This window comes from Hetaerina americana, unplaced genomic scaffold (genome assembly GCF_022747635.1).
Source record: "Hetaerina americana unplaced genomic scaffold, ioHetAmer1.1.p SCAF_40, whole genome shotgun sequence".
NCBI lineage: Eukaryota > Metazoa > Arthropoda > Insecta > Odonata > Calopterygidae > Hetaerina > Hetaerina americana.
Window position 1 is genome coordinate 251,080 of NW_027286986.1, and position 72,089 is coordinate 323,168.

A 72,089-nucleotide genomic window follows, 5' to 3' on the forward strand; every position below is an offset into this window, starting at 1 on the left:
CCTTTGTAACTCAAAAATTTGAATTCCCTAGTCAAAACAAAATCCACAGCAATTTTGGTTTTGTTGTTGCACTAACCATGACCTTCCTGATTTTCCTAAGAATCTTGCCAAGTATTGGTGACCTGGCCAACCAAGGCCAGATTGAGGTCTTCAAGTAGGAATTGGGATGAAGTAGAGAGTAAAACATGGGCAAGGATTTCCTAAAAATTCCTTTAGATGACCGCATAAAAAAATTCAGTAGACATGAAAGAAAAAGCGCACACTATCCATTAATGCTCTTTTTATTCATCTGTACAGATTTTGACATATGTGATATTTAACATGTTTAATTGATCCGAGGTTTTAGTGTCAAATAACACAAACACATTGAAGTCTCACGCACCTTTCTGACCACAGCTATTCTCTTTTTAAAACATACATTCGCACAATGACTATTTTTAACAGGTATAATACACATTATTTAATCTTAAAATTTTCATTCCAGATATGACGATTACCAAAATGTATGAATTCTTTCTCGTGTGAAAAAAATTCAAAATGAATAGTATTAAACAACAATCAGCCTACATGGCAGTGATTGCTCAGACCCCAATGTGTCTACCACAAAATTCCATCTTTTTTTTATAAGTACTCTTACTTACGAAATCTACCTCTCTGTAAAGTAAACATACAAAAATCGCGAGAGATGGATAATTCAAACCTTATCATTCAAATACAATAAAAACTGTTTTGATATTCATCTTATCTGTTAAACAAGTACCACTTATTAATTTAGAATATTTACAGAGTTCAAAAGAATGAAAAACAATCAAAACCTTTGCTCATTATTATAAGCGTTTTTTTACACATGCCATGGCATAGGGTCAGTTAATTCTTTTATGTATGACGAAATAGACAAAGGACTCACTAATTTTCACCCAAAATGCTTTTGTCGACATTAACGTTTATTGTAGCACAAATTCAATTTTATGCACTCATCTGAATATTTGCGGTCAACCTGCAAAGAAACGAAAAAAATTAATGATGGCATGCCTTGAAATTTACATTAAAATTTTTTAACTCTCAGATGTAGCATTTTTATGGCATTTTACTCGTAATTTGCATAAACAAACGAGCAGCCATGTCTTAAACACTCATGAAGCATGAAGTAGTGACTATGCTTCATCCTTTGTTCACTCGCGCATCAGTGAAATTACCTCCTGTGGATATAGCCACAAGATTCCCCTTGTTTTAAATTGAAATTTCTTTTTACAGTGACATAAGTACTTTAAATTCTTTTATCCAGTAAATGGATAACATATGAATAGGACAGATCATCGTGAAACGACCAGGAGAATATCATTATTTATTTTTTGTAGGTAAACCTGACTTCCAGACATACCCTCAGGCCCACAGCAATCTTTTGGCATGCTGCGTTTCGTCAATGTCCTGTGCCCAGCCCCCGAAATGCCGTTCGGAGCGGGCGCCGCTTGGGCGCGAAACGGGAACCCATTTCGCCAAAGGAGAAAGAGGCGCCGGCCCTGGTGACAATTCAGGGGGATCTAGGCAACCCCCGCACCCTCCCAAGTTAGTGGAAGACAAAAAAGTCATTCGAACTACCGCCCTTCCGTTTCCAAAAACTATGCGTGTTCACCCAACATTCGTTCATCACCCATTCGCTCGCACATTCTCACACACCGGCTAAAAGGAAAGCAATTTTTTTGCATTAAAATCTATTTGCGCAACATCCCGGTTCAGCGTCCTAAAAGCATCGAACAGTTGCTTATTTTTTAGCTACAGATTCTCTCATTATTAGACTCTTATCTCCGAATCCATGGGTGTTAAGGAATTGCAGACTTGCCTATCCAGAGGAACTTGCGGGCCCGCATTGCCCATGCCGTCAACCACAACGGCGTCCACTTTGCCCTCTTCCAGGCCCTTCCTAGGGGCCCTGAGGCCCGCGTCCTCCTGCTCCTGCCACTCCATCGCCCGGGCCCCCACAGAGTACACCGTCCCACCCTCGGGCAACTCTTGCCCCGCCGCCTCCAGGCCGTCGCCCGGGCCCTCCCGAGGGGAGAAGGGGGGGCAGGCCATGTTCACGGGCGGCGGCAGCAGCGTCCCCACGCCCAGCATACAGGGCGCCGCGCCAATGCACCCGGGGCACTTCACCTCGCCGCAGTCGGGGATGTTGCACTGAGCCTCCCCGCAGACCAACTGGTCCCCGACCAGCACGGCTCCCACGACGATGCCCCCGCCGGGCCCACCTGGACCTACGGCTGCCCCGACTCCTCCTCCTCCGGGACCACTTCCAGCGTCGCCCTGGCCCTCGGCAGCGCTCCTCTCCGACGGCCACGAGGAGTAGTACGACTCTTGCGCCGACGGTGGTAATTGTCAGGAGTACGGGTCCTCGTCCCCTTCCTTCCTCGCGGACGAGCTCGTGGACACGGCCGTGGTGGTGCTGGAGGCGGCGCCGCCCCCGACCACGCCGCCCCCTCCGACGACCACCCCGCCTCCTCCGACGCCGGAGGAGGAACCCGAGGACTTGGCGTGCAGGGCTGGGGCGTCGGAGGGGTACTTGTGCTTGAGGCGCTGCATGATCTCGTCGTGGAGGATGTTGAAGCAGGTGGCGGTGAGCGCCATGCCGGTCAGGATGTACAGGGAGACAAACCAGATGGTGGCATTGCCAGTGCCCATGTGGACGCCACCTGTCCCGCGAGAGAGAGAGACAACCGGTTAGGGTGGAAGCATAATGGAGCTAAGATCCACGGAACGAGCGGCAATATGACACGACGACATATTATGCCTATTGGTTCATTTACTGCCAAGATAAATCGTTAATGACAAGCAAACGCTAACGCGGAGCCGTATTCTAGTTTAAAGGTATGCAAATCCCATTAAAACTCTCCCTATGAATCAAACTTTCGATCTGTAACGCCAGTTGAGAGACAATCGAGCAAATAGGGGTTGGATACCTCGGCTCGAACTCACGTACGTTCACTCTCGCCAGAGCCCCGGTCATCAGAGGCTGAAACTGCCCGTCCGATCATTTGGCAGTTCACGTGCCACATATTTTGCACACTTAGTTGAAATGTTAATTTTGGGTAATCCATAGAAACAAAACCTTAATTGGAGGATTCTCAAACAACTGAGGGATTAAAGATCGGATTTCTTCATCAAAGAAACCCGACGGCCCTATGGCTTAATCAACCCTTCTGCGTGATCAATTATTCAATTAGACTCAAGTCTACCACAGCCAATCTTGACGAATGAGGCAGAAGGAGGACGACGTAATTTGGTCTCGTCTCTCCGAGGCCGAGAAACGAGAATTTCAAGAGGGCGCTTTCATGGGGTTTGTACTTCTCTAACGTAGCACCCGATAAATAGCAAAAATTTTACCCCATTTATAAATGAGGTAAATATACATGCATATATATATATATATATATATATATATATTTATATATATATATATATATATATATATATATATATATTTAAACATATATATTACATATATACACATATATATGCATGCATATTTATATACATATATATAAATATATATACATATATATACAGGGTATCACCCAAAAGTGGTAGGGCTGATTTTCTCTGGCGCGAACGGAGCGGTGGAGGGGGCTCTTAGCAACAGACCAACAGGCCAACACCAACCTCAGTCGCCTGCGGGCTGTCGTTGAGTGAGGACACCGTTTTTAGTGAAGCAAGTTTTTTGTCCGCGTCGAAAAACAAAATGAATCTGAATTTAGAGCAACGTTATTCCGTGAAGTTTTGTGCGAAACTCGGGAACACGGCAACTGAGACCCTCGATATGATCAAGCAGGCTTATGGGGACACTGCCTTAAGCCGTTCCACAGTATTTGAGTGGAACAAGTTGTTTAAAGAGGGTAGGGAGCTCGTTGAAGACGACCATCGCTCCGGACGGCCGTCGACGGCAAGAACCGACACGAATGTGGACAGAGTGAGGACACTGCTGAACACAGACCGACGCTTAACCAGTGAAGAAATTGCAGACCAGTTGGGTCTGTCTGCACCCGACGTCCAACGCATTGTTTCACAGGATTTGGCCATGCGCAAGGTGTGCGCAAAGATGGAGCCGAAAATTCTGAGTGTCGACCAACAGGCAACGCGTATGCGCATTTCCGAAGAAGTGTTAGCCAATTTGCACCGAGATGAAAATTGTTTGGACAATAGGATAACTGGTGATGAAACATGGGTTTTTCAATATGACCCCTAAACGAAAAGACAATCCACGGAATGGCACACTTCCGCGTCCCCACGTCCAAAAAAAGCTCGCATGAGCAAATCAAAAATCAAAACGATGTTGATTGCGTTTTTCGACCGTCATGGACCGTCTCCCCACCAGGGGATACTGTGAATGCGACATTGAAGTGCAGGTGCTCACCCGCCTCCGAGAACGCGTGAAAAGAGTCCGGCCGGCCATCGAAAACTGCTGGGTTCTACATCATGACAACGCGCCGTGCCATGGCGCGCTCGTCGTCAGAAAGCTCCTGGCCAAATACGGCGCTGCCACGTTGCCGAACCCGCCCTATTCTCCCGATCTGGCAGCACCGGACTTCTTCTTCTTGCCCCAGATGAAAAGACAGCTCAAGGGACGACGTTTTGACTCAACAAAGGCCGTTCAAGAGGCTTCGACGAGGGTCATCAACGGCATCCCCAAAGAAAATTTCCAGCGGGCGTACGGGGACTGGGAGCAACGTTATACTAAGTGTGTAGCATCTCAAGGAGCATAATTTGAAGATTATTAAGTCGATGTAAGTATATCGTCAATAAAATTCTTGTAAAAAAATCAGTCGTACCACTTTTGGGTGCAACACTGTACATATATATATACTATATATATATATATATATATATATATATATATATATATATATATATATATTTATTTATATTTATATATATATACACACATATATATATTTTTATATATATGTATATATATTATTATTAGGTAATTTACCGGTTAAGGTAAGTTTTTGGATGGACAAAATTACTAATTCAAAAATTTGTAGCCCCTAGCAAAACACAACATCCCAATCTACATCAGCTCCCTCTTCAGCTCTGAGTACTTTCTTCCTCCCTTCATCCCGTCCAACATCCCTTTCCTGTTCCTTCCCTTTCCTCGTTTACCTAACATCCTCCCCTAAATTACAGTTTTCAACATCCCGCTGCCGGTCAATACCCCCTTCAGCCACTTTTCCTGCCTCCATAGGATTGCTCCCAACAAACCCCTCTCTTCGCCCACCATACAAAGTACTTCCTCGTTTGTTTTCTTCTCTGTCCATTTAACCTTCTCCATTCTTCTCCACACCCACATTTCAAAAGCCTCCAATCTACGTCTATCCTCCTGCTTCAATGACCACGTTTCCGCGCCGTACATAGCTACGCTCCAAATTAAAGTTTTTACGAGTCTTTTCTTAACATCCTTACTCAACGTCCCCATCATTAACTCCCTCCTCCTTGTGAAAGCTACTATGCCTTGCGCAATTCTTCTCCTTACGTCCCTACTACATTGACCGTGTTGGTCCAAAACACTACCGAGATACGTAAACTGATCTAACTTCTCTAGTTTTGGTCCTCCTATTTTAATGTTAAGCTTAGCCCTTGTCTTTCTAGAAAATCGCATTTCCTTTGATTTATTAATACTGATTCTAATCCCATACCGGTAGTACTGAATTTCCAATGCACTAAGCAATGCTTGCAGCCCCTTGGGTGACTGACAAACTAAAGCTTGGTCATCACCAAACTCAACTGATTTTACGAATTCCCCGCCCACCTTCATTCCTACCTCCAGTTCTTCCTATGCCTCATTAATCATTTCCTCTGTACACAGGTTGAACAGCAACTGTGATAATGGGCAACCCTGCCTTACACATCCTGTTAACACTGCCTATTCGGACTCCCCGTTCCCCACCCGCACCTGAGCAGTCTGAGACATGCACAGGTTGCGGATTAGCCTCCTTTCCCTCCAATCTATTACTATTTTCTGCAATATACTAATTAGAGTTTCCCAATTCACTCTATCAAACGCTTCTTAGAAATCTACGAAACAGGCAAATACCTCCTGGTAGTGTTCTACATTCCTCTCGATTAATAATCTCATTACTGCAATGGCATCACGCGTGCCTCTCCCCTTCCTAAACCCGAGTTTATACTCCTTCCATCTTTCATGGACCTTCCCCGCCTTATCTCTAAATGTCAGCATAGATCTCCCTTTCTTACTTCCCGATAAAGATATAACTTTGCTGTACAGCGCACCGTTTTCACCCTTCCTTTGCATACTTTCCATATCCTCGCACTGCATATTCCACCATGCTTCTTTTGCTTTATTTGTTACCCGCCTCAATTTATTGTTCGATTCCTTGTACTTCATTTTGTCTAGTTCTGTATTTACATTCTGCCATTTTCGCAGCTCATCCATATTTGTAATCGTCTCATCCGTTATTTATGGTTTCCTAGTCCTCTTTGCGTTAACGGTACCAATAGTGTCTTTTGCGGCTTTGGACTACCCTTTGTTGATACTTTCCCATTTTTCTTCGATAGTACTTAGTCCTTTACCATCCAAAATGATTTCCTCTACCGCCTGTTGGTACTCCTTCCTTTTAAAACCATTTAATGCTTCTACATTCCATTTTTCAAATCGCCGCCCCTGCCTTATCTTTTTGAAACGGACGCTACATTTCATAACAACTAAATTTTGGTCAGAGTCCGCATCCGCTCCCGGGAAGCTGTGCGAATTTTTCACATTGTTCCTAAACCTGTGTTTAACCAGGATATATTCTAGCTGATACCTTTCTGAGTCACCTGGCATTTTCCATGTATAACTGCGTCTTTTGTGGTGTCTAAACCAAGTGTTGGTGATGACTTACCACTCTCTCCTGCACAACTCAATTGCTTACTCCCCGCGGTCATTCCTCGTGCCTAAGCCGTGGTCCCCCACCCCATCACCATCTCTTCCTTCGCCTACCGTCGCATTCCAATGCCCATCACTATCAAATGTTTCCCTTCAGGGACACTCGCTATTATGTCCTCTAACTGAACGTACGAGATCGTCTCGTACGTTCAGTTAGAATACGACTCGTATATCCTATCGACCTCTTCTTCCTTATGGTTGCTCGGTGGTATGTATACCTGAAAAATAACCAAGGTCGTCGGTTCTACTTTATTCTCTGCTAGTATAATTCTATCCGTTACCTGCTCTATGTTCACTACGCTTCTTCCTACCTCTTCATTTAATACTATGGCAACCCCTCGTTGGCTCTCGTCCCCGCCGCTGTATATTATTCTATACACATCATTCCAGTAATCCCCGCTATCTTTCCATCTCACCTCGCATAGACCTAAAATATCTATATTTCCCCTTTCCATCTCTCGCTTAATATTCTCCAATTTCCCTGTCCTCATCATTGTCCTAACATTCCACGTTCCTATTCTGACTAATTTTGTCTTCTTCTTCTGTCCTGCTGCTGGTTTTCCCTTGTATGGGTTTCGTGGGATGACGACCGCGGCAGCCTTGCCTTCCCCGCTGTCGGGCACGACACACGGCCGTTTGGGCCGAGCCCTGTAGTTGCCAAGACTCAAAATCTCTGTTTTCTCCATCATATTTATCTTGGGAATGATAATTGAGGTGGTTTGCTTCTTAACCGACGAACTTTTACCTAGATCAATTTTTTTTCCAATAGAACAACTTCGAACGTATATTTCAATTAGATTCCTGATAAATATTATGTGAAAAATAATCGAAATCACTAATTCTTTAAAGGGCAACCAGTATCAGTTCTTTCACAAAGGTAACGTTTCTTCTTTCATTACGAATGGAATTAACCAGATCCCTTTCGGGTTCAGAACAATCTATCTAATTAGAAAAGTGGTTCGCAACCCAAAGGTGGGCCAGTTGAATAAGTCGAGTTTCTCTCGGCCAACTAACCTGTATCTTGTCCGACGGAGCGTAAAAATCTCACATTATCAGGGTAATGCGGAAGACTTAAACCCTTTTCCTAATTGCTACCTTTGGCTTCTAGCACGTTCTTAGAAACTAAGAGCCGCAGGTTCGATTGGAAATGCCCAGGGGCATCAATTGAGCTTGAAGAGGATAAACGATTATAGAGCTATACCATTAGAAAACTGCTTTAATCAATATAGCAAAACACACTTCATCTGCCAGGAAACCACGTGGTTCAAGGCAAATAACAATGCTTTAGTGAATAATCGAAACAAGGTCAAACAGTCCTCACGCATTTCTAGAACCGTAAAAATTACCCTCCGTTAAAGTTATTCTTTATATTACAGCTATGGGGAACTGCTTCATAATGAGCTCAACTCAAAATGCAAGAAGCAAAGTTTACCACCAAACCAAGTAAAAATTTACTCTCGGAAAAGTGAAGTCAATCCCAAGTTCAAAATTAGGTCTTCTCTTGAGAAACTTGAATTAACACCTACACGGCGACTTTTTTTGGAAGCGTGTGGGAAACAGACACCACTAATTAAGCTGGTATTGCCAAGTCTAATTTAACCAAACTTTTTTAAAGAGAATTTTGGTAAATGCTTGCGCATATGATAAAAGATAACTTTCCGCGAAATCAGGGATTCAGATAATTTAAAAAATAAATTTCATGTTTGAGAATTTGCTTTTAATTTGCATTTTTAATTAAAATGTTTACTTTGTTATTAAATGCTACACCGAATTGCATGGAATACATAACTTTCGGCACATAAAGTTTGACCCTAGAAAGACGTGCAATGAAATTAACATTTTTGAAAGTATTATTCAATGAATAAACTACCCAGTATCGTGTGCTGTGAAGTTATATTAATCAATTTAGTATTTGATTTTTATCAACGCAATTTAGTGGTCAATTCAATTTTCCTTTTGATACGGAAAAGTTGAGCAAATTAATCTTTCGAAAGTTATCAGTATGACAGCGAAAGTTTCCCAATTTGAATGGCGCCCAAAATAACAAGGGATTGCCCACGATCATAAAACGAAATCTATTTTGCATAATGCAAATACAAGAACGATAAATTTACCCCTTGTAAAAGAGAATGATAAAATTAATTCTTGTAAACGAGAACAATAAACTAACCCCTAGTACGTCCCATGCATGGCAACCTGACCCCAATGCAAATTTCCTTAGTGATTTCGACGCGCGGATTTCTCAGGTAATATAATTATAACAAAAAAAATGTAGATTTTCGCTCGGTGGCTATGCCATATGAGAATTTAAAAAAAGAAAATGAACGAGGAAATGAACTTTACTTTCAACTCCTTAAAATTGATTGTGCTTACTCACACCAAAACTTCATTTAGATAACAAATTACTGATTTCTCCACAAAGATTTCCAAAAAATTAATACCTCACATTCTAATATCATATGTGAAGCTCGTTTCTAAATGTTTAGAGTAACAGAAATACAGGCAATAGTAACAACCTTCGCATTAAAAAGTAACAAAATAAATCTCAAACCTTACGGGCAGCGATTAGCGGCAGGCCCACAATATTTGGTATCAATGGCTACCACATTCTATGTGAAAACCCTTGGATACGATTACTTGGCATTATTTTTTGTGACAGTAATCTAATATACCAACATAAAGTCAGGGATACTTAAATTTCGGAATTGGAAGATTATCGAGGTGAAATTTCTTGATAATGCAATTAAATAATGAAATAATTGGTATTTTAAGTTAATTTTGCGTCAGTGACACAAAACATACGAAGTGAAAGGTCAAGGCTGTTACCAAGTGAAGGTTGGATATCAATAAACAAGTTACTAGGGTCAAAATTGTCGGTATTTCTTGACCTTGTCCATTGTTCAGTTAACGGTACTAAGCCAATCCCCATTTAGGACGCAACTAATGTCTTTAGTGGATAAGTACTGCAACATGAATTTTAAACTTTTCGTGACCTGGAAAACATGTACCATATTACATGTTGGAAAAAATGCAAATGTTACGAGCATATCTTTCATTGGGAACAATGAAAGAATTTTAATACCTCAATACATCATTTGTCAGCGAAAAAAGAAGTAAAGTAAGTACGCCATCGTATTTAACAAATGTATTTGCGATTCTATTTTTCATCCATGATTTGTAATTAGGGCATTGGAAAGCAGAATAATTAGCCATTTTCCTTCACATTTAATCAATAAAAAATAAAATTTTCGCCAAACTCTCTTAAATTTCTCGATCAAATCACAAATTGACCTTCCGTCCGTCCGTTGCCAGGGTTTGTATTCATGGCTTTGCAGTTGAATGCATATACGCGCGTAGATATTCGTGAGTTCCCACCGAGATATTTAGGCCTTGTATTTTATTTTTCGGATAGGTATGGAAACACGAGCATAATGAGTCTCATCGTTCCGTGGAGGGCAACTCACCGGGCAGGCCGTGGATGAGTGCGGGGTCCTCTCCGCCAGGCACCAGGTCCCCGAACCCGATGGTGCTGAGGCTCATGAAGCAGAAGTAGGCGGCGTCGAGGAAGGGCCACCTCTCCCAGCGGGAGAGCACGGCCGCGCCCGCGGCCACGTATAGCACGACGGCGGCGAGGCAGAGCAGCAGGGGCGCGGCGATGCCGAGGGAGCGGACGCAGCCGGGGGCGGCGCCGCGGGCGATGGAGGCGTGAGAGGCAGAGGGCGATGTGCCGCAAGAGGAGGAGGAGGAGGCGGCCGAGGGGGAGGCGGCCGACGAGGCGGACGAGCAACACGCCGTGGCCGCCGACTGCGCCGCGGAGCCATCCTCCAGGGCCCCCGCCACGGGCCCCCCGCTCTTGAGGTCCTCGTCGCCCGGGGACAGGGTTCTCAGTTTCTCCCGGTACTCGGCGGCCGCTCCTGCCGAAGCTGTGCGCCCCGAGAGAGCGAGAAGGAGCATCAATGGAAACAAATGCTCGAAGGGGTTCTCGAGAGGGGAGGAACATACAAGCACAGCTTTGAATGGGACCTCAGGTCAATTGGCATCGACATGAAAATGTTTCCAGCGGCGGAATTAGGGGAGACAAATCAATGGTGTGAGCCCATGTATTTTTCCCTCCTGTCACACATTTTCCAATCTCTAGTTCACGTTTGTTAGTCATTGAAAAAACAAATGATTGTTCTTAATTTCATAGTATTCAATCCAGGGGTAAATTTTTAGCAACGTCAAACATGGCCCCGAACTACCTTTTCGCGGGTACAATTTGCACATCAAGGGTGTTTTTGTGAATCAACACTTTTCGTGTTCAAATTCAAAATTAATAGCAGTGCAAACAATTTGCACCTCTTCAATCGAAGGTATATTGCAGGCATTACCCACGGCTTGATTCCAAGACTCCCTTATCGGCACTTCTCATTTGAAAACTACCCCGAGGAACAAAGGCAACCGTGAAGAATAAAAAATATGAGTTCAATATCAAAGTGCAACCTGTGGTTTATTACCGATTAAAGGTTATTACGCTTTTGGTGAAACCAGCGAAAGTTCTTAGCAATCACAATTTCAATACCTTAGGGACCAAAACAGCTAGAGTCATAGGCCGGGCTTAATTCATTCAGAAATATATTTAATAATGTTATTGAAATAAACCATTATACAACACCAACATACTTTCCTACCTCCAGCCATGCCATCCGAAATATTTAATACTTTATTCGTTCCTTTGCCCGAGTGTCCTCATTGCCGCTGTCTTCATTATTAAAGTGAGAGGAGGTATTTCAAAGAAATTGCGGGAGATGCCGCAACAGTAACTTTTAACGGAGTCACCCGCTAATGTGCATTTCAATGCAACAATTTCAGAGTGTAAAATCATTCGTCTTGGCCGGGATTCGAACCAGTCCGGTGGACAGGGATTGTCCGGTCGAGTGCTTTAGTCAGTTAAGCTATCGAGGCGTCCTCTGAAATTTTGGGGGTTGTTCCTATAGAGCCCCCAAAAATTTCGGAATTAAAGAGGACGCCGCGATAGCTTAACTGGCTAAAGCACTCGACCGGACATTTAGGGATCAGGGTTCGAATCCTGGTCAAGGCGAATGATTTTTACATTATGAAATTGTGGCATTGAGAGGAGATAAACTAGACTAATTCTTAACTAGTTTAGAGACGCTCACTATTTGGAACGAAAACTATGACGTTAGGAGAAGAATCCGGTTGAACAAACATTAATTTATTTCATAGTGCTCTTCAAACTTAGTCACCAAAGACGAGCCGCCTCAGTCACAATCGTGCAATCGAGTAAGAAAATAAGGATTGATGCTCTCGACAGTAACAGGAAAACAACTTATATTCTCGGTTTTTGGCCATAAACCGTGACCTAATAATTGCTTGAATTACAAGTAAAACAAAAGCCACTTATATCCGCAGCTATCTTGGTGACCTGTATTACCGCATATTTTCTATCGATATCGTTTCGACTGCCACAGTGCGCCTCGTCCGCACACCGCGTCACTTTCGTACATGCGTATCGCGTGTAGCACATGAAATAAGCTTGCTAATGCCAATAATGATCAGAAAGCCAATATTAAATTAAGTCAGTCACTTCTTATTGCCATTGGAATCTGCGGTGAATAGCAAAGGTTTAAAGGGAGGATAGTAGCCAGGATGATCCAGGAATTCCCACTGTACCAAATGGAATTATCATTGCAGCCATTGATATAGGATTTAACATGCATAAATTAATTTCCTAATGATTGCCCACAGTATTTGAATTCACTAGTCACTGCACCGATTAACAGATGAATCTTTGCGCTGCAACGAAGTAGTACGATATTTTTCGTCGATGAGAATGTAAAAATATTACATTTTTCTAAGGTGAGGCTTAAACCGCTTAAGCTCCACATGCATTCTAATTATGTTAGAACACTCTTTATTTTTTTTAGGAGTGCCCATTTAAGTCCCAAATTTGTATACCGATCTGAAAAATAATTAAAAGCCCTATCTTTTTGAAGCCCGACGGGTTTTTATCGTGGAAAAATATAGGGTTTGAGTGACCATTTAAAAAAAAGTTCAGAACACATGAGGTCCCCCCAGAAAGCATTTTAAACATGCGTCCCATGCTTCACTTACTTGATTTTTCGGCAATGTGGAAATAGGATTTATGCGCAAATAATGAATTTGATAAAAACCACAATTTATGGTTAAATAAGGATTTGTGAATTATAAGAAAGCACAGCGGTAGATTTGGGATACTACGACTAAAGTTTTGGCCTACCTCTGAGTAAACCTTGATATAAATATTGAATTGGCTTGTCGATTGTCTAGACCTATGGTTTATTGCAAATTAAATTAACATGATTTGTGAATTAAACTTCGAGATATTCACTGAACTGAAATTAATGAAAATAAAGGGAGCATTATATAAGATATGTAAGTTAAAATATTCTTTCCCATGCATTCGTGAGTCTTCATATTAGACTGAATATATTAAATAATATTTTCTTAAGCTGTACAGGGTTAATACGCGTATTTCGATCCCCTCTTCAGCGCTCTGAAGGATAAAAATCACTGCAACTCAAGGTTGAAGTGAATCGGATTGAAGAAACCTGGGGTGACAAATGAAGGAGCCCCAACGAATGAGCGTTGGAATGAGGAAGGAGAGAGGGGGGTGGGGGTTAGGAAACAGAGTGTCATTCGGGGGTAATTAGGGGCGGGGATTGTATATCTCTCGAAATTTGAACTAAAAAAATATTATCAATCGGCGAAACATCACTTTCGTGATAACTAGGGAAACAACCGAGGTATAAATGATCCCTGGGGTTGCTCAATTATTGGAAAAAGAAACAGGTAGGATCACAAAAATATAAGCTATTTTGAATTAGGAAGAAAAAGAAATTCCAGAAGAAACCACAAGGCGTAATAAATTAATGGCTGACATTAAATACGCAAAGAATGACCACTCATGAAGGTTGAGCACTGAGCGTTTGAAATGCGATTTTGGTTCTATTTCTAAAATATATCGGGAAACTTACAAATCTTCTCATTATATAAGCCGTGAAACAAAAATTGGGCAATTTTAAATGATGAGGGTTCCTTGCTGCTTCAGGAAATTACCGTCGCGTAGGCTGGCTTGCTTGAAGGTGTCTTAAAGCCTGGAAGTGACCTTCGTTGCAAATATTAGCGGCCGAATTGCAACTAAGGTCAATTCCACCCGAAGACGCCTCCAGGAGTGGGGGTGAAATTATTGTTCAACAAGCCAACCTGCGTGACGGTAATTCCCGGGAGAAGCATGGGACCGTCATCAAATAGACGTCGTGGGAGCCTTTAAGATTAGTTTAAAATTATAGTTTTCACGGTTGTATTTTTTTCACCTGTTGTAGAAAACGCTTATGAAGTTGACACTGATAATGATGTGAAAACGTCGAGACCGGTTGAGCTATCTTATTAAAATTTAATGGAAAATTACAACGTGATTTTTAGTTATCAGGAGGTAATTTCACAGCGCCCAAAATTGATTCTATTCCGGTTTCCGGTTTTAATGAAAAATGAATTCCTGGCCATTACAAATGTTCATGCATTAATTCTCGAACTCATATTATTTTTTTCCCGATGATTCATTTTGGTGGCATTGTGAAAGTTCTTCCATCATGCGACAGTTAATTTCGCAGCTCCGCCAGATAAAGAAACAATGCAATTTCGCCGCAAACTCCGTCGAGTGGGCCACCGACCGTTTTAATCATAAACCTTGGCGCACGACCGCTGCACAAACGCGTAATCTTGTTTGTCGGTTCCAACTTTTGAGGGCTCTCGACCCCCGCATTGCCAGCAGTGTGTGCAAGGTCCGAAGGTCAGGCAAACAGAAATCTCCGCCTTCATTATTCGGGTTAGGTCGGGGGGGGGGGGGTGGGAGGAGGAGGAGGTGATGTTCACCCAGAGGCCTGGACAGCGGTCGTTTTTCGAATTATCGCAAGCATTTCCATACGCTCGGCCGTTACACATTTAAAAGCACGGACACGACGGAATAATTGAACAATGATAGCATGTCAAAATTGACCGAGTGGGATAGCGAAAACAAACATTTTGTCGTATATGCAAACGACGATTGAGTGAGCATTTCAGGTTTGCAATTTCAAAAATTATAATATCCAAATGCATTAAACGCCTCCCGGCGTTGAATTCGTGTTACACATCAAGTCATGTCCAGGAATAGGTCAAGTTGGAAAAAAAGCATAATTGACAGTCAGACAGTGTTAATTGCGACACGAATAAGTGATGGTGTCACGTTAAAAACACTATTGAGGAAGGCAAAGGGAAACCACCTCAATTATCATTCCCAAGATAAATATGATGGACTATACAGAGATATTGAGTCCTGGCAACTACGGGGCTCGGCCCAATCGGCCGTGTGTCGCGCCCGGCAGCGGGGGAGGCAAGGCTTCCGCGGTCGTCATCCCACGAAACCCTTGCAGGGGAAAACCGGCAGCAGAAGGACAAAAAACGCAGGAGAAGAAGACCAAAGTAGTTATAATAAGAACGCGGAATGTAAGGAAAATGTTAAGGTCAGAGAAATTGGAGAATATTAAGCGAGAAATGGAAAGGGGAAATATAGATATTTTAGGTCTATGCGAGGTGAGATGGAAGGATAGCGGGGATTACCGTAGTGATCACTATAAAATAATATACAGCGGCGGGGCGAGAGCAAACGAGCGACTGCCATAGAATAAAAGAAAAAGGTAGGAAGAAGTGTAGTCAACATAGAACAGGTAACGGATAGAATATTACTAGTAGAGATAAAAGCAGAACCGACGGACTTGGCTATTATTCAAGTTTACATGCCACCGGGATACGGAGGAAGAGTTCGATAGGATATACAATTAATTAGAGGAGAAAATCACGTGTGTTACTCTAGGAAAATAATTGATAGTGATAGGGGATTGGAATACGACGGTAGGCGAAAGAAGAGAGTGATGAGGTGGGGGAACTATGGTTTAGGCACGAGGAATGACCGCGGGGAGAAAGCAGTTGAGTTGTGCAGGAGACAGGGGTAAGCGATCACCAACACTTGGTTTAGACACTGCAAAACGCAGGTATACATGGAAAACGCCAGGTGACTCAAAAAGGTATCAGCTAGATTATATTCTGGTTAGACACAGGTTTAGGAACAGTGTGATTCGCACAGCTTCCCGGGAGCGGATACGGATGCGGAGTTGACTCTGGTAACAATTTAGTTGTTATGAAATGTAGCCTCCGTTTCGAAAAAATAAGGTAGGGGCGGCGAGTTAAAAAATGGAATGTAGAAGCATTGAATGGTTTGAAAAGGAAGGAATACAAGCGGTAGAGCAAATCATAGAGGATGGTAAAGAGTTGAGTACTATCGAAGAAAAATGGGAAAGTATCAAGAAACGGTTGTCTAAAGCCGCTAAAGACACTATTGGAACCGTTAACGCTAAAAGGACTAGGAAACCATGGATTACGGATGAGATGACTACAAAGACGGATGAGCAGAGAAAATGGAAGAATGTAAAAACAGAGTTAGGCAAAATGAAGTACAAAGAATTAAACAATAAATTGAGGCCGGCAAAAAATAGGGCAAGGGAAGCATGGTGGAAGACGCAGTGTGAGGATTTGGAAAGTTTGCAGTGGAAGGGGAAATTGGTGCGCTGTATAGCAAAGTTAAATCTTTTTCGGGAAGTAAGAAAGGAAGATCTATGCTAACAGTTAGAGATAAGGCGGGTAAGGTAATAGTTGGCACAGGAAAGATCCAAGAGAAATGGAAGGAATATACAGAAGAACTATATAGTAAAAAACTTAGACCAACAAAGTTATACATGGAAAAATAACATGACGTAGAGAAAGATAGCTTAGGTCTCGGCATACCCGACGATGAGATAGAAAGGGAATTAAAGGAGATGAAACTAAATAAGGCCGTGGGGGTGGGTAACATTCCTTCGGTACTACTGAGTTGTTTAGGAAAATGTGGGAGGGAGAGGCTATATGGGCTATTTCGTAAAATCTATGAGGCTATATGCGCTCATTCGCAGTTTTTATGAGGAAGGAATCTGGCCGGAAGACTTTGTGAGGTTAGTCTTAGTTCCTATTCCGAAAAAGGTAAAGACTACATCATGTGAGGACTACAGGACAATAAGTTTGATATCCCACGCAGCTAAATTGTTCTCAGGATCATATACAGAAGGATAGAGATTAGGGCAAATGATTACTTAAGGGACGATCAGTTTGGGTTCAGGAAGAGGAGAGGTACGCGTGATGCCATTGCAGTAATGAGATTATTAATCGAGAGGAATATAGAACACAACCAGGAGGTATTTGCATGTTTCGTGGATTTCGAAAAAGCGTTTGATAGAGTGAATTGGGAAAAACTAATGAGTATTCTGCAGAAAATAGGAATAGATTGGAGGGAAAGGAAGCTAATCCGCAACCTGTACATGTCTCAGACAGCTGAAGTGCGAGTGGGGAACGGGGAGTCCGGATGGACAGTGTTAGGAATACTAAGTCTAAGGCAGGGTTGCCCATTATCACCGTTGCTGTTCAACCTGTATGCAGAGGAAATGATTAAAGGGGCATGGGAAGAACTCGAGGTAGGAATGAAAGTGGGCGGGGAATTTGTAAAATCAGTTAGGTTTGCTGATGACCAAGCTTTAGTTTGTCTGTCAGCCAAGTGTTACAAGCAGTGAATTGAAAATTCAGTGCGATAGGTGTGGGATGGGAGTCAATATTAGTAAAGCAAAGATTATGCGATTTTCTAGGAAGAAAAAGTCTAACATTAACATTAGAATAGGAGGGCAAAAACTAGAGCAGGTAGAACAGTTTACGTATCTCGGTAGTGTTTTGGACCAACACGGTCAAAGTAGTAGGGACGTAAGAAGTAGAATTGCGCTAGGCAAAGAGGCTTTCACAAGGAGGAGGGAGTTGATGACAGGGACTTTGAGTAAGGATATTAAGAAAAGGCTCGTGAAATTTTTGATATGGAGCGTAGCTAGGTACGTCGCGGAAACGTGGTCATTGAAGCAGGAGGATAGACGTGTTTGGAGGCTTTTGAAATGTGGGTGTGGAGAAGAATGGAGAAGGTGTAATGGATAGAGAAGAAAGCAGATGAGGAAGTACTTGGTATGGTGGGCGAAGAGAGGGGTTTGTTGGGAGAAATCCTATGGAGGCAGGGAAAGTGGATGAAGGGGGTATTTACCGGCAGTGGGATGTTGAAGACTTAAATAGAGGGGAGAATCTTAGGTAAACGAGGAAAGCGAAGGACAGGGATGTTTGCCGGGATGAAGGGACGAAGAAAGTTCTCAGAGATGAAGAGGGGCCTTATGTATAGTAGCATGCTGGTGATTTTGTGTTGTTTTAGGAGTCACAAAATATTAATTTATTAGGTGTGTCCATCCAAAAACCTACCTTAAACGGTAGATTTCCTGATAAATATCTCACTATCTTTTGTTTCTAAAAATGAACCTATGTGTTCTGGAATGACCTATAAGTGGAGGGCATGTTATGGTAGTGGATAGAGGTCCAATTACCAATGGGTCACGCGCTCAAAATCCTGAGGGGTGCTTTCCGACATCCTCTTCACCATCAATTCAATCCGGCGATTGATTTGCTGTACTCTTTCCTTTCCAATGTCAATTCCCTTGGGTACTCCCAGACAAATCTTTTCCTTCAAAATCATCTTTCGTTTCGCCAATATACGTATTTGTTCCATGGCTTTCCCCACGGTGCCTTTCTTAATAGTTCCCTTCTTATATAATGTTCATAGCAACTCCCTTTTGTTTCATGGTGCGCCCAAGATCATCTGATTATTCATTTTCTCATGGTACTCCTAAATAGCCCTGTACTCTAATCTTCGGTGTACTACGAGGGCGATTTGAAAAGTAGAGTCTTCTACTTTTTTCATGAAAAATCAAATTTTTCTCAACTTTGTGTGCATCTTAGGAAAAACTGAGCATTTAGCTATTTTTCTACATAGTCGCCTTGACGATCAATCACTTTTTACACCCTTGTAAGCAGCTTTTTAATACCGTCGTCGTACCTTTCTCCCGCCGCGTCACGAAGCCAACTGACGACGACTGCTTCTTGCGCTTCCTTGTGTGACTTGAATTTCTGTCCTCCAAGTGGTTTTTTTGAGAGCGGGAAACAAGCGGTAGTCGCTGGTGGGAAACGACCGGGCTGTAAGGAGGGTGGTCGATGATATCCCAGCCGAATGCATTGAGTAGGCTGGTCGTTTGATGTGACACATGTGGACGTGCATTGTCATGATGCAAACACACTGCTTTGGTGAGACACTTATTTGTAACCGAGGAAATTGGACACAATATTCTGCACGGAGAAGTAGCCTCTCTCTTCATTGAGGCCTTCCTTTTTCTCATGAAGGTTAATTCTCCGGTTATTGCGCGGCATCTCGTCAATTGGAGCCACCGTTGATTCCGGCAAACTCGGCCGCCCCGACCGCTGCTCATCGTGGACGTTTTCCCGGTCATCAAAAAACTCCCTGCGCCACTTCCGCACGTTTTTGATGTCCATACACTTCTCACCTTACGCTTCCACTAAATTGCAATGCATTTATAACGGAGAAGCAGTCATCTGTTGGCTTCGCGACGCGGCGGGAGAAAGGGACGACGCGGGTATTAAAAAGCTGCTTACAAGGATGCAAAAAGTGATTGATCGTCAAGGCAACTATGTAGAAACATAGCTAAATGCTCAACCTTTCCTACGATGTACACAAAGTTGAGAATAAGTTTGATTTTTCATGGAAAAAAATAGGAAACCTTCCTTTTCGAATGGCCCTGGTACTTCATTTTTTATCCAATCTCTCCATATAACCTTCACCATTAGACTTCAGAACCATTTTTCGTTCGCTCGTTTTGTTCATCGATCTGTTTCTGCAATGCTTTTCTTGATTTTTGTTAACGATTTGAACCGCGAAGTGAAAAGTAAAATTAGGACGTTCGCGGATGACACGGTGATCTATCGGGAGATATCTGGGGATGAGGATCGTTTTATTCTAGAGCAGGATTTAGATTGCATTACTAAATGGTGTTCTAACTGGGGATTGACTCTAAATTATAATAAATGTTCAGTGGTAAATTTCTTTAAAAGATCAACGGGATTTGCTTACAAATTAGCTGGAGGTGACCTAGCAGTAGTTGATACGGTGAAATACCTAGGTGTCACATTCACAAAAGACTTAACTTGGGGGACTCACATACGTAAAGTCTGCGGTCAAGCATATAAAAGATTGGGATTCATTAGACGCATTGTCGGCAAAAGTGACTCGAAGGTCAAGGAACGTTGTTACCACGCTCTTGTAAGGCCTCATTTAGAATACGCATGCAGCGTGTGGGATCCGAGTGAAAAAGGTCTCATTCGGGAAATGGAGAAGGTTCAACGCCGGGCAGCCCGTTTTGTAAAAAATTCCTACGATAAAACGCAAAGCGTCACCGAAATGCTCATGGATTTGGGGTGGGAATCATTGGCTGAGAGACGATTCAATGCAAGATTGAAATTATTAAATAAATTTAGATCCGCATGTTTCAGCACCGAGGTCTCGCAAATTATTCGTACTCCTACATACATTGGTCGCTTGGATCATGCATATAAAATTCGGGAAATAGATGCCAGAACTAGCCGACTCAAGGACTCCTTCTTCCCACGGACAATACGGGATAGCAACTGCAGGGTTATAGATAGCAAAAATTCCACTTGCCACCCTCAGCGTCTAAAAAATAATTAGTTGTATTTAAATGCATGCTCTTCCACTAACCTTATGTGTTTTGCTATAATAACCCATTCTTTCCGAATGACCTCATTCGTGTTCCGTTCATCTGTTTTTAAGTTTCCCTTTCAATCCCTCGTCCCTCTCCGCGGGGGCAAATTCTTGCTACCTGCAACGTTGGGTCGCATTCCCTGCCAATTAGAGACTCTTTGGGGGTAGAGTGTTTCGTGGTGCATTTTCATGTGGTAGTGATGTTTCAATTTCTTGCTTGTTGTGTCCTGGCTTCCGTGTTGTAGAATGTCTTTCGTGCTGCATCATGGGGTGCAGTTTTTTAGTTGTTTTGCGGTATATGTGTTTGCATGAGTATTGGATGAAGGGATTTTTGCATGAGTGTGTGCGCTGCTGTGGGTGTAATTTTCCGTGTTGTTTTTTTTTGCATGTGGTATTTTTCTTTTTTACGGTTGGTGACCTAACACCCCCCGCCACACGCCCTTGCGGCGGCTTGCGGGGTATTATGTAGATGTAGAATGGTTGCACTTGGATCCATCGGATTCCATGGCCCACACGAATGCTTCCACGAACTGCCTTCCTTTTTTCCAGGTACCTACATTCTTGAACATAGTAGTGGACTTCCCATAAGAACCTATGACTCAATCTATTTTCCTCTCATCTCTTAACTTTTTCTATCCTCTCCAACACAATCTCCAAAGCCTTCAAAACCTATACACACCACGTTCCTTCAATGACTATGTTTCATTTCCGTATAAAACTATCCTTCGCATAAAGTTTTCCACTAATCTCTTCTTAACACCCCAACACAATGTTCCTGTTATCGACTCCTGCCTTCTTGTTAAAGAATTTCTATATCAAATCATCTTATATCCCTACTAATTAGACTACCATCATCAAGAACACCTCCTACATAGGTAAACACTTTCTCTGGTTCATTCTGTCAAATTTGAACGGTTAACTTGGCCTTCCTATTTTTACAAAACATCAATCTTGTTATTTAAGTCTTGCTAGTTAGAAAGTTGTCTTTCAACTCACCGACGCGACGATAATTCCCGGAAGCAGCATGGATTCATCAAATAGACGGCGCGGAAGCCAAAGGATTAATCTTGCTCTGTTTGCAGTAATTCTGATTTCATACCAATTGGTAGGGGTTAGGCGGTAGAAGACTCCATAGACTCAGTCTCGCCCCAAAATGAAGACCACTATCGATCAATCAATCATGCTGATTTTCTAATCTGACTAACACCGGTTGTAACCTTTGGCTGACTGCCTGACCTAATTACGTACTTACTCATCTTCAAATGTACCTGATTTTATGAATTCCTCACCCACCTATTTATTCCTATGCATAACTCTTTCCATTCCTCCATTACCATTTCCTCTACTTGATCGCTCAAAAGCATGAGTGATGGGGGGAAAACCTATTCCACCCCTTTCCAAACATGGCCCCTCTCAACTCTCCAGTCGCCACATACGCCTGAGCAGTCGGAGACAAGCAAAGGTTTCAGACACGTCTCTTTTAATCCCTATTCTCCATTTGATACCCACTGAGCTCCTTTCATCAGACCATATCCTCCTTTCGAGGTAGATTGTTGCAATTTGTTATAGTTCTATAATTGAAACACCTATCCGAACCTTCTCCCTTCCTCATACTAGGATTTTTGTTTCCAGTATTTTGGCTTTCATTTAAAATCTTTGACCGACTCAGTCACCATCGTGCTTAATGAAGCCTGGGAGTCTTCCAGTCTCTTTAATATTATTCAATTTCATCTGCCAAACTGGTCCACGCGAATTTCTCCCCCGTTCACCCTGCGTAGTTTCTCTTATTCTGTCTATTCCCAAATAAAGACGACTATCTATCCATCTATTCCTTTCGCATATTTCTTTTTCTCTTCCAGTCGCATGTCGCATAGTGCATGTGATATTTTGCACCCTTGTTTCGACAACCAAGTCTAAAAATCAAAGGGATGAGATTTTCTGGTTGTCTCTCGGAAAATCGAATGATAGCCCGAAAAAATAATTAACTCCCTACTCTGTATGTGCGAAATTCCAAGCCTTAAAGCTTACTCCGGCGGTGAGCTATGCTCTCTCATCTATGAAACAAGCATTCAGTTTGAGATCTATAACTATGAATCTTTGATTACCCGATGATAATTAGCGAACCCAAGAGGTACCTTAGATTGTTATGACCTCTGCACTTTTGAATATTGTTTGTTCTTTTAATATTAAAGGAGGAATCATCATTAAAAACACATAAGGTCAATGTACTAAAAACTGATTTTATCACATGATTATACACGAGATTCGAAAAAGACTAGATCGCATTCATGCATAGATGCAGATGAAGTTATCGCTCATTACACAAGAATTTTGCAACTGAATTCATAAAATTACCGACGCAAGTAAATGACAGCTTGCCTCGGAAAGGGTTCAAAGGAAAAGAGACTCGTCGTGAACTTGCTCATTTAATTTTTCCTTCTTCATTTTCAAAAATTAATAAAAATACACCATATTAAACACATTAAGGATCAAATCTGTCATTGTTCCGGCAAAGTGACTTTTTCTACTTATGTCTACGATTATTGTAGCATGCATATCATAACTCTATTAAGATTAGACATCATATTAAATAAGAAACATGGATTTACTTTTATTACATTCGCGGAAATTACTCTGGCGTGAATTCGCCAAAATAATGCCCGAGAAAAAAAACAGGATTAATTACTTAATCGATGGCTTGGACATTTGGAGTAACGATAAACCCGAGTGTATCCAAAACGGATTGCGTGGTAGCCCAGAGGGTAGAGCGGTGGGCTATTGACTGGACTTGGCTTCGAATCCAGGGGACGCCTCTGAGGACCTTCGGCCTTTGCCCGAGTCGTGTGATAGCATGTCAGTAACTATTTCTTCCTAGGAAACCAAAGACGATACACAGGTATTAAGGAACCCCCCCTCCCTAATTACTCTGATGCCTGAATTTCACACGCCTCATTCGTAGGATTTGACATTGGGCGAGCTTCGCCTATCTAAGTAACCTTCGGGTTGATTTCTTCGGCTATAAATAAAACGAAGAAATCTTAATTCCATCCTTCGTAATGTTGTTGATTTTTTCTCTGATTCACTGCGCCGAATAGAAAACTTTTTCAGCAGGTGGTGCAGGCCGTCGGTCGCGTGGACTTGAAGTGGCGACCCAAGACACAAGGGACAGGATTAGTCCGCGGCCTTAATCCGGAAAACGGTATGTTTCAGGTATTCGAGTCGTTGGGGGTAGATATTAAGTCCACTCTGACGGGAAGTGGGGGGCGAATTTCGTTTACCTGATCACTGGATATTTGGAGTGAGGGATTTTCACTTTACCTGCCGTTTTTATCAAATAATCCGATTCGACTACGTTGTCCTGCATCAAAATGTGCGATTAACTCCATTCCATATTAAAATGTTACTTGTGGGACTGCTTACTCTTCTAATCTTCTAATCTAATCTTCTGCTTACTCATCTCTAATCGTACCTATGCACACTTTTTCATTAAATAATAAAAGAACGTTCTCCGATAAGTATAAAATCAATGCTGTAGAGAAAATACGAAGTTAAAACTCATTATATTCTGTTGTTAAAAGTAAAATAAACAATATTGGACCGGGTGAATGTGTGAGTGAAATATTCGAAAAAGGCTCAATCCTAACTCGCTTCATTTTGCAATTCAGGTATATGTGATATTAAAGCAACAGGATTCACATGATGCAATTAAGAAGATTCGCAAATTCAAAGGGACCCTGCAGCTTAGCTCTTTCGGGATACCCTTTTTTTAACTTCCGAGACGAAAGGAGATGATCTCACATTTAATTCTTCTACAGGGAGAAGTGTGGAATTGAAAGTTCGTAAATAAAAGTATTTGAAGCATTATCTTATTATAATATTCGCTCTAGAAGTTGCAGCCAAAACAGTTACTATACTCTTTTATTTCCTGTCTCCAAAGGGCCATTATATCAGTGTTTAAAATAACTGATTCGCTATGGACTATGGAAACTGTTGAAACCTATTCAACATATTCCGAAATATCCGCTCATTTGATGATGTCAACGGGTATCATATTTGGTAATTTTATTTTTTTGATCCAAAAGTTTTGAAAAATAGTATATTGCATAAAAAATGAAACTTAATTTCAGCCTGAGTAACATATATTTATTTTCCTGCATAAAGTCTTAGACATTGCTACACGGATGTGCAAGTCAAACGGCTGGGAGGTTGGGGTCGAAAGATTATCACCGAGGTGATTGAGAAATCGACTCCACTCCGAAGAGCTCCTGAATAATGAATGACGGGGAGTGGAATCAGTCAAGGGTTTGGGATGGGTCGGAATCTATATGATTGGGTCTATATTGACCTGCTTTAAGTGCCCTTTTCAAAATTGTCCTCACTATCCACCGTAAAAAATATTAACATGTTTTATGATATGCATGCGCGCAAAAATAGACGTTTACAGAGAAAAAACTTCGCAAAATACATGTAAAATCAGAATTATGTACTTATGCGGCATAAAAATGCATTTCAACTGTATCATTTGATACATCATTTTTTTTAAACATTTGCTATGAAAGCTGTTAGGCTAAATTGCATTTTCCAGGTTAATTACACCAAATATAGATATTTTGTCCTAGAATTTGGCCTAGAAATTTCATTTAGATAAAATTAATTCTTTAAGAAAATGTTTGGCGATATCTCATCTTGAAGATAGAATAATTTATCGTATATTTTCGTGTATAGATTGACTTTTTAATCAACAAATTCGATGAAAAAAATCAAGGGTCGGCCTAAACACGAGAGAGATATTTATCGTAAGTAACTAAAAAAGATGTTATTTCAGGTGCGAGTGAAACCTAAGTTAACAATCCGGAATGGTCTGCCTTTGCCACCATTCAACAATAGCCGTTTATTCTTCGAGACGCCACTACATGACGTCTCAATTTGCTTTGAATACTCACGTGCATCAAAGGAAGAACTAGTCTGTTAAACTCATCCCGCAACGATTTTATGAAGCAATAGTTTTTAAGGAATTACTCTGGGGTTCATCGATAAATAATGCCCAAAGAGCCTTCACTTTTAATGCATCATTAAGCGCATGGAAAAATTTATAGGGTCGGGGATTTTGGTTTATGGGGCCTGTGAGAATTATAAGTTTTGAGTTTAATCCCCGGAAAAATGCGTTGGGGGAGGAGAGGGGGTGGGAAGGCTGGAATGAAGAGAGAGGAAGAAGAGTTCTAACGAGAAGTTATCGAGTGATTTCTGGTTTCTAGACTGTTGAGCAAGGAAAACAAGCACCTTGACTAATTCATCGAAAAGAATTTTTTCGCCCGGAAAGCGAGTTACATGAAATTAGAGGAAATAGTGTTTCAGAGAGAATACTAATTTTTGGGGCTATTGATGAATATAAATTAATCCACGGGAAAGAAGAAGGATTAAATGTGAAGGAGACTGGGTCCCGTGAATTGACCTGTGAGGATGTTTCGAATTACAAACACAGGTATATTTGACCGCCTGCGAGCAGATATTAAAGCGTAATGCTTCGCATTTGGATTTTCAACGACAAATTTTTCATCAGGTCGACTGAGAAGATTTCTTTTAAAAAATATTTTTGCAATAAAAATTTTTTCATCTATATTTTTGTATCCTTTAGGTCTATTTCATTTGGGGTTTGTTTTCTTAAGGATACTTTTATGATAAAATTTTTGAAATTTAGTAGGTAAGCGATTGCTCCTTGACGGATCAGAAAACTGTATTTAATAACCGTAATGGGTGAACGGGGGCAACTGCGGGTTTGTTCGTTTAGAAAGGACCACGGATTGCTGCAATAGTAAAAACTGGAATAGAAGTAGTAGGACTTATTACGGATAGACGGACGGACGGGCGGCAGTTTCTCTGGCTTGGTTCAAGGTATGGGAGTCTCACGAAAGATTGGAAGCCGGTGGCAGTTGGCTCCCAGCCTTTGTAGAGTGCGGATCGTTCGTTTGCGAAACCTCTAAACGTGACCTCGTTACGCACCGTAATGAAATGGTTCCTGGAAGAGCGTCACAGCATCAAATTTAGTGTGAAACTGGGCGAAACCGGGAAAGACTCATGACATGCTCAAGACAGCTTTTGGTGATAACGCCAAGGGCAGATCGGGTGTGTTTGAGAGACAAGTTGATCCGGGAGGGTTGAGATGATTTTAGTTATAGATGAGGGACTTTAAGTTTGAAGTAAGTGAATATGGTCTGCTACGCATCTCCGAAGTTTTTCCGGGTTGTATGCCCTGCCTCAAGTTAGCATTGAATGAGTTTTGAAAGGAAAGTATGATTGAGGGCAAGATGATTTCGAATACATCGAAGTGATATAGATACGAATAAATAGGTCAGAGTTATGCCTGGGATAACTTTGAAATAAGAAGCCGTAGAAAGTGTGAGTAAAAGAGGTGCGAACGAAAGAATGCCAGGTTGTTGATGCAGCGAACAAGTAAAAGTTTCATAGATTCAAGATTTAAGCTAGAGGAGATATAGTGGGCGTGAATTGTACGAAGAGAAAAAATACAAATGAAAATGTCCTGGAGAAAATAAGGATGGGTGGAATATGAGGAAGAAGCCGGAAAAATCGAGATTACTTAGGAAGGAAAAAGAAAATATGCATTGCATATTGCTCGACAACAGAACCAAACAAGGAAAAGAAAAAACGGTAGAAATGCAAGGAAAAATGAGAGAGCGTAGTGTGAAAGGATACTTTGAGATGATTACTTTGAAGAATCGATCAAGAGAACACAGAGTGCGAGAATGGATGCGAAACCAATTATAATGGATGGAAATCAAAATACGATCATAGGAAGGTTACTGTACGTGTAAAATATAGGCGACTTAAAATGAAATTCAATGGCGAGAATTTGATGAAATGGAAATTGCTGTATAATTGATATCTTTTGACAGAGTGTAGTAGATACAGAGGTGCGCAAAAGGCTTAATATTAGGGGACATCTACGAGAAATTTTAGGTCAGTAACTGCATTACTCGAAATTCACTCTTTTGGAAAAAAACTGGAATTAAAAAATATCATAAGTCTTTTTGCTGTGCTTGTTGCAACTATTATCACTGCAGCAGGTACTTCTAATAATCCGAACTCGTGTTGCTAGACACATATCTCTAACATGATATCAGTACCATTTCCTGAGTTCAAAATATGGATAAAAAACACGAACGTGGAGTCATTGGAATTATGAGATATGGAACATGGCCCTAGTCGTTGGCGCTCCCAATAATCTCAAATATTCCGCTACTGCCGGAAAGTATGAAGGCGAATATACATAGAATACCTAAACGAATGTATTGTGATTGGTGAATAAAAAACAAATAGCTAATTAATTTAATTGGGAATTTTGAATGGGCATAAATGATGAGAATGGGACGAAAATATAAACAAAGGTAATCGCTATGACGACTAGGAAAGCGATTGAAAAGAAAACAAGAGGTGTTAACATCAACGCAGTAGACAGACGAACTGAGGGCAACATCAAAACCAATCATCCTCAAAATTTGAGAGTTGACGGAAATTTGGATGTCACCGGGTAGGAAGCGGTTACCACGGTGGGGGAGGGTAAGGACTTATCGCCTCGCCAACTTTCACCTTCAATTCATTTTAGAGTGCTTCGGAAAAGAGCGATCTACAGGCATATAGTATGTAGGTAGAACAACGTAAACAGTGCTGTAGAGAAGAAAATGAGTTCAGAAAAGGTCACTAATATTTTTTTCAGTGTTCACCTCATGTCTCACAAGTGATCAGTAAATTCGAATCTTCATAAAAGAAAATCATTAATTAAGGTGGATGGACACTGGACAATTATTAGATGATACATGGTTTGTATAAAAAGTATCGGGAAAATGGATTTATTTCCGATTTTGCTACAATGCCTCAAAATTCTTCCAGGTACATCCCTTGAAGGCTGACACACCTTTGCCCTTGCGGCTTTTCCACGAATCGAAGGCTTACTGGTAGGTGGATCCCGGAAGGTCCTTAAGGGTATGCGTGCAAGCATCTTTGATGACACTTAAGCCATGGTGGGAGGATTCCACTTTTTAGGAAAAGGGAATAGCCAGCTGGTGCCAAGTAGGGACTGCGAGGGGATCGGAGAATCGTCGCGATGACGTTGAAGGTTTTCGCAAGAAGACACTCGACTCTGCTCTGGTCGTCCGTCAACGCCTTTGGGAGGACGAGTTTAGCGCAGATATTTCGCATCGCCGAATTTTCAGTAATGATAATGGTAAGAGCGCGGTCACTGTCGTCTTATCGATGCCAATACGATCTGCGATCGTGCGCACCCTTAACCGACGACGGTCTGAATTCAGAATCACTTCACGCACACGTCAAGAAAAAATTGATACCGATGCTTTTTATACAAACCTTGTAGATAGGATCATGGGAAAAAAGAATTTAAATAAGACCTAACTCCACGCGAATGATAATCGTCAACAAAAGATCTCGGATCATTTGCACCTAAGTTGCAGTTCAAAAGGTGCACAGATTTTAACCTAAATTCTTAAATATCTAATTTTACGAAAATTAAACTGATTTCATGCAGCGCATAAAATTTCTGAAGGTATACATTTGTAGCCTTTATCAGTTTTATTTGAGTTTTAATTGGACAGCCTCCGTTGTAATTCATGAGCCTAGGGTCTTCCACATCGTGTATTGAATGCACCCGTCTCAGATCGAGATAGGTTAGCGCCGAGGCTACAAACATTATCTCTATAACGGGCGGCACGAAATTTCAAGCCATTCAAAACGAATTTTATTCGAAATAACCCCAAAATCGATCGCGCAGTGTCAATTTAGGCGAAATATGAATGGCACATCAATGTGAACATGATTGCAAAAGAGTGGCTGTACTTTCGTGAGCACGGCAGATTACTCACAACTGCGATTAGCAACAAATCAATTAGTTGAAATCCCTCGCCAGCGGTTGCACTCGCAGTTTATCTTCCACTCACTCTGGGAAACAATATTAATCCGGACGAAAGCAGGAAAATATCAAAATCACTTTTTAAGTCATCTTTCACATGCCAATTTTTAGCCCCTGTGCAACATTATCATCCACCTGATGACGTTGAACCGCGAAGTAACGAAGACCATGCATTTAATCACATTAAATTGGAGTAATTAGAACTTTTAGGTTCTTTGAATGATTACGCAAATCCAATGAAGTTCGCCGAGCACAGTGTTATGTTAATCTGGATGCAATTTTTAATCCATATCTCCTAAGCCCAAAGCACGAGGTTAGTCAAACACTATCACAATCGTATGCCCCAATCCATGGCACGAAATGTACAAAAATGGAAAAATGTAAACCACATTAACAAAAGCAAATTTTTGCTGTTACAGAACTCTTAGTAAGGCATCTAAACTTGATAAGGGCACATTAAGAAATTAGGATGATAACCCAATGAGCGCCACCGACTTATTTTCAATGGAGTTTCTCATTTTAAGCTTTTGCTTTTTTGCCAATGATTTTCCCGGATAAAACGCACGAGTTTTATCAAGTAGCGATCAATGAAAGCTGGTGGAATTTCATTTTCATTTATTTCAATGACAGAGGGAAACTCGAGGGTTTTTAAAGAGCTTTAAGTGATAAGATATCGCTTCTTTTTTATTGGAGCTGAATTTGAGTGTTTAAGGATCATATGTCAACCTTTTGATGGAAAGAATTAAGTACAAACGTTTTGGTTTTTAGTCAGGTCAAATTTCAATTGCTCGGTTTGCGAGTGAAATGTTTTCCGAAGAATGTGTCAAAAGACTGAGTAACTATTGTGATACTGAAATGATTATATGTTGAATGTTGATGAGGCGGAGTGAAATCTCATAGTCTCTCATACTTCCCTGCCTATCCTCATTCCCTCTTCCATTATCTTAATTCTTCTTCAATATTAATCTTCAGCAAAAATCTTTAATTCCGCTCATTATATACTCGGTCGATCATCTTCTTAAAACCTAATATGGAATAAATCGTGCAAAACTTTTGCTGCATTTATAATGTGTAACCCTCCCAATTCAAAACTCAATCGCTCTTCCCTTCAATAAATATTTCCCCTACTTCCCATCCTTTCGCTGATTATTCCGTGTTTTTAATTGTCTTTAATGAAATATATACGGGAGTTAGGTGGTAGAAGGAAGTCTCAATCTATATATATATATATGCTGGGATCTGGGAGCTGCAGGTGCCCAGAGTGCCTTGCTCGAGAATCAAACCCGGCACCCTCCGGTCAGCAGTCCAACGCTCTACCCACTGGACTACCACGACCCACTTATATATATATATATATATATATATATATATATATATATATATATATATATATATATATATATATATATATATACATACATATATATATACATATATATATACATATATATATATATATATATATATACATACATATATATATATATATATATATATATACATACATATATATATATATATATATATATATAGTAAAGAACTCAGACCAACAAAGTTAGACATTGAAAAAGAAAATGACGTAGAGGAAGACAGCTTAGGTCCAGGCATACTAGACAATGAGATAGAAAGGGCATTAAGGGAGATGAAACTAAATAAGGCCGTGGGGGTAGATAACATTCCCGTGGAACTTTTAAAATGCTTAGGAAAATGTGGGAGGAAGAGGCTATATGGGCGGATCCGTAGCATTTATGTGGAGGGAATCTGGCCGGAAGACTTTGTGAGAGCAGTTTTAGTTCCGATTCCGAAAAAGGTAAAGGCCACGTCATGTGAGGACTATAGGACAATTCGTTTGATATCCCACGCAGCTAAAGTTGTTCTCAGGATCATAAACAAAAGGATACAGAGTAGGGCAAATGATTACTTAGGGGATGATCAGTTTGGGTTTAGGAAGGGGAGAGGTACGCGTGATGCCATTGCAGTAATAAGATTATTAATCGACAGGAATATAGAACACAACCAGGAGGTATTTGCCTGTTTCGTAGATTTCGAAAAAGCGTTTGATAGAGTGAATTGGGAAAAACTAATGAGTATATTGCAGAAAATAGGAATAGATTGGAGGGAAAGGAGGCTAATCCGCAACCTGTACATGTCTCAGACTGCTCAGGTGCGGGTGGGAAACGGGGAGTCAGGATGGGCAGTGTTAGGAAGGGGTGTAAGGCAGGGTTGCCCATTATCACCGTTGCTGTTCAACCTGTTTGCAGAGGAAATGATCAAAGAGGCATGGGAAGAACTCGAGGTAGGAATGAAAGTGGGCGGGGGATTCGTAAAATCAGTTAGGTTTGCTGATGACCAAGCTTTAGTTTGTCAGTCAGCCAAGGGGCTGCAAGCATTGCTGAGTGAATTGGAAATTCAGTGCGACAGGTATGGGATGAGAATCAATATTAATAAAACAAAGGTTATGCGATTTTCTAGAAAGAAAAAGGCCAAGCTTAACATTAAAATAGGAGGGCAAAAACTAGAGCAGGTAGAACAGTTTACGTATCTCGGTAGTGTTTTGGACCAACACGGTCAAAGTAGTAGGGACGTAAGGAGAAGAATTGCGCTAGGCAAAGAGGCTTTCACAAGGAGGAGGGAGTTGATGACGGGGACTTTGAGTAAGGATGTTAAGAAAAGACTCGTAAAAACTTTGATATGGAGCGTAGCTATGTACGACGCGGAAACGTGGTCATTGAAGCAGGAGGATAGACTTAGACTGGAGGCTTTTGAAATGTGGGTGTGGAGAAGAATGGAGAAGGTGAAATGGACAGAGAAGAAAACAAATGAGGAAGTACTTGGTATGGTGGGTGAAGAGAGGGGTTTCTTGGGAGCAATCCTATGGAGGCAGGAAAAGTGGATGAAGGGGGTGTTGACCGGCAGTGGGATGTTGAAGACTGTGATAGAGGGTAGAATGTTGGGCAAAAGAGGAAAGGGAAGGAACAGGATAGGGATGTTGGACGGGATGAAGGGAGGAAGAAAGTACTCAGAGATGAAGAGGGACCTGATATAGAGTAGGATGATGGATTTTGTGTTTTGTTAGGAGTAATAAAATATTTGTTTGGTAGTTGTGTCCATCGAAAAACCTACCTTGACCGGTAGATTACCTAAAAAAATATATATATATATATATATATATATATATATATATATATATATATATATATATACACATATATATATACATATATATATATACATATATATACATATATATATATACTATATATATATAAATATATATACTTTTACTTGCCAATTATCGTTGATTTAAAAATATCGTCTCTATTTTAGATGTGTACGGTGCTGTAGATAAGTATTCGTAGCTTCGTCCGGAAAATAAGTGTATTGAGCTCAGGAAAAAAAAATTATCACACTTTTACATATCTTAAGCTAATATTCCTCAAAATAGGACCCTTGTGAGTCGATACACTTGTTCCAGCGGCGTTCCCATTCCTGGAACGCTCCCGCGAAGGCATCATCGGGAACCCCTCGAAGACACGTCGTCACGGCCTCTTTGACGGCGTCCAAAGTCCCGTATCGCGTTCCTTTCAAACTCCTCTTTATCTTCGGGAACAGAAGAACAGAAGTCCGGTGGTGCCAAGTCCGGGCTGTAGGGCGGGTGCGGCAGAGTTGCCACGCCGTGCTTGGCCAAGAAGTCCGACACGACAAGCGCGGTGTGAGACGGCGCATTGTCGTGATGCAGCCGCCAGATGTTTTTGATCGCTGGCCGGACGCGGGCGACTCGTTTTAGAAGCCTGTCGAGCACTTGGACGTAAAATGCAGCATTTACAGTTTGTCGTTCAGGTACAAATTCGTAGTTGACGACTCCCCTTTTGTCAAAAAAGACAATGAGCATCGCCTTGATCCGAGATTTGCTCATGCGAGCTTTCTTTTGACGGGGTGATGATGGGGTGTGCCACTCCGCACTTCGTCTCTTCGACTCCGGGTCGTACTCAAAGATCCACGTCTCGTCACCCGAGACAATGTTCTCTAAAAAATGTGGATCATTTTTGCAGTGATCCGCAAGTTGTTTCGCGATTTCCAAACGATTGAGTCTTTGATCATCACTGAGCACTTTCGGCACCAACTTTGCACAAATTTTTCGCATCTCTAATTGGTGCCTAATAATCTCGTGCACTATTGTTTTTGGCACATTACACTGCTCTGCTATCATCCGAACACTAAGACGACGATCAGAGTTCAGTACATCGCGAACTTTTCGCACATTTTCGTCGGTGAGTGTCGTTGATGGGCGTCCAGGCCGTGGTTCGTCGTCGACCTCTTCTCTGCCCTCCACGAACATCTTGTGCCACCGAAAGATCATGTTTATGGACATGGCTGACTCCCCGTAAGCCTGGTTAATCATACCAACAGTTTCGGTAGACGATTTCCCAAGCTTTACCGCAAATTTGATGGAATAACGCTGCTCCAAAAACTTCGGAATCGCGTTCTGTGACGTGGGTCGAGCGTGGAGGTTCGCGTTAACAGAGCTCCTCACTACACCACAGCTCAGAGCCGACTGCCTTTTTCAGCGTCGCTTGCCAACATACCCCCCTCCAATCGCAGCCCGTCAGAGCGATGCTGGGCGCGCCTGGAGCGGCGGGAAAAAATCAGTACACTTATCTTCTGGAAGTGTTAAGTGTTAGGAAGAAGTTAAGTGACTGAAAAATATAAGGTAGTTCATTTGTTTAAATTCAAAATATGGATTTACATAATAAATTGCCTAGGGAATGAGTATATTTCATGCCTTTGACGGTCCCCCGTTCTTCTATCTTTCTAAATATGGCCTAAGTTAGGTGCAAATTATCTCAGCCGTTGAGGCACCTATTCATTTACGCTACTGCTAGTACTTGTGAATTATCGTTGATTTAACGATATCGTCCCTATTTTAGATGTGTACGGTGCTGTAGATAAGTATTCAAAGACTAAAATATAGGAAAATAAAAGAAAGCTACATACATACAGGTGCCAAATCTTCATTCTGTGCATTGAAGTCGATTATGGAAAGCACACACCTGTTACTGCGCTGCTCATGAATGAAGTTCCAAAGTCCAGTTTGAAGCAGAACTTATCTCGCAGATGTTTCTGATGAAAATAGTCGGAGTGTTAGGGACATAAGACGGAGAGTTACGGAAATTGATGACAGGGACGTTGAGAAAGGATACTTAGAAAAGACTCGTAAAAACTTTGACATGGAGCGTACCTATGTACGGCGCGGAAACGTGCTCATTGAAGCAAGATGATGGAAGCAGGTTGAAGCCGTTTGAGATGTGGGTGTGGAGAAGAATGGAGAAGGTGAAATGGACAGAGAAGAAAACAAATGAGGAAGTACTTGCTATGGTGGGAGAGGAGAGGTGTTTATAGGGAGAAATCCTATGGAGGCAGAAAAAATGGATAAAGCATTGGGATGCTGAAAGCTGTAAAAGAAGGGAGAATGTTTGGCAAACGAGGAAAGGGAGGAACAGTTTAGGGATATTGGACGGGATGAAGGGGGAAGGAAATACTAAGAGATGAAGAGGGACTTGATGTAGTCTAGGATACTGGATTTTTATTTTGTTAGGAATCACAAAATATTTATTTGGTAGTTGTGTCCATCAAAAGCCTACCTTAACCGGTAGATTACCTTATAATAATAATTATATGCATTAATAATGTATATTTACATTATATATAGAAATATTATATTATAATATTATATATTTTTACATATTTTAGAAAAAAATATACATAACTATAGAAAAGAAACTTGGTAAGTTTTTTTTCTTTTTTGAGTGTTTCTGTGTTTTTGTGTGTTTCCACTAGTGCTAAATTTAATACATTATTATTCACGCAAGTGAGTCTTTCAAAAAATTGTTATATATATATATATACTTATACATATATATAAATATAAATAAATAAATAAATAAATAAATAAATATATATATATATATATATATATATATATATATATATATATAACGATTGTACGGAAAAACTCATACGAGCGGCACAATAATTGGCTGACACAACATAACACAAATAGAAAAGAATAGACACATATAAAAGAACACTTACACGGTAAATTGTTCGAGCTTTCGGCCCTCTCAGGGGCCTTCTTCAAGAGAGACTCTCACTCTTCAAGTCAGTCTCTCTTGAAGAAGGCCCCTGAGAGGGCCGAAAGCTCGAACAATTTACCGTGTAAGTGTTCTTTTATATGTGTCTATTCTTTTCTATTTGTGTTATGTTGTGTCAGCCAATTATATATATATATATATATATAACCCTCCCTGGACTACAACCTTGACGTGGTGGAAGGGCTTGTGCGTTTCGATGACCCCTAGAGCTGTGCTGGCGGGAGTAATAATAATTGCTCCTGGTAGGGGCACCCATGCCAGATAGGTCGAAGGTTAGGAGCCAAACGAAAAATAGTCCACGCAGCGTCTGTTCCTCAGTGAGACGGCTGCAATGGCGTCTGACCCCAGTGGGGCGGCCAGTAAGTGATGGTGTCACGTTAAAAACACTATTGGGGAAGGCAACAGGAAACCACCTAAATATTCATTCCCAAGAATACATATGATGGACAATGCAGAGATTTTGAGTCCTGACAAAGACGGGGCTCGTCCCAATCGGCGGTGTGTCGTGCCCGGCAGCGGGGGAGGCAAGGCTTCCGCGGCCGTCATCCCACGAAACACTTGCAAGGGAAAACCAGCAGCAGCAGGACAAAAGACGAAGGGGAAGAAGACCACATTAGTTAGAATAGGAACGTGGAATGTTAGCACAATGATGAGGACAGGGAAATTGGAGAATGTTAAGCGAGAGATGGAAAGGGGAAAAATAGGTACTTTAGGTCTATGCGAGGTGAGATGGAAGGATAGCGGGGATTACTGGAGTGATAATTATAGAATAATATACAGCGGCGGGGACGAGGGCAAACGAGGGGTTGCCATAGTATTAAATAAAGAGGTTGGAAGAAGCGTAGTCAGCATAGAGCAGGTAACGGACAGAATATAAAAGCAGAACTGACGAACTTGGTTATTATTCAGGTAAACATGCCTTAAAGAAGAAGAGGTCGATAGGATATACGTTCAGTTAGAGGACATAATCGCGTGTGTTCCATTTGATAGTGATGGGGGATTGGAATGCGACGGTAGGCGAAGAAAGAGATGGTGATGAGGTGGGGAAATACGGTTTAGGCACGAGAAAAGACCGCGGGGAGAAAGAAGTTGAGTTCTGCAGGACACAGGGGTTAATCATCACCAACACTTGGTTTAGACACCACAAAAGACGCAAGTATTCATGGGAAATGGCAGGTGACTTAGAAAGGTATCAGCTAGATTATATCCTGGTTAGACACAGGTTTAGGAACAGTGTGATAAATTCACACAGCTTCCCAGGAGCGGATGCTGACTCTGACCACAATTTAGTTGTTTTGAAATGTAGCGTATGTTTCAAAAAGATAAGGCAGGGGCGGCAAGTTAGAAAATTGAATGTAGAAGCATTAAATGGTTTTAAAAGGAAGGATTAACAACATCATGGAGGATGGTAAAGAGCGAAGTTCTATCGAAGAAAAATGGGAAAGTATCAAGAAGGGTTTGTCCAAAACCGCAAAAGACACCATTGGAACCGTTAACGCTAAAAAGAGTTGGAAACCATGGATCACGGATGAGATGATTACAAGATGAATGAGCGACGAAAATAGAAGAATGTAAATAGAGAATTAAGCAAAATGAAAAACAAATAATTAAACAATAAATTGAGGCGGGTAACAAATAAAGCAAAAAAGCATGATGGATTATGCAGTGCGAGGATCGGGAAAGTCTGCAGAGGAAGGGCGAAATTGGATCACTATACAGCAAAGTTAAATCTTTATCGGGAAGTAAGAAAGAGAGATCTATGCTAACATTTAAAGATGAGGCGGGTAATGTAATAGTGGACACAGGAAAGATCCAAGAGAGATGGAAGGAATATACAGAAGAACTGTTTAGTAAAGAGCTTAGACCAACAAAGTTAGACATTGAAAAAGAAAATGACGTAGAGGAAGACAGCTTAGGTCCAGGTATACTCGGCGATGTGATAAGAAGGGCATTAAGGGAGATGAAACTAAATAAGGCCATGGGGTTGGATAACATTCCAGCGGAACTATTGAAATGTTTAGGAAAATGCGGGAGGAAGAGGCTATACGGGCTGATTCGTAGTATTTATGAGTAAGAAATCTGGCCGGCAGACTTTGTGAGATCAGTTCCTATTCCGAAAGTTTTAGTTCCTAAAGTTGTTCCCAAGATCATAAACAAAAGAATAGAGAGTTGGGAAAATGTTTACTTAGGGGATGATCAGTTTGGGTTTAGGAAGGGGAGAGGTACGCGTCATGGCATTACAGGAATGAGATTATTAATTGAGAGGAATATAGAATACAACCAGGAGGTATTTGCCAGTTTCGTAGATTAGGAAAAAGTGTTTGATAGAGTGAATTGTGAAAAACTAATGATTATATTGCAGAAAATAGGAATAGATTGGAGGGAAAGGAGGCTAATCCTCAACCTGTTCATGTCTCAGACTGCTCAGGTGCGGTCAGGAAACGGGGAGTCCGGATGGGCAATGTTAGGAAGGGGTGTAAGGCAGGGTTGCCCATTATCACCGTTGCTGTTCAACCTGTTTGCAGAGGAAATGATCAAAGAGGCATGGGAAGAACTGGAGGTAGGAATGAAATAGGGCGGGGAATTCGTAAAATCAGTTAGGTTTGCTGATGACCAAGCTTTAGTTTGTCAGTCAGCCAAGGGGTTTGCAAGAATTGTTTAGTGAATTGGAAATTCAGTGCGATTGGTATGGGATGAGAACCAATATTAATTTATAATCAAAGGTTATGCGATTTTCCAGAAAGAAGGAGAAGAATTGCGTTAGGCAAAGAGGCTTTCACGAGGAGGGAGTTGATGACAGGGACGTTGAGTAAGGATATTAAGAAAAGACTTGTCAAAACTTTGATATGGAGCGTAGCTATGTACGGCGTGGAAACGTGGTCATTGAAGCAGGAGGATAGACGTAGACTGGAGGCTTTTGAAATGTGGGTTTGGAGAAGAGTGGAGAACGTGAAATGGACAAAGAAGAAAACGAATGAGGAAGAACTTGGTATGGTGGGCGAAGAGAGGGGTTTGTTGGTAAAATCCTTTGGAGGCAGCAAAAGTTGATGAAGGGGGTATTGACCGGCAGTGGGATGTTGAAGACTGTAATAGAGGGGAGAATGTGAGGCAAACGAGGAGAGGGAAGGAACAGGATAAGGATGTTGGACGGGATGAAGGGAGTATAAAAAGTATTCAGAGATGAAGAGGGGTCTGATCTAGGTTAGGATACTGGATTTTATATTTTGTTAGCAATCACAAAATATTTATTTATTTAGTAGCTTTGTCCATCCAAAAACTTACTTTAACCGGTGGATTACTTTATAAAAAAATAATATGTATATCTATATGTATATATATATATGTATATATATATATATATATATATATATATATATATATATATATATACATAAGAGGTTAAGAGCATCCGCCCGGCAAGTGGAAAGATCCGAGGTTCGAGTCCCGGTCAAGGAAATATTTTTACTCTTGTGATCCGTTCGATTCCGCCTTCCCCACCTGGATTGTGTTCGTCCTTTATATGTGTTCCTATCCCTTTTCCTTATATCTATTTCTGTATATATGAGTATTTATTCGCCGTTTGGCGGGATTTCGTGTTTGAATATATATATATATATATATATATATATATATATATATATATATATATATATATATATATATATACACGAGGGTCATCCGGAAAGTAGTTCCCGTTCGTGCCGGATGAAGTGCTGACGACGCGAGTAGCCGCTGGACGAGGTCAGATAGCTTCAGTGGCTTGTCTGCCTTCTCTGAGCCAAGTTGCGTGACGCTAGCATTGCCTGTGTTGTTTCTGTGATTGTTTACAATGTTTAAAAAAATTGAGAACGCCGCCAGTTGTGAAGTGAGGGCAGTGATTAAATTCCTCAATGCAAGAAACGTTCGCCCATGTGATATTCATCGCCAATTAAAGGAGGTGTATGGAGACAATGTAATGGACGAGTCGTCTGTTCGGCGGTGGTGTCGCAACTTCAACATGGGGAGGGGGAACACACACGACGATGAGCGTTCGGGGGGACCGTCTGTCATTACAGACCAACTGGTGAGCTCAGTTGACGAATTCGTGAGGAACGATCGGCGCGTCACAATTGATGACATCTGTGAGCATTTTCCCAATGTTTCTCGAACAATTGTTCATGAAATTGTTAAACACCATCTGCATTATGCAAAAATTTGTGCAAGATGGGTCCCTCGCGTATCTCAATGAGCTGGCGGCGAAGGACTATGCAGCAGGAATACAGAAACTTGTCACACGTTATGACAAATGCCTTAATTTGCTTGGAGATTATGTTGAGAAGTAGTTTAAAGTATCCTCTTTCAAATAAAATTTTTTATGTTTGTTAATATTTACTTTTGTGTCTTTATTTCACGAACGGGTACTACTTTCCGGATGACCCTCGTGTGTGTGTGTGTGTGTATATATATGTATATATATATGCATATATAATATACATTTATATATATATTTCTGAGAATAAACTACACGTAAAATTATTACTTCAAATTCTCATTTTTCTTTCATTATGATGTTGCTCGTGCATTTGTTCATCATTCATTCTTTCGTTTTCCGATAATTAATTCCGGCTCCGAGCGAGGATGGACATTCCGGTAAATGTCCACTCTCTGCGTACAACTTTTGTATTGATTGAAATTTTACCCGGAATTAGGATGAACGGAATATAAAATATCCAATTCCGAGAGAAAAGGGTGCCAGTTGAAGAACTCTCTTTAAGGTGGGCCCTGGGGCTCGAGGCGTGGGAAATCCCCCGTGTCGTGAGGGGGTGATGTCGTCCGCAGAAAATGGAGAAGAGGAAGAGTTTTCTGAGAAATGGGGGCAAATCGGAATTCATTTGAAAGTTAATGGGGGACTAATTTCCAATATTCCGCCCCCTAACTCTAATCTGATATATTTAAAACGTCGCCCCTCACTCTGGGATATGCATTTATGAAATCTGAAGGAGTATATAGAAATCTTAATGCTGGTAGTAACCCTCTTGTTAACATTAATAGTTAGAATATAAAAATTGGAACAACTGACAAGTTTTAAGCACGTTTATAATAGAGTTCATGTTATTGGAAAAGGAACTATGCGACCTGGTCACCTGATTCCTCCATGGATGTTTATTCATCACTTTTTTTGCTATTAAGAACATGCTTTTGGAAAATAATTATTCTGTGACTAAACTTTTGAAATAGTTGCAAAACACGTACACGAATATAACTCCAAAATTCCGAAATTGCATTAGCCTGCTCTTGAGAAGCAGAGCCAATGTTCAAATCAGGTGCCAGATAGCTTGTTGAGCCACGAGTGCCATTTGACGGGAATCCCAGGAGACTCCCGAAAGCTTCGCCAAGCAAATAGCGGGAAGCCACTAAGCGGGCAATAATGGCAAGAAGGCCATCCGGAGAGAGAGAGGAATATTAAGAGTGATTATAGATGGATTAGAGATAATTAAGATGGATTTGAGAGAGGAAAGAAATGAAGAAACTGTCTTCAAGGGATCCTTGTGAAGTTAGATCGAATGGCGAATTGGGTCGCGCGCAGCGTAAAGGAAATAGATTGGTGAAACGTGGTGATAAACTGAGCGGCATATCCAAAACATCAGAGGAGCTAGGGTGGGAATCACTCAATAGAGGGAAGGTTAAATTACAGATTAAATGTCTCCCATGAATAGGAAGAATGTCTCTTTAGCAATAATTTTCAAAATGTGTTATTTGTCCCTTTGTATTACGGTAGGAAAGATCATAACAATAAAATTCGCGTGATTAAGAGCATAACAGATACATTTAAGATGACATTTTTCCAACGAACGATAAGGGTTCGGAATAAAATAACGTTTGTCCGACTACCCTAGGGGGGAAAGTTGTTTTGGGTCAAGGGTGCACTGGTGTGCATTCACCCCCTGCCACACACCCTATAGGTGGCTCTCGGGGTACTACAGAAATAAAAATAAAACTGTTTCTAAGGTGACTTCCGATGCGAACGAGGATTTCGTGGCTCAATGTTTCTTCCGAGTTTCAGCGACCTTCTTCAGAAATGGAGTGGTTGCCAAAGATCAATGTTGCCTTAAGCATTTGAACAGCGACCGAGGGCATGTGGTCGGCATCCTCCGGTGATTCACCATACTCAACCCCAGCGAGCTTCTGCATATTATTCCATAGTCGCTTCTAGCATCCTGAGGGTCGATAAACCCTTCCCCAATCAAGAACTTGCGATCCTGGTTTGGTGATTCCATCTCTTGCACCAGCTTTTCAATGTGTGGTTTCCCGCTCACCTCCTCTCGTTTCCAAAGGTGCCCAATTTTCGGGTCAACTACGCATCATTGCGCCATTCCTCTCTCTCTGCCCGAGCTATAAAAATGTTTTTGTCTCAATTTCATCGTTTTCATCCTACTCTGCGTATTTTCTATTCTCACGTGATCAAGACTTTACCGTGATGTTGCCGATTAACATTTCGATAAAATGTTAGGGAAAACCTTATTCCTAGATAGATAAAATAAAACTAGGACCGAAAAGAAAAAAATTACAATCAGTCGGGAGGGGCATATAATTGAAACGCGAGAAAAAACCTAATAGCCAATCGGAGTCCACCCCCACAGTACAAAAAAACTGATCCTCGTAAAAATATTCCAAACAACGTGCAACCGGGCTTCGAAGAGCACTTCCTGTCATTCAATCCGCATCAATAAAACCCTGAAAAATTTTAATTTTAAATCGAAAATTTGACGCTTCTGAAAGGAAAAAAACGGCATTTTCACATTAACACGAAACCAAATTTCAAGAGAGATAATATAATTCATAACATGAATATTTTTGTTTTGAAATTGCACACAGCGTTAAATGAAAACGCGAAAATTTCAAAGATTTTTTTGCAACAATCGAGCTCTTTCTTTTTTCCATTTTTTCCGGTGCGCTCCGTTTCTGAGCCTCCCACATTGCTATCCGCGCGTATACGGACGCTGCTGCTCAGGATCGATAGCACTGTAGCTAATCGATAGCACTAAGCAATGCGCAAAATTGAGAGCTTTATCCATCAGTAGTTTAGCCATCCTTTAAAGCATTCAATAGTTGGGAACGGGAACCGTGAAGTCTACAGATGACAAAATAATTTGCAGCACCAATATCGGCCTAATGCTTCAGTGTATGCCCCTCAAGTTCTTTCCTTCTTGAAGCATCTCGTTCTCGTTCCAAGAAAATCCGCGTAGAAGTCTATTTAGTGTTTCAGAACACTTAATAATGTTCGATTGATCTGGCTTCATAATGTCGACAGAAATGCAGCGGTCACTTCCACTGATCCCGTTGACAATGGTTCGATCTCTCATTTCCATCACGTGAAATAGGTGGAATTGATGTCTGCCATGAGATTGTTGGATTTATCATTTTTTATTTATTTATATTTATTTATATTTATTTATATTTATTTATATTTATTTATATTTATTTATATTTATTTATATTTATTTATATTTATTTTTATTTATTTTTATTTATTTTTATCTATTTTTATTTATTTTTATTTATTTATATTTGTTTATATTTATTACTTATATATTAACATTTTTATGTATTTTGGATTAATCAGCCCTATATCATTTTATTTTTATTTAATTTTTATTATTTATTCATTTTTCCTCCCTAATCACCTTTGCTTACTTTTAAGCATACGGCGGGGGTTGATTATTTCCGTAGTATTAAATTGTTTGTTAATGTTTTGATTGAATATTCGGCCGTTGCAGCAGCACCAGTCATCAGGAAAGTCGACCGACAGCTAAAGTCATTTGCGTCATTTAGGGATGGGTGGGTCTTTCGGCAGGGGTAAAATATACAGGGAATGGAGGAAAGGCGGAGATAGAACTGGCGTCGGCATCAGCCCCCTCCTAACAAAAGGCACCGTCGGATGAGACGTTAAACCGTAGTGGCTTCAAAGGCGCCCGACGGACTCCATTCGAAGTGCTCTCCACATAACACTCCCAGTAAGGATCGGGATACCTCTGATACAAATCCTGAACTCTTCGGGATTCGAACTAGGACCCTCGGGGTGGCCAGCTAACATTCAGCCGCCGCACCATCTCGACCTCCTTCAAACATTCAGTTACTGAGCTAGTATATGTATGTTGAATGCATGTTTGCATGAAACGAGGAAACCCGAACCTAACAGATCTTAAATAATAAATCCTCGTACAATGGAATCAGAAGTGTTCGTGGTGGCATGGCAGGTTTCTAAGCTCAACAGGCAGAAAGGATGGCGCACATTGTGACGTCTCAGAATCCACAAAAGTTACTCCTATTTGTGTTTTAAGGTCGAAGATGCGAAGAAAGACAGCTGTAATGAACCCGGAGGTTGGATTAATACGTGAGGCTAGCGCTCATCCCGTATCATTTCCTGCGTAGCGAATGAGCTGTATTTCCCGCTTCCCATATTCACAAATATGACATGTTACATCATTCGATCAGAGGAGAAAATTCTCCTGCTACAATTTCACATAAATTGTTACGGTGCACTCGAAGATTACAGTGTCTGCAGAAGCACTAGATCCAATAGTAGAAGTGCCTAATCTCTGGAATCCAGGATACCATGAAACGCAGCCCCTTATAGTCCTGACACACCCTCGACCATTTCCCTCCACCACCGGAGACAATCAGCTATGAAGGCACTGGCTCTGCCAACCTCCCGCCTGCGTATCCCACAATCCAGGCCCATGGCTCACCCACCATCACCCTACCCCTCCCTCCCCCTTCCTCGGCGCCCCCTCCGCCCCCTTCCCTCCTGCTATTTACCCCCTCCCCATAGCTCATTTTTCTGTGCGAGCGCCTCACAGAATTGTATAAGTACCTGGAGATTACGTTAATCGTCGTAACCATGGTCGCGCCAGAACATTAAATAAATATTGTGGACATAGCATACAAAGTATTCAAAATGAAAAGTTCTTGCACCGCAAATGTTGCACCTAAGAGTGAACTATGTGCCTCCTGACTCACTATTTGTTACAAGAAGTGATGGTGATCTGATGCTCCCCATCCGAGGGTAACGGAGAGAGGAATTGGAGACGTGTCGAGTCGCGTGAAGTATCGAACGCGGGACTCACCGAGGTATCCCCTGCTCCTGCGCACCGTGGCGGTGACGTCGGCGGGCGGGTTGGACACGGAGGAGGCCACGGTCACCGACGCCGAAGGCACCGCTCCCCCGGTGCCGCCGCCTGAGGCGTTGTTGGCGGGGCCGGACTTGGACTGCTTCTGCGACCGCGGCTTGCGGTCCGAGCGCGGGGCGGCGCAGCAACAGCAGCAGGCGTGCAGACAGCTGGAGTCGGACGCCGATGCCCCGGAGCTAGACTGAATGGGGGCAGAGAGAGAGAGAGGGGATATTAAAAACATTACACACATGGGCTCGCTAGTGTGTATTACGAATTGCGGTCGTCTAACCTTAGAGCGGCTGCAACGGACTAAGTGAACAATGAATACAGCTGAAAGTTCTATGATACTTTGAGGGCATGCATACTACATAATAAAAAAACTTTGGAAATCGGACTCCCCAAACCCGCGAAATTTAAAAATTCCAGTTATTTGCTGAAAATACCTCGCAAATAAATTTGCACGTCTTCTTGAGATTAAAAAAAAATTATTTTCCCTTTTGACAACGAAGAAGAAAGGGAAATAAGAAGCTCTTCACAAATTACTCCTCCGAGTCCATAAATAAGGAAAATCGACATAAGAAAAAGTGATATCAGCAATTTTAATAGCAAAAAAATATAAAGCACCTATTGCAGATGAAATTTCTATATAGTTTTAATGAAGTCATGCAACAGTTTTAACAGTGTGTTGACAAACATTTTTAATGATTGCCTGACATTGTATTATTTTGCCCCAACTGTGGAAACTGGGGAAATTAATAGCAATCCAAAATATAAGGAAAGAAACCAAGCAGATCCTAAGGCTAGAGAGGTCAATCACCCTTCTGAGAAAAGGTCTTGAAAGGGTAATGGGGAAGGGAAGTATTCAATATCTTGGTGCGGAAAACATCTTCCATCGAAAGCAATTTGTCTTCCGGAAAGACAGGAAAACATCTGAAACACTTAAAAAAATCAAAATTTTCATTGAAAAATGGGAAAATAAATAGTATGTCCTGATCATATTTATACAATTAACGGCCGCTTTCGACTCAAATTGGTCGCCAAGTATTATTGAAGAAATGAAATTCCTTCAATTCCTCAAAAACATCATAAAGTTACTAACTAGGCATTTCGAGAATAGAGAAGTTAAATATTTGTCCAGAACTTAAAGGGTGTCAGAAGTTGCCACAAAAATATGTCCCCAAGGATCGGTACTCGGACCCGTGATGTGGAACCTACCAATGAATTCAATGCTGATGAAAAAACTGTCAGGAAACTGCAGGATGATGGCCTGCTGGGATGACATAGCGATAACTATCCTTGCGAGCATATGAATGGAAATGGAAGATCGGGCAAGTAGATGTTGAAATATCCTGTAACAGTGGGCTTACAATGACAAGTTAACGATCTCCTCGAGGAGGGGCAATTACATGGTATTCGGCGGGAAAGTTAAGATGAAAACATCATGAAAATTTGCATAGAAAGCAGCTGAAAGTATTCAACTTTTTAAATACCCAGGCACAATTTTGGATGAGTATGTTAACTTTCAAGAACATATTAACTTAACCAACAAGAAAGTGAGAAAGATTTTCAACGCTCCGAAACGAATTTGACAAAGTAAATTCGGTCTTAAATCCATATAAATCTACTAATGAGTTACCATTCCGATCTTTGCTTACGCTTTCGATGCATGGGGATCAAGAATAGATAACTCAAGGGTAATCAGAAAGCTAAGGGAGATTCATAGGACAAGTTTAATATGCAGAAACTACTTCACCGTCAGTATTCTATGTGTGTCATAACTAGACACCCACCACATGCATTTTTAAACCGAGAAGGGATGGCGGTAATAAAGCAGGATCTAGCCTAGGAGTCATTCACGGAGTGAAGTTTAAATGACAGATTAAAACTTGCATAAATTGGAAGGACATAGCTATAGCAATAATGTTGAAAGTGTATTATTACCCCCATCGTACTACTGTAGGCGAGATCATGCCAATAAAATTAGAGTGATTAATTGTAGAACAGATATATTTAAGATGTCATTTATTCCACGAAAGACAAGGGATCAGAATAACCATAGAAGACAGCGGTAGGGGTAAAAATAAGCGGGTCAAAATTAGTCTGGTGAATACGAGGTCTGTTCAAAAGTGTCGCGACTTTTGTGTTTTTTTCAAAAATTATTTATTTCATCTTGAATATCTGTTCTGTCCCCTTCAAAGTAATTCCTATTAAATATTATACTCTTGTGCCAGCGTTTTTTCCAATCCTCGAAGCCCTTCAAAATATAATTTTTAAAAATCTTGTTCAGCTCCTTTTTCGATGCAGTCTTTCTCTCGTCAATCGTAGCGTAGTGCCGTCCTTTCATGGGCCTCTTCAGTTTCGGGAACAAGAAAAAGTCAATGGGGGTCATGATCTGGGAAATACGGTGGCTATAAATGTAGAAACATATCAGCTAAATATGCGATACATGGTGAACCTATTTGTAATAAGTGAACTCATTTACAATAAATTTCAATACTTCATCCGCATATTGTTCCCACAGCAATAACTCAACTATCTTAAATGAAATGGAATTTTATGGGAATTCGGATGAGTTTTAATGCATAATAATTCTGAATTCTCCAACTATTTTTAAATGGTTTCTTTGGTAGAGCACCACTGTCAAAGGTCGACGGATGACCGAAATGCTCATTTCGGGTGACCCTATATTGATCGATGCCTGGCCAATTCATCTACTCTTAATAAATAATGCTAAGGTAATAACTTTTTTGTAAATCGGGTGAAAATAATTGTATAGAACACGGAGGGAGGGAAAGAATAAATATGAGAATGAATAACCGGTTGCACTTTCAGTAAATTAAAACCATGCCACTCAATGACGAAGAGGGAAGAGGATGGATCCAGCACCCTAAGAATAGTGCTAGCCGCCCACTGTGGCTACGAGAAAGCACGCATGTCAATAGTTAAACTAGGAGCCGTAATAACTTGCAATATTTTTAGGAAGGATTTATAGAAAATTTTCAAATATGTTCTTACATATATAAATATATGTATATATATATATATATATATATATATATATATATTATATATTATTATTATTATTAGATAATCTACCGGTTATGGTAGGTTTTTGGATGGACATAATTACTAATTAAATAATTTGTGACCCCTTGCAAAACACAACATCCTACTCTATATCAGGTCCCTCTTCAGCTCTGAGTACTTTCATCCTCCCTTCATCCCGTCCAACATCCCTATTCTGCTCCTTCCCTTTCCTCGTTTGCCTAACATTCTCCCCTCAATTACAGTCTTCAACAGTATCCCCTCCAGCCACTTTTCCTGCCTCCATAGGATTACTCCCAACAAACCCCGCTCTTCGCCCACCATACCAAGTACTTCCTCGTTTGTTTTCTTCTCTGTTGATTTCACCTTCTCCATTCTTCTCCACACCCACGTTTCAAAAGCCTCCAGTCTAAGTCTATCCTCCTGCTTCAAAGACCACGTTTCCGCGCCGTACATAGCTACGCTCCAAATTAAAGTTTTTACGAGTATTTTCTTAACATCCTTACTCAACGTCCCCGTCATTAACTCCCTCCTCCGTGTGAAAGCCTCTTTGCCTATTGCAATTCTTCTCCTCACGTCCTTACTACTTTGACCGTGTTGGTCCAAAACACTACCGAGATACGTAAATTGTTCTACCTGCTCTAGTTTTTGCTCTCCTATTTTAATGTTAAGCTTAGCCTTTTTCTTCCTATAGAATCGCATAACCTTAGTTTTATTAATATTGATTCTCATCCCATACCTGTCCCACTGCATTTCCAATTCACTAAGCAATGCTTGCAACCCCTTGGCTGACTGACAAATTAAAGCTTGGTCATCAGCAAATCTAACTGATTTTACGGATTTCCCGCCCACTTTCATTCCTACCTCGAGCTCTTCCCATGCCTCTTTAATCATCTCCTCTGCATACAGGTTGAACAGCAACGGTGATAATGGGCAACCCTGCCTTACACCTATTCCTAACACTGCCCGACCGGACTCCCCATTCCCCACTCGTACCTGAGCAGCCTGAGACATGTATAGGTTGCGGATTAGCCTCCTTTCCCTCCAATCTATTCCTATTTTCTGCAGAATACTCATTAGTTTTTCCCAATTCACTCTATCAAACGCCCTGAGTAATCATTTGCCCTACTCTCTATCCTTTTCTTTTTGATCCTGAGAACAACTTTAGCTGCGCGGGATATCAAACTTTTCGTCCTGTAGTCCTCACATGATGGAGCCTTTACCTTTTTCGGAATAGGAACTAAAACTGATCTCACAAAGTCTTCCGGCCAGATTCCTTCCTCATGGATACTACGAATCAGCCCATATAGCCTCTTCCTCCCATATTTTCCTAAAAATTTCAATTGTTCCGTAGGAATGTGATCCACCTCCACGGCCTTGCATAGTTTCATCTCCCTTACAGCCCTTCCTATCTCATCGTCAAGTATGCCTGGACCTAAGCTATCTACCTATACGTCGTGTTCCTTTTCTATGTCTAACTTTGTTGGTCTAAGCTCTTTAATATTCAGTTCTTCTATATATTCCTTCGATCTCTCTTGAATCTTCCCTGCATCAACTATTACCTTACCCGCCTTATCTCAAACTGCTATCGTTGATCTCCCTTTCTTAATTTACCCGATAAAGATTTAACTTTGCTGTACAGCACACCGATTTCACTCTTCCTCTGCAGACTTTCCATATCCTCGCACTGCATCTTCCACCATGCTTCTTTTGCTTTATTTGTTGCCCGCCTCAATTTATTGTTTAATTCTTTGTACTTCATTTTGCCTAATTCTGTATTGACATTCTTCCATTTTCGCCGCTCATCCATCTTGAAATCATCTCATCCGTGATCCATGGTTTCCTAGTCCTTTTAGCGTTAACGGTTCCAATAGTGTCTTTTGCGGCCTTAGACAACCCTTTCTTGATACTTTCCCATTTTTCTTCGATAGTACTTAGCTCTTCACCATCCTCCATGATTTTCTCTACCGACTGTTTGTATTCCTTCCTTTTCAAACCATTTAATGCTTCTACATTCCATTTTCTGACATGCCTCCCCTGCCATATCTTTTTGAAGCGGACGCTACATTTAATAATTACTAAATTGTGGTCAGAGTCTGCATCCGCTCTCGGGAAGCTGTGCGAATTTATCACACTGTTCCTAAACCTGTGTCTAACCAGGATATAATATAGCTGATACCTTTCTGAGTCACCTGGCATTTTCCATGTATACCTGCGTCTTTTGTGGTGTCTAAACCAAGTGTTGGTGATGACTTACCACTCTCTCCTGCACAACTCAATTGCTTACTCCCCGCGGTCATTCCTCGTGCCTAAGCCGTGGTCCCCCACCCCATCACCATCTCTTCTTTCGCCTACCGTCGCATTCCAATGCCCATCACTATCAAATGTTTCCCTGCAGGAACACACGCGATTATGTCCTCGAACAGATCGTATATCCGATCGACCTCTTCTTCCTTATGGTTGCTCGGTTCCATGTATACCTGAATAATAACCAAGTTCGTCGGTTCTGCTTTTATCTCTACTAGTAGTATTCTATCCCTTTACTGCCCTATGTTTGACTACGCTTCTTCCTACCTATTCATTTAATTCTATGGTAACCCCTCTTTGGCTCTCGTCCCCGCCGCTGTATATTATTCTATACTTATCACTCCAGTAATCCCCGCTATCCTTCTATCTCACCTCGCATAGACCTAAAATATCGATATTTCCCCTTCCCATCTCTCGCTTAACATTGTCCAATATCCCTGTCCTCATCATTGTTCTAACATTCCACGTTCGTATTCTAACTAATTTGGTCTTCTTCTCCTGCGTCTTCTGTCCTGTTGCTGCTGGTTTTCCCTTGCAAGGGTTTCGTGGGATGACGACCGCGGAAGTCATGCCTCCCCCGCTGCCGGGCACGACACACGGCCGATTGGGCCGAGCCCCGTAGTTGCCAGGACTCAAAATCTCTGTATAGTCCATCATATTTCTCTTGGGAATGATAATTGAGGTGGTTTCCCGTTGCCTTCCTCAATAGTGTTTTTAATGGGACACCATCACTTACTGGCCGCCCCACTGGGGTCAGACGCCATTGCAGCCGCCTCACTGAGGAACAGACGCTGCGTGGACTACCTTTCGTCAGGCTCCTAACCTTCGACCTATCTGGCATGGGTGACCCTACCAGGAGCAATAATTATAACTCCCGCCAGCACAGCTCTAGGGGTCATCGGAACGCACAAGCCCTTCCACCACGTCAAGGTTGTGGCCCGGGGAGGGGATTTATATATACTTATTTTCAATACACATATGTATATGGAACTAGGAATCATAAACACAGTAATCAATCCGAAGTTCGGTTTTGTAGGTGATGGTAGAGTTCACCCAGTACTAAGCCCGACGGCGTGTGAAATTCACACATCAGGGAAGGGGGACCAGTTCCTTTCCCTATTGGTTTTAGTCCGTGGAGGGACATATATGTATAATTATACACATATGTATGATATATATGTATATATATATATATATATTGTATTAAACAATGTAGAAATAGGAATAAATTGGAATTAACTAAATAGGAACCCCCAGACGAATTAATGTATTAATTAAAGAAAAAGAAAGGGATTTTCTTCCCAGCATCAAAAGAGTTCGTATTAGATAGCGGAAGAGATGCAGACTCGACATGTGCTCCATATCCAACACTCTTCTTTTCCCCTTCCTCTCCCTTAGCCATCCCACCTGGTGCTTTCACCTCCTGTCACACGCCTTTTTGGTGGATCCTTTTTGGTCATTTAAGTCAAAACGTGTATTGGTCACCATAATTTTAACTTCATGACAAATACACGATTATGTGTCCCATTACAGTGTTGTTGACATTTAATTACACCTTAGGTAGTCCGAATGTGAAAGGTAGATTTTGGACGTTATATTTCAAGTGACACATGTTTCTTATCGCGAGGGCTCCCTGTCGTTTTCCCTTTCATTTCTTCAAACTCTTTACCTTCCTTCATGAAGTCCAAAGTTTACTTCCCATTACCAGAACACCTAGCGTTGCCTCCCCTGTTACGGTCCCTCAACATCCCACTGCCCTCACTCTATATTCATTCTCGCTTCTTCGGATTTCCCAAGGCAACTTCTCTCCTCTACGCATGCCATGGCTCAAAACTTTGTCCTCAGTCTCCCTCTCTCTCCGTCCTACTTATTTTCCCCATTCTCCACCTCGCTCTAGGTCCCTCAAAAGGGCCCGCTCATCTTTTCGCACCCTCTTGCCTCATTCTCTTACCTTCAGCTTTTGCCCCCGCCCTTTTTTCGAGAAGAAATCTAAATGCTCACGGATAGTAGTTAACATGTGAATAACTTGCGTAGAGAGAAAGTATAGCCTTCTGCTTTCCAGACAAACCGCTTGGACAGCATTAAAAATATTTTTATCAAGGACAAAAAAGTCTGGGGAAAGTAATTGCAAATGCTATAATATACAAGTGACCGAGCATTAGTTTTGAAACACGAAAGCAAATTAAGAGTCGCCCCAAAATATTAGTTAGCTCTTTCTTAGTACTTACCTGAATAAATGCATTTTTTAACAGTTTTAAATGTTTAAAATACATTCTTCCTAACTTGCATAAATCATCTTATTATCTTAAGTACTCAAATCATTTTTCTACCTTCTTCGAACACTAATATGATCGAAAAATTCAATATTCAGTTGTAAATTGCTATATTCATACTATGGATCCTCCGGTTTCTTTGGTTGACTCCGCTATGCATTGTTCTTAATGGTATTTCACAGTTAAGTTAATCTCTATGAATTCAAGGGTTTCCCATTTCTTCCAATTTTTGCATACAATTTTATTAAATGCAGGTAATTATGGGGTAAATATACGTTTTTAATTATTTTAGTTAAATAATTTTCGTAAATATTCTACTTCCAATCTCGGGCCAGGATGGGATTTTATTGCCATGGTTATGGCCAGAGACTGGCGGGGTTGCTGTTGTATGTGATGTCTTCAAAGGCATGTCCAGGGGAAAATTAAGACATCTTAAAAAAGCATATTTGGAATCACTTAATAGTTATTTTCAGAATTAATTTCATCCTTTTTAACCGGAATATCCCAAACAGGTGCAGCCTTGAATTTTCTTCTGAAGCGCAATATCTCTCAATTGATAAATTTCTTGAACGCCATGAATTTCATATTTTTATCGTTGAATAAATATTTGGATTGAACATTTATTCCAAAAATCTAACTCTTATCGAGACCACCTTTTAGTACTATTGAGGGCGAGACCTCAGCATAATTGTGAAAAACTCATTTGCCTTCTTGTTTTCCTAACGGCATTTCGTTCAATATTACACAAACCAGGTCACAAATTTCACGAGAGAGCAAAGTAGAAAGAGCCTCTCAATAAATGGGCCCCCATGCCGCATTAGCCCAAGTGGCCTCTGCCATCTTAACGTAGCGACCGCCCCACTTCCAATTTCGATCAAATAATGGCTTCTTGGAAATCATGGACATCTAGGTCTCTTCCGCCTCCGAATCCAGCTCCACAATCTTCGCTAAGAGCACTCTTTATCTTACCGAGAAAAGTGGGGGGGGCGGAAATAAGGCCACTTATGCCCTTTCGGAAATGCTTTTTTAACCTTCCGCTGCCTGGACACAAGGAAGTGGCGGCAAATGGACATATTAGTCTCGGTCGATCTTTTGAGGGCGATGGAGTACATATATGGAGATAAGTGAACCTGACACTTAATTATCATCAAACAACTCTCGCTGCATGTTGCTAGGATAATATCGCTCCTTTTTTCCGAAATATAAATTTTCATTTACAAATAGCAAAGCTAACATTGTATGCATACGTATGAGACGCTAGAAGAGTAGTAGTTGGACTCTGACAGAGTAGTGCTTTCCCACAGGGATTTCACAGTTTTTTTTAAACACTCTTTAGTTCAATTATAGGTAAAAGAGAATATTTGACAAGTCACTGGATAAATCCCTTTACGTACATTACCGTGGGAAGACAAAGGCAAGTAAAATATAATCATCCCTGAATTATCCCTCCTCCCTTTCAATTCCGAGAGTTTTTCAATGGAGGCACAAGGAAACGGCCCAATTAATATTTGCACGCATCGTCACTTGGAATTCAAGAAACGCCAATGATTGTAAATATTCCAACTAAACGCTTTCTCTGCTGATTACACAATGGGAAATTGGAGGGGTAAGTCTCCTTTTCCGCTAAGGAATAAGAAACAGGACTGTTAGCTCCTCCATTCCATGGAAGTTAGGTCCACCGCTAATGCCGTCCGTATTCGAGAGAAATATGGTGAAGACCTCTCAAATGGACCGAGGAAAAATTAATAAAATATATTTATTCACCATTACGGCACAATTTAATGGGTCAAATTACGAGATCACTCAGCTGTTATCTCTGACTAAATTGACCACCATACACCAACAAAGTTCGTAATCATTTGATCTGAAAGAAAAAAGCATACAAATTATTGAACTTAGCGAGTCGTTGAATGAATGTTTCACCGCTTGAATCGATGGGTGACCACCAGGTGACGCGGAAATTCATTTCACCCGAGCAGTGAAAGAATTTTTGAAAGCCAACGTAATGAATTCATGCGACTCGCAATGCAGCGCAGGAGGGCATAAAAAGGCATTTCTATATTTACCCACTGCCGAGTACCGATTAATGAACTGGAGCGGACCGCATCGATCAGTAACCTCAGGGGATATTAATAGCAAAATGGAGTGTTTACCGAGTACTCAAATTAAACAAAATATCGACAGTCTATGATAGAATATATCTCGATCGGTGACTCATAACTGGGACATAAGTGAATGGGCATTTTATTTACTCAATACGCAACCGGTAAAAAATAGCACTGCTTACATTTCAGTACTATATTAAATGCAAGCTAAAAATAAATGAATTGATATAGGGTATTGTTTCCGAAAGTATCAAGATTACATACTCAACGAAAAGCATTGGGCATACTTAAGCTTGAATTGTGTTGTGGCTGGTCGGAGCGATAATTTTTAACCGGTTGACGTAAATTAATTTTTGAGCCTGCAAAAATTCCAATATCAATATTGAAAATAAAATGAATACATCCAAAATGAAACACCACTGTCCGGAGTACATACGTGATTGATACATTTCATTGATCTTATTAAGTCTTAAAGACGTTTTGGGATTATTCCACAACTACGATAGCAATTTATTATTTCACTTTCGAGCATGTTATTGTTGTATTGGCGACACCAAAATTACTAAGTTTTTAATATATTTACGAATGCAAAAAATAATAATAACGGAAATTTCTAATCGGATATTTTGTGGACAGAACATTGAGGATTCTTAATTTTGTTTCCTTACAAAATATAATGAATTTAGTTATTCATTATTAAATTCATTTTCTCGAATATTATTTAATCATTATTTTATCGATTAAAAAATGTGCACTTATCAATTAATAAAGGCCATGCGTTTACATTGGCACAAAAAAATGACAGCGGTAATCATGTGTGGTGAGTACGCCAATAATTAATTCTGAATCGAACGTAAACACAGAAAATGTGAAACTACTTTAATGAATTATACGAAATTTATCCAAAATCATTGGTAAAAATTTATATTTTATTATATAATCTGTGCATGTATTTTACTCGAGAATAATAATGTTTCTTTCTTTATTTTTTCATTACCAGCGGTCTACCTGTTAAGATGGGTTCTTGACAGACCCAGGGCTTATAATCACTGCCATATTTCCAGGACCTAGAAACACCACCCCCAAACCCCACGTCGCTGAATAATTGTTTCACGCCGTACCCTTTATACCACTCTTCATTTCGTCCAGCATGTTTACTCTTCTCCTCAGTCGACCCCGGTAACTCCCCTTGATCATATTCCTTTCATTCACTCATCCCGCCTTCTTCGAATTCCTTCCGACAACCTCTTTCTCTCTCTTTCTCTCCTTTCACTTCCAGGCTTCACTTCGTGGAAGTACAGGGTCGCACCCAGAATTGGTAGGACTGATTTTTTACAAGAATTTTATTGACGATATACTTACATCGACTTAATAATCTTCAAAGTATGCTCCTTGAGCTGCTACACACTTAGTATAACGTTGCTCCCATTCCCCGTACGCCCGCTGGAAATTTTCTTTGGGGATGCCGTTGATGACCCTCGTCGAAGCCTCTTGAACGGCCTTTATCGAGTCAAAATGTCGTTCCTTGAGCTGTCTTTTCATCATGGGGAAGAAGAAGAAGTCCGGTGGTGCCAGATCGGGAGAATAGGGCGGGTGCGGCAACGTGGCAACGCCGTATTTGGCGAGGAACTGTCTGATGACGAGCGTGCCATGGCAGAATTTTCGGTACCATCTTGGCGCACACCTTGCGCATGGCCAAATCCTGTGAAATAATGCGTTGGACGTTGGATGCAGACAGACCCAACAGGTCTGCAATTTCTTCACTGGTTAAGCGTCGGTCTGTGTTCAGCAGTGTCCTCACTCTGTCCACATTCGTGTCGGTTCTTGTCGTCGACGGCCGTCCGGAGCGATGGTCGTCTTCAACGAACTCCCTACCCTCTCTAAACAACTTGTGCCACTCAAATACTGTGGTACGGCTTAAAGCAGTGTCCCCATAAGCCTGCTTGATCATGTCGAGGGTCTCAGTTGCCGTCTTCCCGAGTTTCGCACAAAACTTTACGGAATAACGTTGCTCTAAATTCTGATTCATTTTGTTTTTCGACGCGGACAAAAAACTTGCTTCACTAAAAACGGTGTCCTCACTCAACGACAGCCCGCAGGTGACTGAGGCTGGCGTCGGTCTGTTGCTAAGAGCCCCCTCCACCTTACCCTGCCAGGCAGACCCCCCTCCACCGCCAGAGAAAATTAGTCCTACCACTTTTGGGTGCGACCCTGTATTTCATATCCATATTAAAAAAACTTGGTACTTTTCCAGATATTTAAAATCTGTGGAAAAGTACTGAGTTCTTTTAATATGGATATCTCTCCTTTCGTATTCTTCGTCTTTTTTTACGCCTTTCTATTTGTTAACCTTCTCCTTCAAAATCTACCTCTCAAAAGTCTCCAAAATATGATTTGCCTCAACGACCAAGTTTCGGATCCATGCCCTATTACGCTCATTATGCAAGTTTTTGTTAATAATTTCTTTATAAATTTCACACCTCCAGGTAATTTCTACGTTAAAAAGTCATCATATACGAGGGTCATCCGGAAAGTAGTACCCGTTCGTGAAATAAAGACACAAAAGTAAATATTAACAAACATAAAAAATTTTATTTGAAAGAGGATACTTTAAACTACTTCTCAACATAATCTCCAAGCAAATTAAGGCATTTGTCATAACGTGTGACAAGTTTCTGTATTCCTGCTGCATAGTCCTTCGCCGCCAGCTCATTGAGATACAGGGTCACTCCTTCTTTAAGTTCTTCATCGCTGTCAAATCTTTTTCCTGCCAAAAAGTCTTTAAGCTTTGTAAAGAGATGAAAATCTGAAGGGGCCAAGTCCGGGCTATACGGTGGATGGTCGAAAGTTTCCCATTTGAATTGCTGCAAAAGTTTTTGTGTTATCCCAGCTGCATGAGGCCTGGCATTGTCATGAACGAGAATGACACCAGTAGACAATAGACCTCGCCGCCGATTTTGTATTGCCCGCCGTAATTTCTTTAATGTTTCACAATACGCATTGGCATTAATAGTGTCTCCACGGGCCATAAAATCAATAAGCAATACACCTCGTCGATCCCAGAAAATGGTCAAAATTCGTCAACTGAGCTCACCAGTTGGTCTGTAATGACAGACGGTCTCTCCGAACGCTCATCGTCGTGTGTGTTCCCCCTCCCCATGTTGAAGTTGCGACACCACCGCCGAACAGACGACTCGTCCATTACATTGTCTCCATACACCTCCTTTAATTGGCGATGAATATCACATGGGCGAACGTTTCTTGCATTGAGGAATTTAATCACTGCCCTCACTTCACAACTGGCGGCGTTCTCAATTTTTTTAAACATTGTAAACAATCACAGAAACAACACAGGCAATGCTAGCGTCACGCAACTTGGCTCAGAGAAGGCAGACAAGCCACTGAAGCTATCTGACCTCGTCCAGCGGCTACTCGCGTCGTCAGCACTTCATGCGGCACGAACGGGTACTACTTTCCGGATGACCCTCGCCCCCTTTTCCGCCCGAAAATGAACCTCATTTGTGAAAAATTCAGTTAATTTATTAATGCGAAAATTAGTTAAGATTGTAAATACGCGATTGGTGCCCTACAATAGTCGATGTGAATTAAAAAATCGTTTATGAATGTTTTTTTTCAAATATCACCAGACGTAGTCCATCTTTCAAGAGGGATTAGTATAGGATCTCGTGTTTAGAACTGCTGCACGTCTAATTAGTATGGCATAACACTATTACCCAAGTAAAACCTAACACCCAAAAGAACACAGATCATTATTCCGCTCTGCATACTTTCTTCCTTCATTAATGCAGTGCAAGCATCTATTCCGCAAACCATACATTCTCCCATTTTCATCACAGTCTCCCACAGTGCATTGCCTTCGAAATATCTCCGGCATCCACTTTTCCTGCCGTACTCGTATTTCTCCCAATGACTTACTCTCTCCTCCTTTAAAATAAAATATTAAAAAATATTTATAGTGTTCCAATATGCACACACGGATTCCTGCAGACCGATCTGATCATCAAGGTCTAATAGGAGGGATGGGCTCCTCGCACTAACGAATTAAATTGCCCTTGTCTCACAAAATTTCTCGATTTTGATGAGCATGAAATTGAGCAGCCAAGTACTCTCGAAGGAGGATTTCCTTATTAACTAGCTCATTTTAAAAGCTTTAAAAACTTTTACAATAGTTTATCTAAAGCCTGATACGATTTTACCTTCTGTTGACATAAAGTTACCGTGGAAGCATTAAATTATAGCTACTGCCGACACCATCACCAGGCCATCCAAAGCGAATAATGCTTAACTTGCAGCCCTCCATTCCTCCTTACACTAATCCTGTTATTCTCTAGTATCTCTTCTCTCCTACATCCCTATTCACTTAACCGATAGATTGACATACCTTGTGATTAACCTTCCCATCTGTTTTCCCTCTAATGATATTGGTTACAAAGTATTTTTGTCTCAAGAGGTGTCCGATCTGTTTGTTTTTTCTTTTCTTTAAGTTTCTTCATTCCTTAAGTATTTTTATCCTCTAATCTTTCGTATCACTCGAAATTATAGAAAATAAAATAGGGACTACTTCAGCTTGGAATGAAAAGAAACCCTATCTAATCAGAAAAACGAGTTAAAATTTTTAAAAAATCTGCGAAAAAACTAATAAATTCATTGAATGGGAAGAGATTTTGTTGAGTTGATCATTCCACGATATTACGATTTTGATGAATGAATATAAGTATTTATCAAGGAGCTTTGTGAATATTTCATGTTCTTCGTGGCATTAATTAATATTTGAGTCCTCTGCAAGGAAATGCATAGAAAATGTGATTATAATTAAGGGATAGTAAAATGCCGGAATGAGATAATAAGGCTATGGCCACGAGCTAAAATAAAATCATTATTTTCATATCTCATGAGTCGTTCTCATGAGATATTTTCATATCTCATGAGAACGACTATGACATGCACTCGAAGCTCAAGGAGAGCAAATATTTCCTGAAAATTCTCATATCTAGGCTTTCCAAATAATCGTTGATCATGAAACTGTAGTTAAATACGCCAGCGCTAACAATTCTGAAATTTAGGGTAAAATAAAAGATAACGGAACATATTGTCAAAAAATTGAATAGGATGGAATCATTGTTTTCAGCTAGATACGCAAAAAAATATGCTTGGAATTAGATTAATTCTGATTTGATTTTCTGGCCATATTCTTGTTTAGGTTTTATAGCTTTAGGTCATTTATTTTATACTTAAACGATTCAAAGATAATATCCAACGCAGAAAACTTACATTTTTTCATAAATGTCTTTTGATCAAATAATCAAATCCTGGGTTAGAACTCAAGCAAGTTAGGAATGATTTTACACTTTTTTCTGGATTGTTATCAGCTTTCTGTAAGCCCTGAAAACTTCAGACAATTCACCCCAAGAGGGTTTGTCTGGATTGTTTCTTAAATCTTCATCGCTTGATCTGGGAAGTAGGTATTTTGTTAAAAATCCCTGAGCATCAATAAGATGAAATTAATGAAGGTGTTAGTTGAAGATCCTTTGTATAACAATTGTGTATCAGCGGAATGGAAAATTACTTCTATAGTTCCCATCTATGAGAAAGGAAATGGAACGGAAAGAATCCGTTAATTCGGATAATGATATCAGCTAATTCAACATTAATTATATTTAAAATTATGGATTAATAATATAAACATTCCATCCATCATTTCTAGGAATAGAATAACTGGTAGCTAGACAGCAAGCAACATGGTTTAAGAATAGTCCCTGCCTGTATCTTTAGGGGCGGAGACTATAAGATGCACGCCCATGTCATAATAGAGTGTCCCCTTCTTGCTGTTATATTCTTATTTCCACGTAATTGGATAGATTTATACTGGATTTGCATGCGAATGAGTATGTTGTCTGATGGTTGCATGCGTTTGGTGGTTTGAGAAGGTTCTCGTGTGAATATGTGCGCCGCTGTGCGCGTGGATTTACATGAATATGTTGGTTTTGCATGTGGTATATTCTCTTTAATGGGTGGTGACCATTTTATGGCTGGTGACCCCCCGCCATTCGCCCTTGCGGCGGCTTTCGGGGTATTATGTAAATGTAGATGTACAATGGTTGTTAGTGTGAAACACAATTATGCCTTAGTTCCGGGCACATTTGTAATAATGCATGGGGTTGTGGTGGTCGACGCAGTTATCTTTGATTTATCAAATGTTTTTGGTATGGCACCACAAGATTTATCACTTGGAAAATTGCACAGATTGGAGATTTATAACAGCATTATACTCTCTTTAAATAATTTGTTGAAGTGTTAAAATAGGAAAAAGTTTTTCAGATAAATTAAATGTAAAATCGAGAGTACCTAAAGGTAGTGCACTAGGCAGGCCCTTCGTTACTTTTGGTTTTTAATTAATACCTTTCCCAAGGTATAAAGCCTAAGGTCATACTTTTCACGGATGACTATCGCAGTATTAAAAGAATATACAGTGCCTGTGCAGTTGAAATAGTATTCAAAACGTTGTAATGGAGTGGGTAAATTTTAATAAAATTGGCATAAACTCTACCAAATATAGTTGTGCAATTTCGCAAGAAGAAGTAAAGAAAACAAAAACGTCAACTACAGAATGATGGATCGTGACGTACCAAAATATGATAGTCTGAAATATTTCGGTGGAGTGTTGAACAAAGATTTAGGTTGAGGACAACATAACTCGTTCGTAAACCTTAATTTCGTCATGAGGAACTTCAGCGAAACTTCCAATGGTATAAAGGAGCAGAAGAAATGGAAAACAATAGTTCGTCCCATGTTAGAATTCGCCGCCGGTGTGTGGGATTTAGATGAGAGAGGATTAGTATGGGAAATCCAAAGGAAGGCAGATCGCGTTGCTTTTAGGCAGACATAATAGATGTAATGTAAACACATTTGTCCTCTGAAGGTCTGAATCAGAGGAGAAAAATAAATCAACCATATGACTACCTAATTCAACCAAGGTATGTGTACCCCAGCGTAAGGATGGGAGGAAGTAGCTCGCATAATACAAAAAAAATCGAATGGGCTAAAATGACTAAAAGTTTAGAGCACGATGCAAAAAAGTAAAAAATTTAATTGCAATGAAGTGCGACATTTTCCTTTGTAAACAGAACTTAATAAGAATGGGACGCTCTGCCTGATCAAGTCTAAGGGATTAACCTTTCCTGAGAAGTAACAAGGAGTTCAAAAAGAGACTACTGAAATATCTATCGAAGTTAATGAAGCAAAATGAGGTAGTTTGATTTTTTTAATTACTAATATAAATTTATTTACGCAATTACAGGGTGCATTCAAAAATTAATGCAATTGAATTTCCCGCGCCACTCCTATTGGTCGGAATGGGATCGAACCACTTGAAGTTGGCGTAGGGGGCCGCTAAGCTTTGCCGCAAGATCAGTCTCAGTGCTCTCCTAGCTGTGGAAGAGGTTACGCTTCAGTTACTCTAAACCTCTGCGCGCCGACCGTGTCACGAAAAAAATGGAATCGACGATCGAGCAACGTTACGCGATTACTAAGTTTTGTGCTAAGCGGAAAAAATCTCTTGAGGAGACTAACAAAATGATTCGTGAGGCATACGGGGACTCTATTCTGTTCTTCTCACAAGTTTCAAGGTGGTTTTTAGGCCTTCAAAGGAGGGCCGGGAAAAGGTTCGCGACGAAAAACGCTCTGGGCGGCCGTCAACCAGCAAAAGCGGCAGCATTGTGGCTCGTGGTCTACAATTGTTGGACTCTGACCGTCAATTGAGTATCAAGATGGTTGCCAAATGAACTGAACTTGTCGCCCACTGTTATGTTTTGCGTTGATGCCGAAGATTTAGCGATGAGGAAAGTGTGCGCCAAGCTCGTGTCCAAGGTGTTTGCGACAACGCGCTACGAGTCCGCGAGTTCCTGGTTCCAAACACCAGGTGCCGACGCTGCCCCACCCCCCTTTTGTCCTGAGTTCGCCCCAGCAGACTTCTTTTTGTTCCCTCGGATTAAGGCAGCCATGAAAGGAACCCGTATTTCGCCCATAGAAGAGATCCAATCAGCCGCGACGAAGACCTTGCGAGAGGTCCCCGAAGACGCCTTCTAGGGAGCGTGCCGGTCATGGTATAGTCGCTGGGCGAAATGTGTTGTGGCCCAAAGACAATAATTTGAAGAATTTTAGATGTTTGTGCAAATCTGTTCAATAAATTTCCTACAAAAAATAATTGCGTTACTTTTGGAACACACCCTGTATATAGTTTTGAATTGCCATTGGTACCCTGACAGTAGTCAACTATCATTTTTTTATGTCTACATAAAAGAAATAAATTATATCAGATTCACATCACCCAACTTCATTAAATGCTTTACCGCGATTTAGCATTTCTGTCTCGGGTCTAACAACGCAGCATGATAATTAAAATGAATTCAGGGGCTCGGAGGATTTATTTTTCTTATGCGATTTTGATGATCCGCAGAAGTATTAGGCATATATCACCATCTACTTGAAGAATGTGCATGGCTAAACTGCCGAGATTTTCACGCCCAAGAAATTACAAAATAAGGTTCATATTAATACATTCGTTTGCAACGGAATTTCACCCAGTTAAATAATTTCATTACTAGCAGTATCTTGGAATCACTTAATGAATGCCTCGTATGTTTTATCATTCGGAAAAATCTCTTGCACCCTATATTTAAAAATGGTGTTCTATTTCACGCACCGTAATCAAATCATGGGACGTGGTGGTCCAGCCGTTAGAGCAAAGTATTTTATTTTATTCAAAAACTTATTTTAAGGTCCAGAGAGCTCTTACGGTCGTTTCAGACAAAGAAAAGGAAATAATTTAGCCATTATTTATTATTCATCATGGTTTTTCCCTAATTATACTAAGTAACAGTCAATTATTTTTGTGCGAGGCTGCAATGAGCAGTATTAAACTTTATGGAGAATTTTCGATGATTAAATAGTGTGATCCGAGTTATTTTTCATTATCATCTTTCATTGCCTTCAGGGGATTCAGAAAATAAAGTACATATTATTCTTTTCGCAATCTAAGTTAGCGAGTATGTTATCATTATTTTATCAACCCTAGTTTGCTGTTTTTGATTATTACTAACAAGTCGAAGTGAGGTATTTTACAGTTAATGGCGGGAGTGATATGTACTCGTACCTGTAACTTTAATCATCTACATTATGTGAAATATTTTACGTACTTCTTGTAAATAACAATTGAAAAAATCTTTTTTTATGTTGCATGTCTGCGGTTATATCACCCACTGTCATACACCCTAGACGTGAATTACAGGGTACTACGTGGATACTTAGGTCGAAAAATTCACATAACTCTTTGGACACTCTTTCATCAATAGATTTGAAAGCAGTTAACATGTGAAAACAAAGCTCCGAGACATGGCGTCCGCCTAAGCGAGGACAAGCGAGAACTTTATGTTGTTATTTCCTCAAGTGTTGAAGTACCAAGGAGAAGTGATGACGTGACGTCTTTCCCTTTGCACACAATTAGCTCACGACCGCCGCTTATCCCTACGTCCATATGCGTCTAGTGGGATGTTTTCCATCCCGTTTTGAGCTCTTACCTCACTCTTGGCCCGCCTGCGGTGCTTGGGGCTGAAGACGACCCTGGCCGCCCGGGAGAAAAGGCCCCCAATGCAGGACAGGTAGAGCAGCATGAGCGGGATGCCTAGGGCAGCGTAGGCCATGGTGACCGTCTTACCCAGCGCCGTTCGCGGTGACACGCTGCCATAACCTGGGGGAGGAGAAGAGGATCCGTTAAGACAATTGAAGGAGAGAACGCGGACGTCCGACATTCATTCAACAAATGATCCTCCCGCCACTTTGTTGGCTGGTGCGCCTTTACCACACTGTTCCTAAACATACTGTACCTGCTCTACGTTGACTACGCTTCTTCCCACCTCTTCATTTAATACTATGGCAACCCCTAGTTGGCTCTCGTCCCCGCCGCTGTATGTTATTCAATACTTTTCACCCCAGTAATCCCCGCTATCCTTCCATCTCACCTCGCATAGACCTAAAATATCTATTTTTCCCCGTTCCATCTCTCGCTTAACATTCTCCAATTTCCCTGTCCTCATCATCGACCTAACATTCCACGTTCGTATTCTAACTAATTTGGTCTTCTTCTCCTGCGTCTTCTTTCCTGCTGCTGCTGGTTTTTCCTTGCATGGGTTTCGTGGGATGACGACCACCGAAGCCTTGCATCCCCCGCTGCCGGGCACGATACACGGCCGATTGGGCCGAGCCCCGTAGTTGCCAGGACTCAAAATTTCTGTATAGTCCATCATGTTAATCTTGGGAGTGATAATTGAGGTTGTTTCCGGTTGCCTTCCTCAATAGCGTTTTTAACGTGACACCATCACTTACTGGCCGCCCCACTGGGGTCAGACGCCATTGCAGCCGCCTCACTGAGGAACAGACGCTGCGTGGACTAACTTTCGTCTGGCTCCTAACCTTCGACCTATCTGGCATGGGGGACCCTTCCAGGAGCAATAATTATTACTCCTGCCAGCACAGCTCTAGGGGTCATCGGAACGCACAAGCCCTTCCACCACGTCAAGGTTGTAGATCGGGGAAGGCGCGGTGAAAGTTATCTTAGGAAAATCATTCGGATGGTGAATTAGATGAGCAGAAACACTGGGTTACGTAATCAATGCCGATATATGGTGCAGAGAAGAAAGGAGAGTAACGAAAAACTGTCAATCATAAAGAAACAAAGGGAAAAATGGAATAAATACGAAAATTATTAAAATACGCAAAAATTTCGCGATTCTTCAAAAACGAATCCAGCTGGAAACGTAAAGAGTACATTCACAAGCTGCACTTCTTCGTCGCCATTTAATATCATTACTAGCTTATATAGCTATAAAAATGAATTCTCAGATTCTCTGTTGGTATAGGTTTCGTGTTCCGAAAAACGTAACGTATCATTTACTAAAATTTTGACTTACGTTTTACAATTTACTTAAAATTTGTTTTTACGGGGTGAATGTTGATAGAAACAGGAAAGTGTTGTTGTGGTTATGCACAGAGAGACTAGATAGGGTTTAATGAAAACTGAAGTACAAAATACAAATTTTAATCTACCAATGGCTACATAAAAACCTTATCAGCTCACCTCTATCGCCATTACACCGTACTGCATATAAAATTACGGTAACGTAGAATGGAAAGCTATTTCTTCGTGAAAGCGTATATCTCGTTCGATAATCCACTGACTGAGAAGATGTTATTTACTCCGTTGCACAAGAAAGCCGACTCAAAATTCGGTGGGGCGTAAGAAATGGTTGGGGGGGGCAGTTACCTTGACGACGCCATATGCTTCCCGACGCCATTTTGTGCTTCCCACAACAAGTGCTTGCTTTCTTGTGTAACGACAAGGGACATTTTCTATCCAATTCCACCTCTGGTTCCCCTTTCCCTTCTCCATCTCCCTCCACCCTCCTCGCCCCCCACCCCCCAAACCACCATCACATCTTTTTTATTCCGTTATATCGTCTGTTCTCTCAGGCCTCTATATACCCAGTACGCTCCTCCTCCATATACCTTCCTCCTTCAGCCTATGGCGTTTTCTTCCTCCGCCCTCCCCTCCCTGCCCTCTTTCCCTACCGCCCCCCATTCCATTCTTGAGGAAAAAGGCAATCCACGTACCAATTACTGATATCGCTTCTTGCCGTAACTTATTCCCTGCGCCCCCACCCTCCTGGCCTCTCCTTGGACCCTTAGCCAGGTTCTACGTTATACCCTCACTCCCTGGAGAGGTAGCCTTTCCCGCTCCCCCATGCCCCCCTCCCACCACAGCCCCTCGCTCCCCCTGAAGGCCCCCGAGCTTTCCACCCCACCCGACCAACAATCCCTCCCCAAAGTTCCTCGCCCCCACCTCCTTGTTTCCCGCGCACAGAGACCGCTGCCTCCGGGTGCGGTAAAAATCTTATTGGTACGATTCCTCATGACCCCTCCCACCCTTCTAGTACTTACTACCTCCCAAATGCCCGCCTTGCTCTCGCCTCTCGCGGTAGCACTCTTTTCGGACGTAATTTACTGTGATACCATGTTGTCCTCGGAGCATTACCTTTATACTCCGCAGCATAAAAATACGGACATATATATCTTTAAGTCAGTCTCAGATTACGCAATGCTGGACTCGAGATTGTCCACGAAACCGTGTTATAAGCAGTAAAAAAATGCTGAAGCTAAAGCTATAATGCTATATTTTAACTGCAATGAATATTATATTTTTCTGCAATATATTTACTACACTTCATTTATTACGAGCCTTAAAATTATTTAAATAATCCTGGTTGTTAATGGCATGTCACGTTTGGACTCTTGTTCAAGTAATAACACACTCATTGTCTTCTTAAGCCGTTCACATAGACGGGCAAGAGTTGAAACAATTTGTGGACGTGACTAATGTGAGACAATCCTTTGAGGAGTATGCAAGTAGGTAATTATTTCCGTGTCACTTGGCACACTCTTGGCAAACGGGAAATGAACACTTTTTTCCCTTTTCGTCCGTCTTCGCATTTCCCCCTCCCCTTCGCCACCTCCCCCCTTGCCCTCCCCGTCGGCCAAATGACTAACCTCGAGAGATGCCATTTCTATCTCTCCCTCCCCCATCCACCCAGGGCCCTCGCCTCGCCGCTCTATATTTAGCCTCCGGTGAAGGGAGGGCCGTGGTGCGGCCCTCCGACCTCTCCGTCACATTACACACGGCTCGGGACAATTAAAAGGAAAAACACTTGTTACATGGGCAGGAGTGCCTCAGCGTAGTTGGAGCCATGCTCCATAGTATCGCGCGGTCGTCAATTTCGATTGCGAGTATTCATTAGTACCGAATCGAAATCTACCGCTCGTGGATAGATAGATAAACGTATTTAATTCGGGCGAAATTGAGACCATAGGGTCCCTCCTTCGTCAAGTTCATGGCAGCAATAATAATGATAAAAGGAAATATAAGAGAAAATTGAAAAGAATGGTAAATTCATATTTGTATATATAATAAAAGAAATAAGCACAAGATGTGATTTAGTGGGAGAAACCTTTTATGGAGTTCAGACATTGAAGACCCTGGGAAACACCCACGCAGGAAACCACCCACAAAGATGGGGGTGTGTGAATAAACCTGCGAAAATCCTACATGATAGTGTGGATGAGCGTTGTATTTGGGTTTTGTTTGGGTGTTTCCTTAACACTGGCGATGATCTGATAGGTGCCCCTGCCTTCGCCGCGGAGAGTGTAGCTATGGCGACGATATACTTTCCCTCCCATCACAGGGAGCCTTCGAGTGGAGGCTGCCTGTTCGCCGAGACTTCCCAACGCCGAGGTGAGAGGGAAAACGGAACGGCGAGGCGCATGCGATTCGGCGACGGAGGGAAAAGGCAATCCGACGCGAAGTCTCCCTCAAGAAAGGGCCGGCGGTCACTCTAAGAGACAATGAACGTCACCGCTCGGCTGGGTGATTGGAGCCGCCAAATTGCACGGCGGCTTGCGTCAGGGCGAACTGTTTCACCAATTGGTAATTAATTAAAAGGACGGAGTAAAACGAACAAAAGCTTTGGCTCGAGGCACAAACGTGGGTTTGAGAGGCCAGAGAAATAATATCGGTATTCGATACGCTGTTGGATATTTTGTTTAAATCTGGTCCTTCCGACAAGTATTTTTAAAAATCGGTACTACTTGATACACCAGTATGTTGAACATCAGCGAATCTGATGCTTAAATCTTTCAAATGCACTAAGAGAATTACTGCCGGTTGACAATGATTTTATAAATCGTCAGCACTATTTTGGTAATGATTTACTAATTCTTGCACGACCTTGAAAAAAAATGACTAAGAGATAATATTATCTGTCACTAGAAACATAATATTTGAAACATCTGAACTGAAGAATAAACTTATCGTAGTACATTTACTTGGGATATCTATTTTAAAGGAATTAAAGTTATAGATAAAATTCCTAAATATGCATCCTCATAATAACTCGGTATTGCTCGCTAAAAATACTGAAATAATGGTAGTTATAGCAATCCTTTTTGTCCCCAATGAACGCTAATATTAAAATTTAACACACATGAATGTCCTGAGATGTTCTACTGATTGCTCTAAAATGAGCGGTTTTATACTCTAAATGCGAAAAAACACTTGAAAAAATCATTTATACTTTTTTCTCGGCAAAGGAACTATATTATTTTTATTATTTCGCATGCATACTTGGTGGAGTACCACCATTAATTGCATCAGTGCCTACTATGTCGTAAGCATATAAGGTCCGACTAAGTTATTCTCGGTTTATCAGTAGGTCACTTCTACACATCAAAACTGAGCCATACAAACACATCCAGCTAGTGCAAAAAACATTTTTTATCATCCTTTTAACGAACCTCAAAAATTTCAGGTTATATAAATCGTCTTCCACGGAGTTAAATAGCATTAGTAAAAGGGCATTTTTTTGTCATCAAACCTTTTCAGGATAATACGTGTATTTCGCTATTTCATTTCTATTCGCATTTCTAAGCATAAAATTTACATTATAAACCTCTTCCTTTTTTATTTATGGATGAAATATCCAGGAAGTAAAACGTACTGAAATAACTATTCTATAAATGGAATAATTAACTCTTTTACATATACATAAGATGAGGCCTATTCAGTAGCATTATGTTGAGTAGATTGAATAACTGTTGATATCTTTTTCTGAATTGCTTTAATTTTTATGGTAATTAATTCATCATCATGCCATTGCTATCATGCTACATTATTTTTTAACATAAACTTTATATTTTAAGGTATAAGATTTTACCTTTTGAAAAAGTGCTACCAATTAGCTACTTATTTTTTAAATATTAAGATCAGTACTGAAACACAGAGGATAGCATTGCGTTAAGAAAAAAATATTATAATATTTAATCCATTGATAAGTCTAACCAAAATAAATTAACTTTTTCATAGACCGGAATTTAAGAATATTAAGCTAAGTTTGAACCGGAAATTCTGCAAACATTTCTGATCAATTGTAGATAATAGTGAACGCTGATTAAATGATAAATGAAAAAATATATAAAACAAAAGAATTTGCTCCAGTTAAAAAATAACCGAGGCGATCGAACTAATATATTTAGCAGTTTTTTATCGCTGATTTGTTTTCTAGAAAAATACTGGAAAAATAATTAAAAATAAATTTGAAAATACCTGAATAATTTCAAGCAATTATATTATACCTGAAAAATAAATAGGTGTAGTAAAAAATAACATGTGGAAGTATATTCACTTTTAATGATCATTTATCTTTAGTAATCTCATATGCAAGTATTGGAGGAATTTATTGCAACAAATATCTTTGTTTTTGTTTCTCAGCCTTCATTTTAAAAATGCCTGTTACGATCTTATCTTGCGCAAATTTCGGTTTCCCCTGGACCAATATGCCAATGAAGAAATCCGTTTTCATTTGCCACTAAGCTTCTTTTGTTTTCAGGGATGCGACATTCATCTCGGTTCGAATGATACCGCGAAAGTCCTCCATACGCATGTCGTTCATGCGGGTTGGATTAATAATGTTCTCCCCCCATGAACAGCGCCAAAACATACATCACGTGTCCTCTTGAAGGAAAGAATTGCCCATAGATATCATACTGCAGCATCATTTCGGCTCTAGACAGAGCAACAATTGAATGCGGATATTCGACCACCTCGAATAATAAACAAAAAAATTGATGATGAAAAAATGGGATGAAAGTACCTATGGAAAAAACTATTGAAGGGCATCTATTTTCCCACATGCGCTGAAAATGAGGACTGTTCTCTGCTCTCCGCATCGTTCGCGCACAACTACCCATGCACACGTGAGGCTCATATTACGGAAAGGATGAGCATGGAGGATTAAATGAAGGAAAGTGTTTATAACTTCATTTTAAATACAGCGAGTTTGCCATTGGAATTCCTTACCTTCCTGGCCCCTTTTTAATGGACAGCATTTTCATTACGGTCAATGCATTCTCGTTTTCACACGCTATTTAGTTGTTTTGCGATTAATTACTGCAATTTTATCAGTACTCCTGTTTATTACTTCGGAGTTTAGTTATATTTGCGGTAGAATTAAAGGCAGGGTTAGAACGTGGAAAATTATTCGAAACAAATGAAAATCTCCTCTCATACTGTACCGTTTCACATCAGGCAGTGTGGTGTGCACGCATGAAAATCGTCAAATACGAAATATGTACCAAACATTGGAGTAGTTTTACTCATCGGGGGTATGATCGAGTTGAATTTAGGTGAAAGCTAAACATTTTTAATTAAAGGATATGGCTGCTAATATGTTATTTTAAAATTTCAGTCATATTTACAAATGCATTATTCCCACTACTTACTCCTGGACTAATGAAAGGTGTGAAAAGTTAACGTACAGAAAAAGAGAAAAAAACATATCTTACCTCTAGCTTCGAACTCCTAGTCTTGAAGAATAGTTTTTTAAATTTCCACTCTCTCATAAAATCACTTTAAAATCCGAAAAAATATTTAAAATTATTCACTCGCCATTTTGTGTTACATTGAATAAGAGAAAAAAAGGTTTTTAACAATAGTTCCTTAAAACAGGGGATACAAAAAACTTATTAATCAAGTCTACATGAATTTGAAATTTCTGCTAAATTGAGTAAATGCCCCAGCAATGACAGTCAAAGGAAATACTAGGCAACGAAGCGAGTGAATCGAAAAACATATCATAAAACATACCCTTAAGAAATGTTTAAGCATAAAAAAACCTCAATTTTCAAGGCTAGATTTCCGCATTTCTAAATTTGTGTCATTTCGATCTGAAGAAGCCAACAAAGAGAGAGAACGAAACTTCTCTCATCTGAAACAACGGCAATACTAAGAGATTCACTACTTAAGCTAAGAGAACGATTCGGAATCCTACAGATTAGCTTTAATTTTCGATAAAACTGCGCAGGCTCTGAACAGATAAGGAATAAATGAATGATCCATTTAAAATCAACTCTGGGGTTTTGGGTGTGTTTTAGAATTAGAGTGGAGGATTCAATTTCTGCGCGGACAATAATTAACAATGTACTCCATGCACAAAAATGTTCTGTTATTCCTCTTTTTGATAATGTTAACATTTTCAGAGTTAGATGTTCACTTACTACCCTATCCTCACAAATTATCCCCACATAACCGTAAATAAATTGTATGAATGTGGGAATGGCGATAGGTTTCTACGAAAAAGAACAATGAGTAAAAGTTTAAATGAATATACTTTGTAACTTCCACACAATTTTTATTCGTACTACCGGTTTCAACGCAACGGCGTCATCATCAGGTACAAACATTTTTCGGGCACAGGGTTGTATATATATGCACTTTTCGGAAAGGAATGTTGGGGGAGGGTGGGT

At 40.8% G+C, this 72,089-nt stretch overlaps 2 protein-coding genes across 2 annotated transcripts in view; both read right to left on the bottom strand.

The window, feature by feature from the left end:
• Positions 1–284: 284 nt before the first annotated feature.
• LOC139692733 (potassium channel subfamily K member 3-like) lies at positions 285–10,888 on the bottom strand. The gene is made up of 3 exons (XM_071590977.1): positions 10,399–10,888; positions 1,841–2,684; positions 285–997 (listed from the first exon to the last, which is right to left on the bottom strand). Exons 1-2 carry the CDS (start codon positions 10,886–10,888, stop codon positions 2,371–2,373), a joined length of 804 nt encoding a protein of 267 aa, XP_071447078.1. The 3' UTR covers positions 285–997; positions 1,841–2,370.
• Positions 10,889–44,789: 33,901 nt separating this feature from the next.
• The window catches only part of LOC139692734 (uncharacterized), a 584,638-nt gene continuing 557,338 nt past the window's right edge, over positions 44,790–72,089 (bottom strand). Inside the window, exons 3-4 of the mRNA XM_071590978.1 lie at positions 64,262–64,431; positions 44,790–45,134 (exon numbers count right to left, since the gene is read on the bottom strand). Coding sequence (XP_071447079.1) covers positions 44,790–45,134; positions 64,262–64,431 — 515 coding nt within the window. The remainder of the gene's footprint in view (positions 45,135–64,261; positions 64,432–72,089) is intronic.

Bases quoted from the DNA above. Each gene is read 5' to 3' on its own strand.
- LOC139692733 (XM_071590977.1), bottom strand. From the start codon at position 10,888: ATGCTCCTTCTCGCTCTCTCGGGGCGCACAGCTTCGGCAGGAGCGGCC. The intron at 2,685-10,398 runs GTGAGTTGCCCT...CTCGCGGGACAG, and splicing joins ACTCATCCACGGCCTGCCCG to GTGGCGTCCACATGGGCACT.